Consider the following 72089-nt stretch of genomic DNA (forward strand, 5'->3'; position numbering starts at 1 on the left):
AGAAAACAAAACGAACTTAACACAAACTACGCTATTCTATCAGCTGTGTAAAAACACGTAATCTAGCACAGTCCTCGGATTTAGGCAACGGTCGAGGTGGGCATTAAATCTTCTGTTGGATTCATGTTTCCCATCATCTGCGTGGCTGAGGAAGAGGCCAGCTGTTCTTCACGTGCTCTAAAACCGAACACGCAGAGCCGTGCCACCGTCAATGACCTCTGTTTGACCGTAGTTGCCCCCTCGTTGACCATGGGTTTTCATGACTGGTTTGGCTGAGCTGGAAGGACACACACCATGTCCTTGGTTCCACGAACTTGCCCATGTGGCTCTTCTGCCCGGAGGACACCTGGAACATGCCGTTTAATAAAACAGCTGCGAAATCCGGGGTTGGCTGCGGAAACCGGGATCAGCTGCGGAAAGTGCAGCACTTGACCAAAATTCTAAACCAACAACATAGTCATTAGCATAATTAACAAACCATGTAAAAGTCCTAAAATACAATGATTTGAGCAATTTGATGGAGGGAATGAGTGGCAAAAGAAGGAAATGAATAGGAAAAGGAGGCTGAGAGGATGTGTAAAGAAGTGCAGGTTGGAGGCTCAACATACCCCCACTGTGAAGGTGTTGCATGTCCTCATGCAACCAAAACTTTGTCATTTCTCTTCAGTCCATGTGCTCAGATGCTTCTGCCAAAACATCTAGCCTTCTTTTCTTTATTCTTGTTGCCAAAATTGTTCTTGGTTTCTTCACTAAACACTTGAATTTCAAATTGATCAAGGCCCTGCTCAGTTTCTTGCATTTTCTCTTCAATTTTCTATTCTTCTTCTGCCAGAGTCCTAGGTGAAGCATGGTGTTGTCATGGACAATTTTGTCCACCTTGCTTTGTTCTTTCAATGCTTCGTTTTCTTGTTTTATATGCCGGTTCAGGACTTCTAGCTCAAATACCTCCTGTTTCAAAGATTCAACTTGTTCATTAAGAGGCAATATAGTGCTTGGACCTGCAACTGATTGCTCCAAGGTCTCTAAATAATTGTATACCTCCTGCTGGTCAGGGTCAATTTCAGGTGATCTCTTTGGGCTATGCTCAAAATCAAATTCTGTTTGAAGTTCTGGCTGAAAGGGGCTCTCTTCCCGTGGAGGAGTGGACTCATGGTCAAGCTGAATTGGAGCCTTTTCAGGTGTACTTTCTCCCAAATTAATGAAATGTGACTGTTTTTCCTTAGTCACACTCATTCTTTCTTTAATTCTACTGCTTCTTCTCACTTGTGCACTAGTGCTCTTTGGTTTGGCACTCCGTTTTTCTTTTTGTTTCTTCTTTGAGAGGGCAGCAGTTTGAAGATGTGAGAGTCTATCAGCCAAGGTTTGATAGTCTTCTTCTATTGAAGGTTCAGGTGATGGACATGACTCTTGAACAATTTCTTTCCCTTTCTCCTTTTTCTGTTTCTTAGTTTTATCTCTCTCTACCTCTTCCTCTTGAGTAGTCTCCTGAGTTTCTACAATAGGAGGATCTTGGGCTACAACATCTCTTTTCATTCTCCTACTTCTTTTTGGGACTCTAGGAGAGCTGCTAGCGGAAGCTTCAGTTACCTCTTGAAAATGATTCCTGATTAAAAACTTTTCCCATGTATCATTGTTGTTTTTCAATTGGTCCTCTATGAGAATTTAATGAACCCATGATGATACAAGTGTGATTCAATATGGCCTATATTCTTTTGGACAGTGGAACTCATTTTTGTTAGGCTTCTTAACAGAAAATAGGGTAAATTGATGGCATGTCCCTCCATGAAGTTCATCATAATTCTAGCATGGTACATATACATAGTGCCAAAGCGGCCCTCACATGTAATAAACTTTTGAACAAGTAATAACAATGCAGTCCATTCTTCCTTAATCACATGTACAGGAATCCCTTTGGTGAATATTGAAGTGTCCATACCTGGATTCTTAAGCATATCTTTCCATCCCTGATCTTCCACTGTTCTGTTCTTGAACCATCGGTCTCCCATCTGAGGTAGGCTGGTTGTTGTTGCTATGGAGTTCTCTGTGATTGTGAATTTCAGATCCCCTACTTCCACAGTATGTCCATTGAATGATCGAGCAAACGCTTTCGTTACCTCCTTATCATATCCTCTGAATTTTTGGATGAACTTCAACCATTTTGCCTTCTTTAATGCTTCCTTTGTCTGTGGGTATCCTTCTAGATACTTTGAACCTTCAGGTTCTGCTCTAAGCAGCTTCCCCATATTCGGTTTTCAACTTCAGCTGAGGCTTTTGACTGTGTATGGATGCTCAAGGAGGATACTCACGGGAACAACAAGTGCATTACGGCCGTAAGTGGAATATCCGCAATGTAATGCGAGGCAATATGGGTTTAAAACAAGACTGTGGAGTTTAAAACAGAGCCGCGGGGTTTGAAACAGAGCCACGGAATTTGAAACAGAGCCGTGGAGTTTGCAGCGAAAAGGAGAATGGAAATGGTGTGAGTGCGAGTGAGTAGAAGACAAACACGAGAATGAGTTCAAATGCGTGCGGAAATGGGGTGATAAGAGAATGAAATAACGGCCAAATCCCTTGGAGTTCGGGTGGCTTACGCACACGTTTCAGTTATTGGCTGCGGAGATCGTGGTAGAGAAGAGACGTAGTACGATAGGTCTCTTCTTCCTTGTACGGCTCATAAATGAAAGCGCAGTCCCGATTTGAGTTTAAACTAAGAGTGATTATGAGACCGTTAGGAGCGTATGAGGTGGATGAAGGATTATTGTGGAGGAGAAGTGGGATGATCTTGCCGAATCATTGCATTTAGTGGCTCTGTCCACAATTTAATAATTATGCATAAAATGACTTTTAAATGGTTGTTTGGAAAAAATTTTGATCATACCTTCATGGGTTTGTCATTTGTTGATTAAGGTTGTTGATCCATGATTGCTTTTTTATCCTGCAGGTGCCTCCTATCCTTGTTGCCTTTGGTGATGATGATGATGTTAATCTTTCTGAAACAGAGTGCTGCTAGCTGTAGAGACAGAGTGGTACTGGCTGCGGAAATCGTTTTTGGCTGCGGAAACTGGTGCGAGCTGCGGAAACGGTTTCCAGCTGCGGAAACTGAACATCTCCCCTTTTAACTGCACAAAGTTAGTTAGAAAAAGACTAACTGAATGGAAATAGTCCTGAAAGGGACTTTTATTAATGGAATGGGATGGAGTGAATGGAGTGAAGTGAAAAAAAATGAAATGGAATGAAGTGAAATGGAGATGGAAAATGATGAAGGTGAAGTGAAATGGAATGAAGATGAAGTGAGGATGGAAAGAGAGAGATTTTTTTTTTGGAAAATATAGAGTGTCAGGTGACCCTGATTTTCACTCCATATTTTCCGTATAAGACCGCCAATCTGAGATTGGTTTTCAGGCTTATACACATTTTTTTTTTTTTCAATTCAGAAAGAAACAAAGATTAGGCTGATGGAGGAGAAGAATTCTTCTCCACTAACCTCATTGCTGAATTTTCTTGAAATACTTTGACAAAGTTCTCTTTTGAGAGTGGCTTATGATAAATTTTTAATCGGTGGCCATTCACAATAAGAGGAGTTTGAAACTCATCAATAGTCTTGATTCGGACTGCTCCATTACTAAAGACTTCATCAATCTCATATGGCCCAATCCAATGAGTTTGAAATTTCCCTTTGAAGTCTTTAAACTTTGAATCAAACAGTAGTGCCCAATCTCCTTTTTGGAACTTCTTCTCTTTGATATATCGGTCATGCCACTTAGTTCTTTGGTGCTGAACTAGATCGGTCCTTAGAATTGCATCTTGTCTTATTTCATCTAGCTCATTTAGCTGGTCCATTCTGTGCTTTTGGGCTTCTGATAAACTCATCCCCAACTGAACTGCCATCTTGAAGGTCTTGATTTGAAACTCAATGGGGAGCAAGACTTCTTTCCCATAAACAAGTTCATAGGGAGAATGTCCTGTTGTGTTCCTCCATGTAGTTCTATAGGCCCATAAGGCTTCAGGAAGCCTTTCTGCCCAATCTCTTGTATGGAGATGAACAGTCTTGGTGATGATGCTCTCAAGAACTTTGTTTGTAGATTCCACTTGACCATTTGCTTGCGGATGGTATGGAGTAGATTTTCTATGCTTGATTTTGTATTCCTCCATCAGCTTCTCCATCAATTTAGATGTAAATTGACTTCCCTGATCTGTCACAATTTCTCTTGGGACACCAAAACGAGTAAAAATATCCTCAAAAAGAAATTGAACAACTGAATTTTCAGTGGCAGAAGGCAATGCCTTGGCTTCTACCCACTTAGTAACATAATCAGTGCAAACCAATATATACTTCTTTTGTTTAGATGGTGGATTAATAGGTCCAACAAAATCTAGAGCCCATTTCTCAAAGGGTTCGATGAGTACCTGTGGCTGTAGTGGCATTTCATTTGAAGGAGTTGGTCTCCCAACTCTTTGGCAGCTGTCACACCTTCTAACATATTGCTTTGCATCTTTGAAGAGAGAAGGCCAATAATATCCTAAAGAAAGGATTTTATAGGCCGTCCTCTTGTCAGCAAAGTGTCCACCACACGGTTCATCATGACATGCTTTAAGGATGTCATGCATTTCATCTTCCCGCACACATCTTCTGATCACACAATCTAGCCCTGTTTTGAACAATTCATTAGAAATCCAAGAATACTTTGAGCTCTCCTGAATGATTTTCCTTTTCTCATTAGGAAATAAGTGTGGAGGTAGCTTCCCTGTAACCAAATAGTTAGCAATATCTGCATACCAAGGAGTTTTAGTAGTTACTGCAAACAGATATTCATCTGGAAACTTATCCTCTATGGGAGAATCTTCGTTAGTATTTTGAATTGTAGACAAGAAATCAACTACTGTATTTTGTTTTCCTGGTTCGATCCCCGGCAACGGCGCCAAAATGTTTGGTCAATTTAGTGATGTCTAAATTGCAACTTTTAAATGTCAACCCGGGGCTCGTAAGCTGATGAAGTGATGTGTACTGTATGTACTTAAGCGACTATTTCTTAAGTTTTTGTCGTTTTTAACTCTTTAAGTTTGTTTTCAATTCTATTTCTCCTACAGTGATGTGATGGAAATGAAATAAAATGAGTGAAGTGTGTGTGATTGTGATGAGTCCTAAATGATTTCTTAAAACTTAAAAGTGATCTACCAGAAAGCTTTGAACAACAACTGAAATGAAATTAACTCTTGAAGGAAAATGAAAGCATCAAATAAAAGACCAATGGCATTGGCCCAGTACCTCTACTGCTGATAAAAATGAGATTGAAAATGACATCTATATTAACTCAATTAAAAACAAGAACAACTACTTTAACTCTTCAATTAAATCTTAAGCAATGTACAATCTAAGTGACAAATCACACTACTTAATTTTCCCTTAACCTTTCTGCCTTCAGCTGGATTGATCATATAAGAAAGAGTTATGAGCAAGTTAGCAATGTGAGTCTTAAAACAAAATAAACCAAGCTTCACTTAAGTGATATTCTGGCTCCACTAAAAGTTAGTTGATTATGATAGAAAGAGCCATCAAAAGATAAACAACTTGATAAGCTATGAGCAGAAAATAAAGTGCAAACTAAAGCAATGATACTAATGGAAATCAAAAATAAAGATCAACAGTCTAGATAAGACGATCAAAAATGCCACTAGCTGTAAAAAGAGAAGTAAGAAAACTGTCCCGGACACCTAAGAAATCTGCAAAAAACACACTGATCAGTCATGAGCAAAAGTGCAGAAATGTAATCAGCATAATTCAAAGTTATTTACAGCTATTGTACATGATAAAAACATAACAATCAAAAGCATTATGTACAATTATTATACATAAACTGATAAGAAGAAATGCAGGAAACGAAAAGAACTGTACAGGCCTTAGTAAACAGGGGCCCTCTGCCTACTCCAGCCAACTCAAAAGATCAGTTACACGCTTAGAAACAGAACGGTCTTCTCATATATTATGTAGCAAAATAAAGAGTACAGTGGGGTTCAAAAATTACATATCAGCAGCTAACTAATCAGCGTTCAGAGACGCTTTATTTATAGCAGAGAAAACAAAATGAACTTAACACAAACTACGCTATTCTATCAGCTGTGTAAAAACACGTAATCTAGCACAGTCCTCGGATTTAGGCAACGATCGAGGTGGGCATTAAATCTTCTGTTGGATTTGTGTTTCCCATCATCTGCGTGGCTGAGGAAGAGGCCAGTTGTTCTTCACGTGCTCTAAAACCGAACACGCAGAGCCGTGCCACCGTCAATGACCTCTGTTTGACCGTAGTTGCCCCCTCATTGACCATGGGTTTTCATGACTGGTTTGGCTGAGCTGGAAGGACACACACCATGTCCTTGGTTCCACGAACTTGCCCATGTGGCTCTTCTGCCCGGAGGACACCTGGAACATGTCGTTTAATAAAACAGTTGCGGAATCCGGGGTTGGCTGCGGAAACCCTGTGTGAGCTGCGGAAAGTGCAGCACTTGACCAAAATTCTAAACCAACAACACAGTCATTAGCATAATTAACAAACCATGTAAAAGTCCTAAAATACAATGATTTGAGCAATTTGATGGAGGGAATGAGTGGCAAAAGAAGGAAATGAATAGGAAAAGGAGGCTGAGAGGATGTGTAAAGAAGTGCAGGTTTGAGGCTCAACAAAAAGACATGCAAAGGAAGGCTAGAGATAATTATTTTCTACCTAAAATCCCCAACCCGCAAAAACTAGGAACACTAGAAACCCCATTCTTGGTTTCTTTCCTACAACCATGATTACCCTCAAGCTCTACCATGCACTAGAACTTTACCATTGTGCTCCAAATTTTCCATTATCTGAAATCCAAATTCATTTTAAGTTATAGTATATTAGATACACAACTAAATCCACTATGAGTCCATCCAACAATAGACACTCATCCTACTATTACCTTAAAACATCTCAACAGTAATTATATTTAACAAATATTTCCATACTTAACCAACACAAAATAAAGCAAAAAACATAGCATTCATCTAAGTAAAGCAACTATAGTACACAAGTATAGTTGGCATCAAAGGAGGATTCCTTAACCTTGTTTATATGGAGAATTCCAAAATGTACGACAAGGGAGAATGGACAACTACTTATGACTCCTTTACAAACTACAATTACACAAGGCACAATTTCCCATGAAAAATCTCAATCCAAACCTTGAAGCAACTGTAAGCCTGCCTCTTATAGGTGCTATGTTTTTCTTATTTTCACTCAGTTGGTGCAATTTTGCCTACTATGATAACTTTGAAATTAGCACTATCATATGGTTTTTTTACACATGCAAATAATCAATGCTTTGTGCCTTAGCACCTTTGAGGCATCCTCCATTTTATGTGAGAATTACCTTTCGATTGGAATCCTATTCAACTTTAAGGTGGACCCAAGTGCCATCTTCAACTTTGTGTCCTTCAATCCCTTATCTGTTCACCATCTATGTTCAATTAAAAACAAGAACAACTACTTTAACTCTTCAATTAAATCTTAAGCAATGTACAATCTAAGTGACAAATCACACTACTTAATTTTCCCTTAACCTTTCTGCCTTCAGCTGGATTGATCATATAAGAAAGAGTTATGAGCAAGTTAGCAATGTGAGTCTTAAAACAAAATAAACCAAGCTTCACTTAAGTGATATTCTGGCTCCACTAAAAGTTAGTTGATTATGATAAAAAGAGCCATCAAAAGATAAACAACTTGATAAGCTATGAGCAGAAAATAAAGTGCAAACTAAAGCAATGATACTAATGGAAATCAAAAATAAAGATCAGCAGTCTAGATAAGATGATCACAAATGCCACTAGCTGTAAAAAGAGAAGTAAGAAAACTGTCCCGGACACCTAAGAAATCTGCAAAAAACACACTGATCAGTCATGAGCAAAAGTGCAGAAATGTAATCAGCATAATTCAAAGTTATTTACAGCTATTGTACATGATAAAAACATAACAATCAAAAGCATTCTGTACAATTATTATACATAAACTGATAAGAAGAAATGCAGGAAACGAAAAGAACTGTATAGGCCTTAGTAAATAGGGGCCCTCTGCCTACTCCAGCCAACTCAAAAGATCAGTTACACGCTTAGAAACAGAACGGTCTTCTCATATATTATGTAGCAAAATAAAGAGTACAATGGGGTTCAAAAATTACATATCAGCAGCTAACTAATCAGCGTTCAGAGACGCTTTATTTATAGCAGAGAAAACAAAACGAACTTAACACAAACTACGCTATTCTATCAGCTGTGTAAAAACACGTAATCTAGCACAGTCCTCGGATTTAGGCAACGGTCGAGGTGGGCATTAAATCTTCTGTTGGATTCGTGTTTCCCATCATCTGCGTGGCTGAGGAAGAGGCCAGCTGTTCTTCACGTGCTCTAAAACCGAACACGCAGAGCCGTGCCACCGTCAATGACCTCTGTTTGACCATAGTTGCCCCCTCGTTGACCATGGGTTTTCATGACTGGTTTGGCTGAGCTGGAAGGACACACACCATGTCCTTGGTTCCACGAACTTGCCCATGTGGCTCTTCTGCCCGGAGGACACCTGGAACATGCCGTTTAATAAAACAGCTGCGAAATCCGGGGTTGGCTGTGGAAACCGGGATCAGCTGCGGAAAGTGCAGCACTTGACCAAAATTCTAAACCAACAACATAGTCATTAGCATAATTAACAAACCATGTAAAAGTCCTAAAATACAATGATTTGAGCAATTTGATGGAGGGAATGAGTGGCAAAAGAAGGAAATGAATAGGAAAAGGAGGCTGAGAGGATGTGTAAAGAAGTGCAGGTTTGAGGCTCAACATACCCCCACTGTGAAGGTGTTGCATGTACTCATGCAACCAAAACTTTGTCATTTCTCTTCAGTCCATGTGCTCAGATGCTTCTGCCAAAACATCTAGCCTTCTTTTCTTTATTCTTGTTGCCAAAATTGTTCTTGGTTTCTTCACTAAACACTTGAATTTCAAATTGATCAAGGCCCTGCTCAGTTTCTTGCATTTTCTCTTGCATTTTCTATTCTTCTTCTGCCAGAGTCCTAGGTGAAGCATGGTGTTGTCATGGACAATTTTGTCCACCTTGCTTTGTTCTTTCAATGCTTCGTTTTCTTGTTTTATATGCCGGTTCAGGACTTCTAGCTCAAATACCTCTTGTTTCAAAGATTCAACTTGTTCATTAAGAGGCAATATAGTGCTTGGACCTGCAACTGATTGCTCCAAGGTCTCTAAATAATTGTATACCTCCTGCTGGTCAGGGTCAATTTCAGGTGATCTCTTTGGGCTATGCTCAAAATCAAATTCTGTTTGAAGTTCTGGCTGAAAGGGGCTCTCTTCCCGTGGAGGAGTGGACTCATGGTCAAGCTGAATTGGAGCCTTTTCAGGTGTACTTTCTCCCAAAGTAATGAAATGTGACTGTTTTTCCTTAGTCACACTCATTCTTTCTTTAATTCTACTGCTTCTTCTCACTTGTGCACTAGTGCTCTTTGGTTTGGCACTCTGTTTTTCTTTTTGTTTCTTCTTTGAGAGGGCAGCAGTTTGAAGATGTGAGAGTCTATCAGCCAAGGTTTGATAGTCTTCTTCTATTGAAGGTTCAGGTGATGGACATGACTCTTGAACAATTTCTTTCCCTTTCTCCTTTTTCTGTTTCTTAGTTTTATCTCTCTCTACCTCTTCCTCTTGAGTAGTCTCCTGAGTTTCTACAATAGGAGGATCTTGGGCTACAACATCTCTTTTCATTCTCCTACTTCTTTTTGGGACTCTAGGAGAGTTGCTAGCGGAAGCTTCAGTTACCTCTTGAAAATAATTCCTGATTAAAAACTTTTCCCATGTATCATTGTTGTTTTTCAATTGGTCCTCTATGAGAATTTAATGAACCCATGATGATACAAGTGTGGTTCAATATGGCCTATATTCTTTTGGACAATGGAACTCATTTTTGTTAGGCTTCTTAACAGAAAATAGGGTAAATTGATGGCATGTCCCTCCATGAAGTTCATCATAATTCTAGCATGGTACATATACATAGTGCCAAAGCGGCCCTCACATGTAACAAACTTTTGAACAAGTAATAACAATGCAGTCCATTCTTCCTTAATCACATGTACAGGAATCCCTTTGGTGAATATTGAAGTGTCCATACCTGGATTCTTAAGCATATCTTTCCATCCCTGATCTTCCACTGTTCTGTTCTTGAACCATCGGTCTCCCATCTGAGGTAGGCTGGTTGTTGTTGCTATGGAGTTCTCTGTGATTGTGAATTTCAGATCCCCTACTTCCACAGTATGTCCATTGAATGATCGAGCAAACGCTTTCGTTACCTCCTTATCATATCCTCTGAATTTTTGGATGAACTTCAACCATTTTGCCTTCTTTAATGCTTCCTTTGTCTGTGGGTATCCTTCTAGATACTTTGAACCTTCAGGTTCTGCTCTAAGCAGCTTCCCCATATTCGGTTTTCAACTTCGGCTGAGGCTTTTGACTGTGTATGGATGCTCAAGGAGGATACTCACGGGAACAACAGGTGTATTACGGTCGTAAGTGGAATATCCGCAATGTAATGCGAGGCAATATGGGTTTAAAACAAGACTGTGGAGTTTAAAACAGAGCCGCGGGGTTTGAAACAGAGCCACGGAATTTGAAACAGAGCCGTGGAGTTTGCAGCGAAAAGGAGAATGGAAATGGTGTGAGTGCGAGTGAGTAGAAGACAAACACGAGAATGAGTTCAAATGCGTGCGGAAATGGGGTGATAAGAGAATGAAACAACGACCAAATCCCTTGGAGTTCGGGTGGCTTACGCACACGTTTCAGTTATTGGCTGCGGAGATCGTGGTAGAGAAGAGACGTAATACGATAGGTCTCTTCTTCCTTGTACGGCTCATAAATGAAATCGCAATCCCGATTTGAGTTTAAACTAAGAGTGATTATGAGACCGTTAGGAGCGTATGAGGTGGATGAAGGATTATTGTGGAGGAGAAGTGGGATGATCTTGCCGAATCATTGCATTTAGTGGCTCTGTCCACGATTTAATAATTATGCATAAAATGACTTTTAAATGGTTGTTTGGAAAAAATTTTGATCATACCTTCATGGGTTTGTCATTTGTTGATTAAGGTTGTTGATCCATGATTGCTTTTTTATCCTGCAGGTGCCTCCTATCCTTGTTGCCTTTGGTGATGATGATGATGTTAATCTTTCTGAAACAGAGTGCTGCTAGCTGTAGAGACAGAGTGGTACTGGCTGTGGAAATCGTTTCTGGCTGCGGAAACTGGTGCAAGCTGCGGAAACTGAACATCTCCCCTTTTAACTGCACAAAGTTAGTTAGAAAAAGACTAACTGAATGGAAATAGTCCTGAAAGGGACTTTTATTAATGGAATGGGATGGAGTGAATGGAGTGAAGTGAAAAAAAATGAAATGGAATGAAGTGAAATGGAGATGGAAAATGATGAAGGTGAAGTGAAATGGAATGAAGATGAAGTGAGGATGGAAAGAGAGAGATTTTTTTTTTTTTTTTTTGGAAAATATAGAGTGTCAGGTGACCCTGATTTTCACTCCATATTTTCCGTATAAGACCGCCAATCTGAGATTGGTTTTCAGGCTTATACACATTTTTTTTTTTTCAATTCAGAAAGAAACAAAGATTAGGCTGATGGAGGAGAAGAATTCTTCTCCACTAACCTCATTGCAGAATTTTCTTGAAATACTTTGACAAAGTTCTCTTTTGAGAGTGGCTTATGATAAATTTTTAATCGGTGGCCATTCACAATAAGAGGAGTTTGAAACTTATCAATAGTCTTGATTCGGACTGCTCCATTACTAAAGACTTCATCAATCTCATATGGCCCAAGCCAATGAGTTTGAAATTTCCCTTTGAAGTCTTTAAACTTTGAATCAAACAGTAGTGCCCAATCTCCTTTTTGGAACTTCTTCTCTTTGATATATCGGTCATGCCACTTAGTTCTTTGGTGCTGAACTAGATCGGTCCTTAGAATTGCATCTTGTCTTATTTCATCTAGCTCATTTAGCTGGTCCATTCTGTGCTTTTGGGCTTCTGATAAACTCATCCCCAACTGAACTGCCATCTTGAAGGTCTTGATTTGAAACTCAATGGGGAGCAAGACTTCTTTCCCATAAACAAGTTCATAGGGAGAATGTCCTGTTGTGTTCCTCCATGTAGTTCTATAGGCCCATAAGGCTTCAGGAAGCCTTTCTGCCCAATCTCTTGTATGGAGATGAACAGTCTTGGTGATGATGCTCTCAAGAACTTTGTTTGTAGATTCCACTTGACCATTTGCTTGCGGATGGTATGGAGTAGATTTTCTATGCTTGATTTTGTATTCCTCCATCAGCTTCTCCATCAATTTAGATGTAAATTGACTTCCCTGATCTGTCACAATTTCTCTTGGGACACCAAAACGAGTAAAAATATCCTCAAAAAGAAATTGAACAACTGAATTTTCAGTGGCAGAAGGCAATGCCTTGGCTTCTACCCACTTAGTAACATAATCAGTGCAAACCAATATATACTTCTTTTGTTTAGATGGTGGATTAATAGGTCCAACGAAATCTAGAGCCCATTTCTCAAAGGGTTCGATGAGTACCTGTGGCTGTAGTGGCATTTCATTTGAAGGAGTTGGTCTCCCAACTCTTTGGCAGCTGTCACACCTTCTAACATATTGCTTTGCATCTTTGAAGAGAGAAGGCCAATAATATCCTAAAGAAAGGATTTTATAGGCCGTCCTCTTGTCAGCAAAGTGTCCACCACACGGTTCATCATGACATGCTTTAAGGATGTCATGCATTTCATCTTCCCGCACACATCTTCTGATCACACAATCTAGCCCTGTTTTGAACAATTCATTAGAAATCCAAGAATACTTTGAGCTCTCCTGAATGATTTTCCTTTTCTCATTAGGAAATAAGTGTGGAGGTAGCTTCCCTGTAACCAAATAGTTAGCAATATCTGCATACCAAGGAGTTTTAGTAGTTACTGCAAACAGATATTCATCTGGAAACTTATCCTCTATGGGAGAATCTTCGTTAGTATTTTGAATTATAGACAAGAAATCAGCTACTGTATTTTGTTTTCCTGGTTCGATCCCCGGCAACGGCGCCAAAATGTTTGGTCAATTTAGTGATGTCTAAATTGCAACTTTTAAATGTCAACCCGGGCTTGTAAGCTGATGAAGTGATGTGTACTGTATGTACTTAAGCGACTATTTCTTAAGTTTTTGTCGTTTTTAACTCTTTAAGTTTGTTTTCAATTCTATTTCTCCTACAGTGATGTGATGGAAATGAAATAAAATGAGTGAAGTGTGTGTGATTGTGATGAGTCCTAAATGATTTCTTAAAACTTAAAAGTGATCTACCAGAAAGCTTTGAACAACAACTGAAATGAAATTAACTCTTGAAGGAAAATGAAAGCATCAAATAAAAGACCAATGGCATTGGCCCAGTACCTCTACTGCTGATAAAAATGAGATTGAAAATGACATCTATATTAACTCAATTAAAAACAAGAACAACTACTTTAACTCTTCAATTAAATCTTAAGCAATGTACAATCTAAGTGACAAATCACACTACTTAATTTTCCCTTAACCTTTCTGCCTTCAGCTGGATTGATCATATAAGAAAGAGTTATGAGCAAGTTAGCAATGTGAGTCTTAAAACAAAATAAACCAAGCTTCACTTAAGTGATATTCTGGCTCCACTAAAAGTTAGTTGATTATGATAGAAAGAGCCATCAAAAGATAAACAAATTGATAAGCTATGAGCAGAAAATAAAGTGCAAACTAAAGCAATGATACTAATGGAAATCAAAAATAAAGATCAACAGTCTAGATAAGACGATCACAAATGCCACTAGCTGTAAAAAGAGAAGTAAGAAAACTGTCCCGGACACCTAAGAAATCTGCAAAAAACACACTGATCAGTCATGAGCAAAAGTGCAGAAATGTAATCAGCATAATTCAAAGTTATTTACAGCTATTGTACATGATAAAAACATAACAATCAAAAGCATTATGTAGAATTATTATACATAAACTGATAAGAAGAAATGCAGGAAACGAAAAGAACTGTACAGGCCTTAGTAAACAGGGGCCCTCTGCCTACTCCAGCCAACTCAAAAGATCAGTTACACGCTTAGAAACAGAACGGTCTTCTCATATATTATGTAGCAAAATAAAGAGTACAGTGGGGTTCAAAAATTACATATCAGCAGCTAACTAATCAGCGTTCAAAGACGCTTTATTTATAGCAGAGAAAACAAAACGAACTTAACACAAACTACGCTATTCTATCAGCTGTGTAAAAACACGTAATCTAGCACAGTCCTCGGATTTAGGCAACGATCGAGGTGGGCATTAAATCTTCTGTTGGATTCGTGTTTCCCATCATCTGCGTGGCTGAGGAAGAGGCCAGCTGTTCTTCACGTGCTCTAAAACCGAACACGCAGAGCCGTGCCACCGTCAATGACCTCTGTTTGACCGTAGTTGCCCCCTCATTGACCATGGGTTTTCATGACTGGTTTGGCTGAGCTGGAAGGACACACACCATGTCCTTGGTTCTACGAACTTGCCCATGTGGCTCTTCTGCTCGGAGGACACCTGGAACATGCCGTTTAATAAAACAGTTGTGGAATCCGGGGTTGGCTGCGGAAACCGGGATCAGCTGCGGAAACCCTGTGTGAGCTGCGGAAAGTGCAGCACTTGACCAAAATTCTAAACCAACAACACAGTCATTAGCATAATTAACAAACCATGTAAAAGTCCTAAAATACAATGATTTGAGCAATTTGATGGAGGGAATGAGTGGCAAAAGAAGGAAATGAATAGGAAAAGGAGGCTGAGAGGATGTGTAAAGAAGTGCAGGTTTGAGGCTCAACAAAAAGACATGCAAAGGAAGGCTAGAGATAATTATTTTCTACCTAAAATCCCCAACCCGCAAAAACTAGGAACACTAGAAACCCCATTCTTGGTTTCTTTCCTACAACCATGATTACCCTCAAGCTCTACCATGCACTAGAACTTTACCATTGTGCTCCAAATTTTCCATTATCTGAAATCCAAATTCATTTTAAGTTATAGTATATTAGATACACAACTAAATCCACTATGAGTCCATCCAACAATAGACACTCATCCTACTATTACCTTAAAACATCTCAACAGTAATTATATTTAACAAATATTTCCATACTTAACCAACACAAAATAAAGCAAAAAACATAGCATTCATCTAAGTAAAGCAACTATAGTACACAAGTATAGTTGGCATCAAAGGAGGATTCCTTAACCTTGTTTATATGGAGAATTCCAAAATGTACGACAAGGGAGAATGGACAACTACTTATGACTCCTTTACAAACTACAATTACACAAGGCACAATTTCCCATGAAAAATCTCAATCCAAACCTTGAAGCAACTGTAAGCCTGCCTCTTATAGGTGCTATGTTTTTCTTATTTTCACTCAGTTGGTGCAATTTTTCCTACTATGATAACTTTGAAATTAGCACTATCATATGGTTTTTTTACACATGCAAATAATCAATGCTTTGTGCCTTAGCACCTTTGAGGCATCCTCCATTTTATGTGAGAATTACCTTTCGATTGGAATCCTATTCAACTTTAAGGTGGACCCAAGTGCCATCTTCAACTTTGTGTCCTTCAATCCCTTATCTGTTCACCATCTATGTTCAATAAATTCACCCAAAGGTACACCCACTATATAAGTGATGTTGAACTCCTTGGGTCTGCATGTACAACTCATGTACCCAATTCATCTCAACACATGTAAATGCAACATGGAACAATTCACCACTCTATCATTGATCAAGAGAGAAATGTCTAGAATGGAAACCTTCTGCAATATCCCTCCATGCCCACCTAAGAAATGTTCCTATTGCCATCCACAAGTAAAGACCTTACAAGAGTGGTCGTTATATGGGAGGCTCCTCCCTTGTTAATGGAAACCCCATGTTTAAGTTTTAAATATGGACAACACTAGAAAGGGATTTTAGTGAGTTGATGGCAACCAATATCCACAAAGCTACAAGGCCTTATTAAACTATCACATTCCCTCATGATACCTACATATGTCCACCATGCCGATTAATAATGGCATGCAATTCATGAACTGTGAAGAGTTATGTGATGTTATTTCATCCACCATGTATGCATGAATTGCATGAAATTAAATTGGAGGTGTAAAGGTACAATCAAATCATCCTCCCTTGATAAATGTGATTTTTTTTAGATGATAGAAAGTCAGGATAGATGCAAACGTTACTGTTCCCAAATTTTTTTTAAAGGAGATGTATTGACTTGGAACATGAACCTAGATTCTATCTAAAATATAGTAGCAACATTAGAATTATTCTAGTGGAAAACTATTTTGAACTATGGAGAAAATGCAACAACATCATTTCAAATTACCTTGAGGACATTAACAACCTAGACACTAGAGAAAATAAAAGGCGAGGATAGTGCATACTCATATCATTGGTTGAACAAGCAATGTTTTAGTCTTTTTTGGAGCTTATTGTAGGAACTAAAACAGTGTATGGTGCCCCAAACATTGTTGGAGTGAAGTGTGTTACCCTCAAAAATAAAAATAAAAATACACTTTAATGTAATGTCGAGGTTTCTTAGGGTAGCTATGGTAGGGCCCCACACATTATCATAAGAACCACGAGTAATCAAATTTGAGCCTTAGACTCATCATGTTAAGTTATTATAAGTTATAAATGTTTGTTTCATTTTGGTTATTATGGGATCCGAACTCCCCTTCACTTAATTATTGTTACAAAGGAGTAGTAAACGATGATGGTTCCAACCATGAGATATCTAAATCCTATCTTGCATTTCCCCCTTGAGTAATGGAGACATCATTGGGTTTAGCTTCATGTCGAGGGACATGTTTCATACCCTATTGTTGATGAATGAAATACTCAAATAATGAAGGCCCCATATAGGTCAAGTTTAGGGAAAAATGCTCCTAGAGTCAAGAGAAGGACAAATGGAAGGACTAGTGAACCTATGGGATCCATTTGACAATATCATGAGTTATTCAAAGAATGAAAAAAATTGAAGTTTGTCAAAGGTTTCAATGAATAGTAGGAAGAAATATGGATATCCTACATGAAATATAATTTATCTTGCACTCCTATATTGTTAATACAAATTATATAATATAAATATCTCAACAAAGGGAACTTGCCTCGTAGTGTTTTAAAACTTAAAAAATGTGACTAGACGTAATGATTGTTATGGTGATACTAAATGATTTTGAACAAATATTCCTACAAAAGTACCTACAAAATTGTGGTATCAAGTAGAAAGTTGTTTTGTTACGTGAATTTACCCAAAGGGCTAAGATGGCGCAAAGTAAGACTAGGTTTATGGAACTTGCATGTTATGTTGATTACATGGACCCTACAAAATGGTAGTTATGCCTCTTCATATTTGGATTATATCATGCTCCTAAATACCAACCATGTGCTTATTAAGGACAACCCTCATCGACCTATGAATTCAACATGGTTTGTAGGTTATAGGCTAGGTCAAAGAAGAGATAATTAGGATGGCATAATTCCATCCATATTATATTCAAATTACACTATAAGGAGGGGCACTTGGACCTTCTTTAGGGGAAGTAGTTCAAGAAATCCTCCTCACAAAAACAATTATGACTAGTGATATATTCTTAATTAAGGGAAATAAACATCATGTACAAGAAGCTTATATTACGCCAAGAACCTGATATAGGAAGGATCAACTACTATATTCCTAACAAAGATATTTATGGTTCCCACCTATAGTAGCATGTTGCACTTGAGAGAGAGAGAGAGAGAGACCATAGTGCAATTGCTAGTTTTATTAGACCATGCATGATGTAATGGTATATTAATAAGAACATTGAGAACATGGTTGAGTACATTGAGAGAAATAACAATGAGTTATGTATGTTAGAATCCAGGTTGAACATGTGAGACCATAGTGAAATTTATAGTTTTATTATATTATGCATGATGCAATGATATATTAATAAGAACACTGAGAACATGGTTGAGTACACTGAGAGCATTGACAATGAGTTGTGTATGTTAGAATCCAATTTGAACACATGGTCATATGGTGACGCTATGAAATTTGGCTGACATGGATGATGATGTTGCAATGAGTTGATGTGGTGGATGTTGAAAGTTGAAAAGTAGACATGTGGTAGTCACTAATTGGATGATAAGGAGTTAAATTCCATTTTTGGGGGAAGGATGTAGTTAAAGCAAAAATCTACAACTCATTTTGGAGTGAAGTTGAGTGTTAGGCTAAAGTGATAGAATCTCTACATCTCCTCCTTGAACTTTTTGTGTAGTAAACAAAGTGAAGAATGGGAAAAAGGGGAGATCAACTCTCCCAATGTGTAACCTTGCAACAAAACCCGAGGGAAAAGGTTGATTTAAGACAAAAGGTGGAGGAAGTAGACTCTTATCCTTCATCCACCCTCTACATTTATTTGTGAAGCAAGAGAAAAGGAAAGAGAAGTGAAAATGGAGAGTACAATAAGAGGTGTTATGATCCATAAACTATTGTGGATATTCCACTTGAAAATTCATCACAACAGTTCTAATAAAAATATATTTAAATCTATAATATGAGGGTTAATTTCCTTAGATTTTGGATTTGTTAATTACTATTTTTCTATTTATGAATGTAATAGATAAAATGCAAAAAATATAGAACAATAAATAAAATAATACACAAACCATAATTAACACAAGATATGCTTTGGGAAACCCTTATGGGAGAAAACTCAGCTGGAAGTGAGGTTGCTTTGCTCTTTTTTGTCGAGAACATGAATAGCGCAAACACAAAGGAGAAGGAACTATTTGATTGATTATTGAGACCTGACACCTAATAGTTTTCTACAAACACTAAATCCCCTCTATTATTCTCTTCTATGGAACAAGATGCAATCAAAATGAATAGAACCCATTTTCCCCAGGCTAGTGGCCCTGTTATAACATGGCTTGTCAACCAGCTGGGCTTAAGTTTGTCTTCTTGAACTCTCAATTGGAGTTACAACTTTGTTCTAGAGTCTTCTTCATAGTCTTCATGTGGCTAGCCCCTTTTCCATGAGTAACAGGGGATGACATGGCATCCTCTCAAATGGTGGTGGTCAATCACGATAAGTCAACATCCAGGGGGCATAACTTTTGCACGTGAACACTAATTGACATCTTTATTGCACCGTTGGATATGTATTTAAGTGTAGAATAATGTCATGAGGACATACACTTAAAAAATAAAGTTTTAACCCCAAAAAAACATCATTTAAGGCATAAAAATGGCCTCGAAAGGTTTCAAACACTGATTCTCCAAATTGTGTCCCATCAATAAAAGCCCTCATGTAAGTTGATTCCTCTATTTTTTTTCAATTGGTGAAAAATTATATAGTGATCCAATATGAATCATGCTAACCCCACCTCAAAACTAATAAAAGAATGTTGAGAGAAGATAAAAGGATGTATGGTGAATTTGGAAGAGGACATTGACACATAGAAAGTCACACATGGAAACGATGGAAGATAGAAAATAACCATTATGAGAAGTTCGAATATAGAAGTTACAAGAGCAATTTGAACATCAAGTAAATAAATCAATGATGAGAAATAACTTAAGATATGGTTTATCTATTGGGTCTAGTTCATGTAGTTGGCGAGAATTGTTGCTATCCTCTTTACCTGGGTTTAATTCCTATAATTAACATTTGATCTCTTTATGAGTATATTATTGTAATGGACTTGAGAATTGTGTTCATAGAGCCTCAAGCTTTTGTAAAACCCAATTTACCTGGGGTACCATCCTTAGAATGGTGGTTTTCATTGAGATATGTATTTCATGAAAAAATTTAAGAAATGATTCATTAAATAAGATAGAAGGTAATTGGAGAACATAGAAGATTAACTGGAAAAGATATTTGCAATTGAGTAGAGTTAAATACCAAAAAATGAGAAGGGATTAAGGAGTACTCTATATATGAATAAGATGAGAGAAAAGGTTGTAATGTCTCATGCTCGACACCCCGTTGAAGGATAGAGAGAGAGAGAGAGAGAGTAGTTAAATACCAAAAAAATTAGAAGGGATTAAGGGATTAATGTCCCATGGCTTGGCAGAGTTAAATATCAAAAAATGAGAAGGGATTAAGGGATTAATGTCTCATGGATTGGCACCCCATTGAGAGAGAGAGAGAGAGTATAGTTAAATACCAAAAAATGAGAAGGGATTAAGGGATTAATGTCTCATGGCTTGGCACCCCATTGAGAGAGAGAGAGAGATAAATACCAAAAAATGAGAAGGGATTAAGGGATTAATGTCTCATGGATTAGCACCCCATTAAAGGAGAGAGAGAGAGAGAGAGAGAGAGAGAGAGAGAGAGAGAGAGAGAGAGAGAAGGTATTAAGGGATTAATGTCTCATGGATTGGCACCCCATTAAAGGGGAGAGAGAGAGGAATGTCTCATGGCTTGGCATCCCATTGAAGTAGAGAGAGAGGGAGAGAGAAAGGAATGTCTCATGGCTTGGCATCCCATTGAGAGAGAGAGAGAGAGAGAGAGAGAGAGAGAGCATTGAAGTAGAGAGAGAGAAAGAGAGAGAGAGAGCATCCCATTGAAGTAGCGAGAGAGAGAGAGAGAGAGAGAGAGAGAGAGAGAGAGAGAGAGAGAGAGAGGTTGTAATGTCTCATGGCTTGGCACTCCATTGAAAAGGAGTAAGGAGTGCTCTAGATATGAAGAAGATGAGAGAAGTAATGTCTCATGGCTTAGCACCCCATTGAAAAGGAGTGCTATAGATCTAAAGAAGATGAGAGAAAAGGTTGAAATGTCTCATGGCCTGGCATCCCATTGAAGTATATAGAGAGAGAAGGTTGTAATGTCTCATGGCTTGACACATAATTGAAGTAGAGAGAGAGAGAGAGAGAGAGAGAGAGAGAGAGAGAGAGAGAGTGCGAGAGAGAGAGAGAGGGTTGTAATGTCTCATGGCTTGGCAAATAATTGAAGTAGAGAGAGAGAGAGAGAGAGAGAGAGAGAGAGAGAGAGAGAGGAGAAGGAGTGCTATATATCTGAAGAAGATGAGAGAAAAGGGTGTAATGCCTCATGGCTCGACACCCCATTGAAGTAGAGAGAGAGAGAGAGAGAGAGAGAGAGAGAGAGAGAGAGAGAGAGAGAGAGAGAGAGAAGGAGTGCTATCTATATGAAGAAGATGAGAGAAAAGGTTGTAATACCTCATGGCTCGACACCCCATTGAAGTAGAGAGAGAAAGAGAGAGAGAGAGGAGATAAAATGTTCTCGTGGCCAACAACATGAAGTCCAATGATGTTTATAGTGTGTGTGAGTGTGACTGTGTGTGTGTGAAAGAGACAGAGAGGGAGAAAGTAAAAACATACTTATTCAACATTGTTATAGAGAATAAATAAAGAGAGATAATGATTATTCAACAATTGTTTTCCGAATTAGGTTTTCATTTAAGTCCCTATGCATTGATTTGAATGTTGTGGTTGTGTTTAGAATCGAATGGTTTAGTTCTACTTCAGTTTTGTGAATGTGTGGATAAATTATTTTGTGTAACTCCAAACCACAAGGGGTTTTCCCACTGGGAATCAATACATATTAAATATATGCGTTTGGAAATTGTGAGAAATGTGACTTTCAATTGGTTAACATGGTTTCTAGAGTAAACTATACTTTATCACCTGTTAGAGCTCCAGGAAGCTCTCCTAGGTTGTAGCTCGGAGATGCCTGGTAACATATAAATTAAACTATTTTTGCAGAATTTTATTGGAAGGGATGATGGTTTGGTTCAAGCCAGATAACCACTTCTACTCTGTTTTCACTCCAGACATACATGAACGCCCTTAGAATACAAGGCTTTAGACCACCAATGCTCAACAGTTTAAGAATTAGGTGAATATGGAGAATACTAACCACACCAGCAGATACACACAACCATGTGATGGCTAGCTGCAACCAGTAAAGAAACTTGTAGATCTAATCTATCAATGCAAAGACAAGATGACAGTTGTTTTGCATCAGACGCAGAAGAAACTTGAGTGGCCTACTCACTAATACATTCAATATTTCAATACAAAGATAAGATGATAGTTATCTAGTATTAAACATGGAAGCAATCATGAATACAGTGCCATAGGCACAAGCTTAGAATAGAGAAGAAATGGACAGTGAGCGTGTAACAACAAAAGAAGCTTGCATTGCTAAAAATGAAGATGAGACGCTGCAAGTTACAGAGTGTCTACAGTCTCCAGAAGTTGAACCTTACATCAAATTCCAACCTTGGTTGAATCTTTCTTATGGCTATTTATAATCTTTCATTACGCTATCCTTAGCCGTTTATGGATGGGGGGGGTCTTAATCAACCACCAACCACTATTAACTGTCTAATAGCTTCTTCAAATGCAGTTGCTTTCTCTGTTACGAAAACTCCATTAGTTCTGGTACCGTGCTGTCCTTCAGGCAGTTGGATTGATCATGGCAGAGGAGTGCCATAACTATTTAATTCGGTTGCTGAGTCGTGCCGTGTCCTTTTCTTCATTTGGCCATGCTCTCTGTTTAATTCGGTTGTTGGGGTTAGACTGGACGTGGGGATGGAGTGCATGGGTAGATCAATGGCCGAGATGATCGCGGATGGTGGACGTCGGATCAAGGGAGATGAGTGGCGGAGATCACTTGGCGGAGGCTAGTGGTCGTGGTAGGAGTGGGATATGTCTAGGCCGTTAGATCCTTGAGCAGGTAGATCAGACGGTTATCGGGTGGTGGAGGTGTGCAGGCGCTAACGGGCAGTGTGGTTTAACTTGAGCGGTAATGGTTTTTATCGTGCGGACATCGGGAGGTGAGTGGTAATTGTCAAAAGCCGCACGATTCTATTCAACGGCTGACACATAGCAGCGGAGGAGAGAGAGAAACCACCCATATCGTGCGGGTACCGCCCATGCTAGTTGTCCGTGCGATATGAGCGAGGACCGTCAGATCTGGCGGAGGTGATCTGACGGTGGAGGCCGATCGGGCAGGTTGCCTTTATCGAGAGCAATATGGGCCGTTGGATTGGCAGGAGAAGATCAATGGCATGGATGCGGTGTGGTGCTTTATGAGTGCGCAAGGGCATATGGTCAGGTTTTATGGGTACTTTGGCTTTGCGCTTGGGGCTAAGGCCAAAAGGGAGTATTCTATCGGGGTTAGAGGGTGAACTAAGGGAACGAGAAAGTTAGCAATTGAACAGGTAAGAGGAGAAAGGGAAAAAATGACTCAGGTGGGGCCCCATTTGAGAACAGTAGATCAGACTGAGCCCCTCTTTGACCTTCCAAAAGTCAGCACTGCATCTCAGGTCTAACAATGGCTCCTTCTGGGGATGAAATCCTCCCTGTGAGGTTTCAAGAACCATAGACCACTGCCTTCTATATGAAAACAAGATCAGAAACATTGCCTAGTATTCCATTGGGCATGGAGTCTATATAAGCCTACACTAAAACTATAAAAAGAACATATTTACAATGCTGAGGTCTGAAAGCCTTAAACAAAATAAACTTTCAAAAACCGCCCATTGATTGGGCCATCAAAAACTGTTTCTCCTTCTAAACTTTGCAGCATGAAAGTATCGTTCCCCTGTACCTGAGAGATGACAAAATGTCATGTCCATAGAGCATCAAATTTACCATGATTGCCTTTCTTTTCCTTCAGTGAATCCCATTTGAGAACCCAGTCACCAACCTGAAAGTTGTCCATCTTTTCCTTCCTGTCAAAAGCTTCCTTGATTTTCCTTTGATGTACCGCAGACCTTTCAATCAATTGATCTCTGATCTAATGAACTTCAACGAAGTCACTAATCCTTCTTGTCATGTCATTTTCCTCATTCTGCTCTTCTTGCAAGAATTTGGCCACAGGGAGGGTCAATTGGATTAGGAATACAGCCTCAGTACCATATACCAACTTGAATGGAGAATTCCCTATGGAATTCTTCGTGGTAACCTGGTCAGCCCACAATGCAAACTTCAGTTTGGAATCCTAGCTCCGTTTATTGTCTTCCAGTAGCTTTTTGATTATCCTTCCCAGGCTCTTATTGGATGATTCTGTTAGGCCATTGCCTTGAGGATAATATGAGGTGGAGTGCATTAGTTTAATGCCCATTGAGTCACACATGTCCACCAACTCTTTTGCCCTAAAAGCTGTTGCATTGTCTGTAACCAATTTGTTTGGGCAGCCATACCTGGTGAAAATGTTCTTCGGCAAGAATTTGATGACAACTTGGCGATCAACTTTCTTAGTGGGGATGGCTTCGATCCATTTGGTGAAATAATCAGTGGCTACTAAAATCCATCTATGCTGGCCACATGAATGTGGATTAATCTCTCCTATGAAATCCAAACCCCACTGCTTGAATGGGCCATGTTGGGTTGTGTTATATTCTTTCCACGACTAACCTGCGTAGTTAAACGGGGGCGGAAGCCCCCCTTCGTTGCGCCGATTGCGTAGCGGGGGGTTTGAGTGGGGCGGGTAGCCCCCCTCTACGGGGTCCGGGGCAGCGCCCCGGGAAATTTTTTTTTTGGACCCTATATTAGGTTGGGCGAACCTACCTATGGTTTTGTGCATGATTTTCGCACATGGTATTGGACGCGATGGTTTTTCGGTCCATGGTATTGGATGCTTCGGCATGTATAAATATGTATTGTAACATTGAAAGGAACATAATGAAAAATCAAGCTGGTAGTCCCGGTATTGGGATCCAGGAAAAAATCTCTGTGCATATGTGTTTTATGGGTTATGCTCTCGCATTGTTTATTTTCTTTGTTTAAGAATTCGTATGCAGGTAATTTCTGTACAGGGTTAAAACCTACATTTGGTATCAGAGCTGTTTTGGCTTCAAGGGGACGCCTTTGTTGCTGAGGGGTTTCGCTCGGGCTTGTGGTAGACCCTGTTTAGTGGGAGATCTGCGAGATCGATTCTGGTGGTGAAAGAAGATGGCAAGCAGTGGAAAGATCGAGATTGAGAAGTTCAATGGTCAGAATTTTGAGTTGTGGAAACTCAAGATGGAGGATCTGTTGGTGGATAAAGATCAGTGGATCGCGGTAGATCCGGGTACTAAACCATCGGGAGTGACCGATGAAGAATGGAAGAAGTTGGATCGGAAGGCAAAGAGCACAATACGATTGTGTGTCTCAGATTCAGTATTGTTGAATGTATCAGGGGAAGCTACGGCGAAGGCTTTGTGGGTCAAGTTAGGGACTTTGTACCAATCTAAGTCTCTGGTGAATAAATTGTTCCTGCGGAAAAAGCTGTATAACCTGAGGATGAAAGATGGAGACTCGGTGACAGAGCATCTGAATGCGTTTAATACTGTGGTAAGTCAGTTATTATCTGTTGATATTAAAATTTCAGATGAAGATAAGTGCATCAGTCTATTGTGTTCTCTACCAGATTCGTGGGATAGTCTGGTTATTGCAATAGGTAGCAATGCAACTGCTTTGCAGTTTGATGAAATAGTCTCAGCCTTGCTGACGGAGGAGATGAGACGGAAGAATATGGACAACCAGAATGGTGATGCCTTGTCTGTACGAGGACGGTCCCAGAACAGAAACAAAAAAAAGTCATCGAGTGGGAGATCTAAATCTAGAGGGAGATCTAAATCTCCAGGAAAACCTACAAAGGTGGTGTGCTGGAAATGCGGAAAGGAAGGACACTTCAGAAGGGATTGTAAATCTAAAGATCCTGATAAAGGAAAGGGATCTGATGATGCTCCTTCTGCAGAGGCGAAAACCACCTCAGATGAAGGTGGGGATGTGTACTTGGCTTCTTCAAGTACACATGTAGATCATGAGGCATGGTTGATTGACTCAGGTGCATCCTTTCACTTCACTCCCCATAGAGAGTGGTTCTGCGAGTATGAGAAATACGATGGTGGTGATGTCTTCTTAGGAGATGATAGGAAGGCTAGAATCATTGGTCGGGGAAAAGTAAAGTTGAAGTTGCAAGGTGGAAGGGTTAGAACACTTCCGGGTGTTCTACATATTCCCGCATTGGCCAGAAATCTGATTTCTGTAAGCAAGTTGGATGATGCAGGTGTAAAGACGGTGTTCGAGAAAGATACCTGCAAGATGGTTCGAGGAGCACTGATATTGATGCGGGGAGTTTGGACTGGAACTCTGTACAAACTGCAAGGTAGCACTGTTGTTGATGGGTGCAATAGTTCTATGGTTCCTGAAAATGGAGTAGAAAATCTAGTGGTCTCTGGAGAGAAGACCATGTTGTGGCATCAAAGGCTTGGACATATTGGAGAGAAGGGCCTTCGAATACTTCATAGTAAAGGTATGGTAGAAGGTATGAGTGATAGCTCTCTGGATTTTGATTTCTGTGAAAATTGTGTGTATGGGAAGCAGAATCGAGTGAGTTTCCCCTCTGGTGGTAAGAGGACGAAACAGATATTAGAGCTTGTGCATAGTGATGTGTTTGGACCTGTGAAGGTTCCATCACTGGGTAAGTCTGTGTACTATGTATCATTCATAGATGACTTCTCAAGGAATACATGGATATATTTCCTTAAGAAGAAATCTGAAGTCTTTGACAGGTTTAAAGAATTTAAGGCTCTGGTGGAAAATCAGACAAAGAAGAAGATAAAGGTGCTGAGGACAGATAATGGTGGAGAATTTTGCAGCAAGGAATTTGAAGAATTTTGTAAGAAGTGTGGTATAGCACGGTAGAAGACTACTCCATATACACCTCAGCAAAATGGAGTCGCAGAAAGAATGAACAAGACGTTGATGGAAAGGGCAAGAAGCATGCTCAGTGGTGCCGGGTTAGGACATGAATTCTGGGCAGAGGCGGTGGATACTGCACGTTACCTAATCAATAGATCACCCTCATCAGCGTTGGAGGATAAGACTCCACAAGAAGTATGGACTGGTAAGAAACCCTCTCTTTCACATCTGAGGGTATTTGGATGTGATGCATATGTACATGTTCCAAAGGAGAAACGAACCAAGTTGGATAGTAAATCTGAAAAGTGCATCTTTATTGGTTATAAGGATGGTTTAAAGGGTTATAAGCTTTGGAACCCAGTCACACGGAAGGTCGTGTACAGCCGAGATGTGGTGTTCAGAGAAGTAAAAGATGTTATTCAATCTGAAGTCCAACCAAAGGAACCTGAGAAGATAGAGTTTGAGCCAAAGGAGGAAGAATCAGACTCTGCAGCAGAGGAGGAATCAGAAGATGAAGAGCCACAAACTCCGGCTGTGAGAAGATCAGGTCGAGAAAGAAGGCAACCAGAAAGGTATAGTCCATCTGCTTTCGGTTCAAATTTTGCTTTGTCTGTTACTGATGATGATCCCAGAACTGTGAAGGAAGCAGTGGATTCAGAGGATGGAAAACTCTGGAAAGAGGCCATGGTTGATGAAATGGCATCTTTGCACAAAAATGAGGCTTGGGATCTGGTAGAGTTGCCGGCTGGAAGGAAACCCATTGGCAGCAAATGGGTGTTCAAGAAGAAGACTAATGCAGAAGGAAAGGTGGAGAAATACAAAGCTCGGTTGGTAGCAAAAGGTTATTCCCAGGTGCCGGGAATTGATTTTGGTGATATTTTTTCTCCTATTGCCAAGGTAGCTTCTATTAGATTACTTTTATCTGTTGCTGCTGCTTTTGATTTTGAGGTAGAACAGATGGATGTGAAGACATCATTTCTTCACGGGGATCTGGAAGAGGAAATCTACATGAGGCAACCTGAAGGCTTTGCGGTGAAGGGTAAGAAAGAACTGGTATGCAAGTTAAAGAAGTCTCTGTATGGGTTAAAACAGTCACCAAGGATGTGGTATCAGAAATTTGATACATTTATACGGGGACTTGGCTTCACCAGAAGCAAAGCAGATCATTGTGTGTATTTTAAATTAATTGGTGACCGTGTTATTTATTTGGTCTTGTATGTGGATGATATGTTGCTGGTTGGAAATGACAAAGAAATTATCCAGGATTTGAAGACCCAATTGTCCTCCAAATTTGACATGAAAGATCTTGGTGCTGCAAACTATATTTTGGGCATGGAAATTAAAAGAGATCGGGCAAAGAGGAAGCTCTGGTTAAACCAGAGGAAGTATGTCGAGACAATACTGCAGAGGTTTAATATGCAGGATAGTAAACCGGTGAAGGTTCCTATTCCTGTAGGTGTGAGGTTATCTGCTGAACAGTGTCCCAAGACACAAGAAGAGGAAGAGGACATGTCCCGTGTTCCATATGCAAGTGCAGTCGGTAGCCTGATGTATGCAATGGTCTGTACTAGACCAGACATTGCACATGCAGTGGGAGTATTGAGCAGGTTTATGTCAAAACCTGGGAAGGAGCACTGGACAGCAGTGAAGTGGGTTTTCAGGTATTTGCGTGGCACTAGTGATTATGGTTTGTGCTACCAAGGAAGACCAGGATTGGACAGAGTGTTGGATATTCATGGTTTTGTTGATGCAGACTGGGCTGGAGATCTGGATCAGAGAAGATCTACAAGTGGGTATGTGTTTAACCTATTTGGAGGTGCAGTCAGTTGGATGAGTAAGAAACAATCTGTAGTGGCACTATCAACTACAAAGGTAGAATACATGGCAGCCACTCATGCAAGCAAGGAAGCAGTTTGGTTGTAGAGATTGTGTTCAAGTATGGGGTTAGTACAGGGAGCTATAAGAATAGATTGTGACAGCCAAAGTGCAATTTTCTTGGCAAAGAACCCTGCTTATCATTCAAAGACAAAGCACATTGATGTTCAGTATCACTTTGTGAGGGATATGATAGAAGACAAAAAGGTGTTGCTGGTAAAGGTGGACACTTTGAAGAATACTACAGATGCATTGACAAAATCTGTGAGCTTTGAGAAGTTCTCTTGGTGTAGAGAAACAATGGGTGTTTCAGGGCTGGAAAAATGACTAAGCTCTCCTGTGGAAAGAAAACAACAAGTGGGAGATTGTTGGGTTGTGTTATATTCTTTCCACGACTAACCCGCGTAGTTAAACGGGGGGTTAGAGGGGGGCGGGTAGCCCCCCTCTACGGGGTCCGGGGCAGCGCCCCGGGAAAAATATTTTTTGGACCCTATATTAGGTTGGGCGAACCTACCTATGGTTTTGTGCATGATTTTCGCACATGGTATTGGACGCGATGGTTTTTCGGTCCATGGTATTGGATGCTTCGGCATGTATAAATATGTATTGTAACATTGAAAGGAACATAATGAAAAATCAAGCTGGTAGTCCCGGTTTTGGGATCCAGGGAAAAATCTCTGTGCATATGTGTTTTATGGGTTATGCTCTCGCATTGTTTATTTTCTTTGTTTAAGAATTCGTATGCAGGTAATTTCTGTACAGGGTTAAAACCTACAGGCCACTGGTATGTATTGGTTTTAGGGGAAAAGATTTCAGATGCTGTCTTCTTGCAAACCTCTGGCATTTGTCACAAGACTTCACAAATGAACATACATCAAAGAATAGAGTGGGCCAATAATACACAACTCTTAGGATCTTGTGCGCTGTGGTTTTCCAATAATGATGTCCTCCACAGATGATGGAATGAAACTGGTGCATGACCTCCACAGATTTCTCTTTGTCCAGACGTCTTAAGAGGATTCCAAATGGATCCCTCCAATAGAGCAGGTTGTTATTGATACAAAACCTGGTTTCTTTGAGCTTAATGGTCCTGGCTTGGCTTGAACTAAGGCCTGAAGGAACTTCTAACTTCAACAGGAAGTGAGCTATTCTAGAATACCATTCACAAAAAACCAAATTTTTAGCCAAAGACTGGTTTTGTACTTGTTCCACTGTTGCTTCCCCTGTCTGTCCAACATCTGAACTTGTACCTATGCAGTTTATGTCCAACATTCTGCAATTTTCTTCAGCCATTAGCTGAGCAAGGCCCTAGCCTTTGATGAGCTTGGTGGGCTTCAATTCTATGTTAAACTCAATGAGCTTTGCAATCCATTTAGCCCTTCTTCCATCAACATCTGGCTGCGTTAGGTAATCTTTTACTGAGGCAGAGGGTACATAGGCAATCACCTTGGAATGTAGAATGTAGATTCAAAATGCCTTCAAAGACTTAATAAGAGAATAATCTTGTTTTTCAATAATGTCATATCTTAATTCGGCATCCCTTAAAGTTTTGCTGAAAAAGGCCATTGGGTGCTCTGTACCTTCATCATCTCTCTGCAACAACACTGCTGCAAGGCTGTCATAGGAAGCAAAAGAGAAGATGTGGAACTCTTTGCTATAATCTGGGATGATTAAAGTGGGAGCTTCCATAATAGCTCTCTTGATAGCTTCAAAAGATCTTCTCGTTGCATTGGTCCATTTAATCTCTGATCCTCTTTCAACATGGAGGTGATATGTTTCACTAGTTCTGCAAAATTGGGAATAAACCTCCTCACAAATTTTATCTTACCCAAAAAGGATTGAATGTCCTTCTTTGACCTTGGAACAGACAATGTCTGTATTGCTTTAACTCTTTCTGGGTCAATCTTGACACCTGTAGCAGAAACAATGTGTCCTAAAAGTTTGCCTTCTTCTAAAGCAAACTGTGACTTCTTAGGATTTACTGAAATCCCAAACCTTCTGCACTTCAGAAACACTTTCTTCAGATGCTGCAAATGAACCTGATGACTACTGGAGTAAACTGTTATATCATCCAGGTAAACTAGGACAAACTTGTCCTTCTCACCTACAAAAGCTATATCCATGGCCCTTTGAAAGGTGGCCCCAGCATTCATCAGTCCAAATGGCATCTTGGAGTACATAAAAGTGCCCCAAGGAGTGGTGAAGGCAGTCTTTTCTTGGTCCTCCGGATGTACAACCACTTGATTATACCCTGAAAATCCATCCAGGAAAGACATAACTTTAGCCCCTGAAACCTTCTGCAGCAAATGTTCCATTTTGGGTAGGGGATAGTTGTCCTTTTTAGAGCATTTGTTCAAGTTTCTAAAATCAACACACAACTTGATTTCCCCTCTCTTCTTCCTCACAACTACTACATTAGCTACCCATTTTGAATACCTCAGGGGAACTATGATCTTGGCAGCCAACAATTTCTTAATTTCCTTTTCAATCAAAGGGAGAAGCAGAGGGCTTATGGGTCTCAGTTTCTGTTTGAAAGGAATGGTGTCTTTCTCCAGTGGGATCTTATGCTGAATGATGCTTTTGTCATAAGTCTTGAGGTCACTGTACTCCCAGGCGAAGACATCAGCAAATTGCTTCATTAAGGTGCAATATTCAGAACTTTGGGTAGCAGACAAATAGGTGGACAGGTTTACAAACTTTGGATGATCTGGGCTTGTTATGTTATGTCTATGGACTGCAGACCCATTTTCTTTTTGGGCAGTCTGGTAAGGCACATCATTATGGTCAAACAGTTTCTCTAAAGGCACCAACCATTTAGGTACATAGTTACTTGGTAATTGCACAATGTTGTCCTGACCAATTTTATTTCTCAGCTGGGACTGAGGACATTCCTCCACGGCTTCGTTCTCTTGATCAATTCGCATTTAAGAGAATTCACCAATGACTTGCAGAAACTTATTGACTTCATCATTATCCTCAAAAACCTTCCAGTATTTGACATTATCAGGCAGAGATGGTCTATATTTTACCTGAACCTCATAAGCCCATATAGGGGGCATGGGATGGATGAACATGCTAGCAGATACAACAAGTGAATCGGCAAGCTGATTTTTTACTCTAGAAATATATGAGATAGAAAAGCTATTGAAAGAATATTTGTGCCTCCATACCTCGTCTCTGTATGCTTTCAACCTTGGGTGCCTCGCTTGGAATGTTTTGTTCACTTGCTGAATGATGAGATCAGCATCTCCAAACACCTTTATGTCTCTGATTCCCATGTCTTTGGCAACATTTAATCCCAATATCAGAGCCTCATACTCTGCTATATTGTTGGTGACTTGAAAAATTAGCTTGAAAGACATATGTATGCATTCCTGTGTTGGGGATACCAACACCACACTTGCTCCTGTAGCTTCCCTAGAGCAAGCTCCATCAAAGAACATATCCCAAATTTGTGGCCCTTCTTTCCCCATGACCTGGCATACTGGTGTCTTGCGCTGCACTGAAGTCAGTTGGGATTCTTCAATTTGGAGAATACATGCTCCAAAATCATTGTCCACATCATAAATGGGATGATTAGTGGGATTCTTTTCATCACTGATGATATATGCCAGCTGGGCTTCGCTGTACAACCTCCTTCTTTCTCCCCCAAAAACTGGGACAGTGGCATAAGACAGGTCATTTTGCAATGTCCGACCCAACCTCTTCATCCATCCTCTGGAAAGAAGCATGCCAAACTTTGGAGGCACATCTGCTACTACAAGATCCATCATCATGCTCTTCAAGGGTAGCTAAGATAAGGTGATGGCCAAGTCTTTGATTAAACCCAAACATTTCACTTTCCTGGAATCGAAAGAGAACAAGTCATGATAAGGTCTGGTGATATCAAGGCCCAACTCATCCATGACAGCCTTGGGCATTAGATTATGAATGGCACCCATGTCCAGCAGACAGTTGTGAAGGATTTTGTCATGAATGGTCAAGGAGACATAAAATGATGGGGAATTTTCATCAGCAGGTTCAGTCATTGGGCTAAGCACAACTGCAGGTTTTTCATCTTGCAAATTGACACAGTCCTTTGATACTTATGTGGCTTTGAGCTCAAGGACCTCAAGGATGGGTCTCCTAAAGGCCTCATTTTTTACTAGTTCTATCAGAGGTACATATATTTTCAATTTCTGGACTTCTGATTCAAAATTGAAAAGGGTAGGGGGCTTGTCAGGACCTCTTACCTCTTGAGCTGGTGCTTTTAGGATGATGGGATCAATTGATGGTCACTTTTGCTTGTTAACTTGCTGCTCTGTAGGAAAAACAACTCTTTGGACAGGGCTTTCTTTGCCATTACTCATCCTTGACCTCAGGTTATATCTCTACTAATTTTCAGTTTGCAAAACAGCTTCTCCGTTCCAATCCTAGCTGGTCTGGTCCTTGAGTAATGTCTCCTCATAGGCAGCTAATGTAAAAAAGGAAGCACTACCTTTGTCTTCCATGCAATGGATCTCATCTTCCTCATCAAACTGCTCCTCCTCCATAACTACATTATGGAAAGGAGTTTTCACTTTCTATTCTTCACTGGCTTCTCTTCCCTTTTGCATGATTTGCAACTGCTCATTTGCTCTTTTGTATGGATTTGGATTTCTAGGAGCAAATGTATTAGGAATCCTTCCTTTCCCTGAATGCTGCTCAACCTTCAGCTTAGAGATTTCAAAGGCCAATTACTCTATCATCTTGGTCATTTTATCTATTTTGGGGTCTGAGGATGAAGAAGATTCACCCCTCTCTCTCCTTCGGTCAACATGTCCCTTGAGTTTCTCTGCAGCCATGACGTTGGACTCTACTTCCAAGGTTGCATCCTACATCTTAGCCAGAGAAGCACATCTTATTTCTCTCAATATCAGGAAGAAGTCAGAATCAAAGGCACTGGCATAAGTGAGCTTGGCAGAGGTGGGAGTAGGTTTCACTTCAGCTGGTATCTTGTTATACATGCGGTTGAACCTTTTATTGAAATCAGACAATGACTCCCCATTTTCCCTTTTTAGGTTGCCAAACTCAGTATGATAATAGAGCATATCTTTATTATCCCCCCAATGCTTTAGGAACACATCACCTAAGGCCTCAATGTCTGTTATAGACCTAGGGGCTAATTCTCTGAACCACTTTTTGGCCTCTCCATCTAGGCTTTGGACAAAAACTCTCATCCAAACATCATCTTCACTAATATCTAGGTTATCTGCATAGCTATAAAATGACTCAAGATGTTCTTCTGCTGTAACTCCCTCTGTCCCGGTGAATTTAGGCATGTACTTCTAATATTCTCCTACAGGCATGACATTCAAAGGAGTAGGAAATACCAAGGGCCCATACCTAGAAGCGATAATTATTTCCATTTTGGTGGGTGCTTGCGGGCCTGCCATGACTGGGGTAGATGCAAGAGTGTTGGATGCCTGAAAGGTAGGGAGTTGAGAAATGAATGACAGGGCTAAAGGAATGTGATGGACAGGAGGGGAGGTTTCCTTTGGGCTGAAGTCCAAAGGAGGACCTAAAGAATAAGGATTTTTATGAATCACTGAAAGTTTTTCTTCACTGCAAGTGTTAGAGGCTATATTCTCAATATGTATGTGCTATGTTACAAACCTTACTTGCAGAGATGCATAAGATTGTTTAGGTTTACCTGATCCTGATGCTCCCTTTTGTGATGTCTTTCTTTCCTTGATAATCTTCTCAGGGTCAGGTACTGGGTCAGGTGGTGACTTCTAAGGATTTCTCCGAGTGTGTCTCACAAACTGAGCCAGAACTGTGATGTGGAGTCGCCAAGAAGTTCAGCCTCCAGTAGAGTCGCCAGATAGATGATTACAACCAAAAATGTGTCCAGACTTTGTCTATCATCAAAGCTGGATCTGTGTCATTCTCCAAGGGAAGCAGAGCTTCAATCTCCTCTCCCCGGCAACGGCACCAATTATGTTAGAGCTCCAGGAAGCTCTCCTAGATTGTAGCTCGGAGATGCCTGGTAACATATAAATTAAACTGTTTTCGCAGAATTTTATTGGAAGGGATGATGATTTGGTTCAAGCCAGATAACCACTTCTACTTTGTATTCACTCCAGACATGCATGAACACCCTCAGACTACAAGGCTTTAGACCACTAATGCTCAACAATTTAGGAATTAGGTGAATATGGAGAATACTGACCACACCAGTAGATACACACAACCATGTGATGGCCAGCTACAACCAGTAAAGAAACTTGTAGATCTAATCTATCAATGCAAAGACAAGATGACAGTTGTTTTGCATCAGACACAGAAGAAACCTGAGTGGCCTACTCACTGATACATTCAATATTTCAATACAGAGATAAGATGACAATTATCTAGTATTAAACATGGAAGCAATCATGAATACAGTGCCACAGGCACAAGCTTAGAATAGAGAAGAAATGGACAGTGAGCATGTAACAACAAAAGAAGCTTGCATTGCTGAAAATGAAGATGAGACGCTGCAAGTTACAGTGTATACATTCTCCAGAAGTTGAACCTTACATCAAATTCCAACCTTGGTTACATCTTTCTTCTTGCTATTTATAATCTTTCATTACGCTGGCCTTAGCCGTTTATGGATGGGGGGGGGGCTCTTAATTGACCGCCAACCACTATTAACTATCTGATAGCGTCTTCGGATGCAATTGCTTTCTCTGTTGCGAAAGCTCCATCAGTTCTAGGTGGTTGGATTGATCATGGTAGAGGAGTGCCATAACTATTTAATTTGGTTGTTGAGTTGTGCCATGTCCTTTTCTTCATTTGTCCATGCTCTCTGTTTAATTCAGCTATTGGGGTTAGACTGGATGTGGGGATGGAGTGCATGGGAAGATGAACGGCTGAGATGATCGCGGATGGTGGCCATAGGATCAAGGGAGATGAGTGGCGGAGATCGCTTGGCGGAGGCTAGTGGTCATGGTAGGAGTGGGATATGTTTGGGCCGTTAGATCTTCGGGCAGGTAGATCGGACGGTTATCGGGTGGCGGAGGTGTGCGGGCCCTAACGAGCGGTGTGGTTTAACTTGAGCGGTAATGGTTTTTATCGCGCAGGCATCGAGAGGTGAGTAGTAATTGTCAGAAGCCGCACGATTCCATTCAGTGGCTGACACGTAGCGGCAGAGGAGAGAGAGAAACCGCCCATATCGTGCGGGTACCGCCCGTGCTATTTGTCCATGCGATATGAGTGAGGACCGTCAGATCTGGCGGAGGTGATCTGACGGTGGAGGCCGATCGGGCAAGTTGCCTTTATCGAGAGCAATATGGGTCATTGGATTGGTGGGAGAAGATCAATGGCGTGGATGCAGTGTGGTGCTTTATGAGCGCGCAAGGGAATATGGTTGAGTTTTATGGGTACTTTGGCTTTGCTCTTGGGGCTAAGGCCAAAAGAGAGTATTCTGTCGGGGTTAGAGGGTGAACGAAGGGAACGGAAAAGTTAGCAATTGAACGGGTAAGAGGAGAAAAGGGAAAAAATGACCCAAGTGGGGCCCCCTTTGAGAACAGTAGATTAGACCGAGCCCCTCTTTGACCTTCCAAAAGTCAGCACTGCATCTCAGGTCTAATATCACCCATCATCAAAATACCATGTTATACATACAAAGGGGTGTGTGGAACTCAATTTAATTTGGAGACTATTGATTTAGGAACCTATGATTTGATCATTAACATGGCTTGATTGGAAACCTATAGGCCTCTCTCATATTTCTATAAGAAAGCAGTGCATTACATAAATGGCAAAGGAAACCCAATAGAAATCCAAGGAATAAGGATACTAATATCCTCATGATTATATTAATGATGCAAGTGAAATGATGCTTGATAAAAAAGTGTAAACTATGTGCCATAAAGATTACGAGTGAAGACAATGGTCCCTCTCTAAATTAAGTTCTATTACTTCCAAAGTTTGGGGACATATTTCGAGATGAGCTACCTAAATTAACTCTAGAGAAGGAAATGGAATTTTATATCAAATTAAAACATGGTAGGGACCTTATCTACAAGATACCTCATAGCAAGACAAGACCCAAAAGTTGTGAGATGCTTCCATTAATGACCAAATTTTATTGTATACTCTTAAGAAGGACATTTTTTTCTCCAAGGGGTGTTCATGTGATATTCATTATAAAGAAGGTTGGGTCCTATTAATGATAGAAAAAATTCTACCAACAACAAGAAGGGAGGATTACTGAATGGAAGGTCCTAATTAGACTTTCTCTTGTTCAGAGTTGTGATCTCCACTTGTATGTGGGCTTGATGGACACCAAGAAAAAAGGTCAAAACTAACTAAAAGTTGATCCAAGTAAAGAAACTAATACCAATATGACTTGGATCTAAATTTATATATTTTATATGCTACCTAGTTAATGTTATATTTAATTACCTATCTCGATCAAGAGCAAATCTAAATGATATTAGATACAAGATAAAAGATTTATTATTGAATAAGAAGTAATCCATTCATTCAATAGTATATTAAATGGAAAAACATATATTTTCAAATAAATAGTTATCTAAAAAACCCAATATTGCTTACTTGTATCCAACAATTACATCAGTTGGAACATTAATCATTCCATACAAAAATTTCACGAACGATTGAAACTATATCTCATAGAATGTTAAAATACCATCCATTATTCAATAAACAACAATTGTTTATAGAAAAATTTGTAGTCAAAATCCTTCTCTTTCTCCCTATAAAGATATATAGAAAATTGCAAGAATATTCTTGCCTTTCCTCCCTTTCAACTTGATACAAATATGCAAGTAGAATCCCATAGGTTCTAGCTTTTTGATAAGAAAATCTAACCCCTTCAAAAAAGAGTCTAATTTTAAACTCTCCTTTAGCACATTTCATTCTATATCCTCCTTCCTTCTGTCTCCTTTTTTGCTACAACTACTTCTCTTTTCTTACTCATGCTTTGATAATTTTACTAAAAATTGCTAGAAAAATATACTAAAATGAGCACAACATGTTTTCCAACGATGGAATTTGTTACAAGTTTTTTACTTTTTTAATCTCGTTATATAACAAATTTTAGTTTTTTATACACATGACTTCATATTTAGGATGTTGAACTCATAATTTTTTCCTTGATTATCAACTTGTTCTCTTTTTCTTATTTGTTCACTTGTCTCCTACACCAAACAATTTTAATATAATCATTATATTTATATTTGACAAAAAAAGTTCTTGGAATAAAATAAATTAAGATGAGGAACCTTTTTGCCAACTTATTCCATCTCTTTAGAATTATTGTTTTTATTTTCCTAAAATAATTAAAAGAATCACTACAATATCAATAAAAAATAGTTATAGTTAGATTACTTGTACATTAATTAAACAAATAATAAATACAATTAATATAATTTGTCATCCAAAATAAAGAAAAAACAAAATAACTATGAAACAGAGTATAATGAATAAAATTTCAAAATCTTCATGTAATTTTCACCAATTTCTTCTTTGCATGCTAATTTGATGACTTTCACACATCAATTACATGGATAAACTCATTATCCAATTCTTAGGAAATTCAAGCCCCATTGTTTTGTATTATATTGTCTTTTGATATAGTAAATGCATGGCTCTTTTCCTTTTAATTTTATGAGCATTTTTATTGTTGATCTCCCAAAAATAAATGTCCCTCACATTTTTAGTTTTCCAATGAGTTGTTTCTTGCTTAATTTAGCCTTCTAAAACTCAAGGTATGTCTCATGGAAGTTAGCATTAAGCATCTATTAATTTAACCTGAGCTTATTCTTTACACCACACGTATTGTGGAAAGGTATTACTAATCCATAAAATGTTGTGGATATTCCATTGTACAGTTCGTCACAACAAATATGATAATATTATATTAAAAATGTGAGATTTTACACTATTATAGTTTTATTAAACTTTAAGATCTACAAATTTAACTGTAATTAGTGCATGCATGCGAATGGAAATTATGCAAAAAATAGAGAATGGAAAAATAAGCTCTCACACACACATAAGACGCAAGATATGCTCTTTGGGAAACCATTTCGAGAGAAAACCCAGTTGGAAGAAGAGGTTGCTTCGCTCTCTTTCTCTGTCTGGAAATATGGTTGCAGGTACAAAGAAGTAATGCCCGTGGCCCATGGGATGCTACAGTTCACAGATCCTCTTTGTGTTCTCTACCTGCAATCTCCCATGTCTATCTTTGCTCAACTATGGAACAAAATTCTCTCGAAAGAATGAAATGTATCTTCCTCCTAGTAGCCTGGTTATAACACAACCCGATAGCCTACTAGTGGTTAATTCTGACTACATCAACTCTTAACTAGAGTTACAATATAGAATCTTCTAGAGGCTTTTACATCATAATCACGTGTATATCCCCTTTTCCATGAATAATGGGGCTTGACACGACATCCTCCCGAACTATAGGTGTGAAAACAGGAAGGTCAACTTCGAAGTGGCATAACTTTTGCATACAGACTCCGATTGACACACTTCTTGCGTCGTTGGAAATATATTTGTGTGTAGAATAGCATGAAATAATGAAGTGCCAAAGCGTCAAAGTTTCACCTCAAAAAAATGTTGTTTGATGACTTAAAATTCTCCTGGAAGGTTTTAGACCCTGTTTTGCCAAACTGGGTCCCACCAGTAAAAATGGTCACGTGAGTCGATTCCTCCACTTTTTCCACTCCAAATGCATCGAGATGGATGAAAATAATATAATGATCCAATCCATATCACACCTCCCCATTTTGGGAGGATTTTTGTCCCCAAAAGCTTCTACTAAATGAGTTGAGGAAATTTTTCCTCCACCTTCTCTTTGGTGTACCATTTAGCTTTGTCTGGAAGTTGTCCCTACAACCGAATATTCCATCGGTCATGTTGCCCTTGCCTTGTAGTTCTAGACCTCTTTTGCTAAACTGTATCTTTTTTCAACTCTACCTGAGAATCTGGTCCCAAATCCTCCACAGAAGGTAGGACCTATTCCTCTTCTCGATCTAGCATGGAAGGCTCATAGAGTTTCAAATTCTCTACATTCGCCACTGAGTAAATGTGCATATCTAGTGGTAAATTGTGTTGATAGGCATTATCACCCACCTTTTCCAATATCTCAAAGGGACCATACCTCATAGGCTTGATTTTCTTACCGGGCCCCTGCAACCTCTCCTTGTTCAACTATAACCATACTTTGTCTCCCACCTTGAATGAATTCTATGTTATGTGTTGATCACACCTAGCCTTATACTTCTCTTGTGACTTTTGTTGTGTTTCTTGTAGCTGTAGATGGATCTGTTTGATATTCTCTATAATTTTTTCAACCCTCAAAGCATCTCCTGTAAGATCTTCCCTCACTCCTCCTTATTGCCCATCTGCAATATCAAAAGGTGAAAGTGGTAAATATCCAAAACAAGTCTCAAATGGGGACTTTCATGTAGAAGTGTGGATTGCTCTATTGTAAGAATGTTGTATATATAACATATTTTCATCCCATATCTTCAAATTCTTTTGCTTATATCCCCTCAGAAGCTGCACCAAAGTCATGTTCACTACTTCTATCTGACCATCTATATGTGGATGGAAGGTTGTAGCTCTCTTCAACTTTGTGTCCATCTTCTCCCATAAATGTAGTCCACATTGCACTAAGAAATCTTGTATCCCTATCTAAAACGATGCTCCTTGGTATCCCAAAGTGCACACATACGTGTCAAAAGAACAAGTTTGTTGCTTCTTTCTTGTTGATGGTCTTTTTACAAGGCATCAAAACACACATCTTACTGAACCTATCAACTACCATGAATAGGTAGTCAGGTCCCTTCCTGGTTGTCAGTAAATCTCCTGCAAAGTCCATGGAATGCTTTCCCAAGGACAAGTAGGCATGGATAAGGTGTGATATAGACCTTGTTTCCTGTTGATAGACTTGCTGGTACAACAAAGCATGCATCCTCTTATGAACCTAGCTACATGTTCTTACATCTTGGGCCAATACACATACCTATGCAAGTTAGCCACAATCTTCCCTACACCAAAGTGCCCTGCAAACTTGAAGGTGTGAGCCTCTCTGACCAACGACAATCACTCAACTTTAGGAACACATAGATTATCCAACTTGTAGAGTAACCCATCCTGGAGATGGTAGTCAACCATGTTATCACCATTGTGCACATGACTCTGCAAATGATGATACAACTCCTTGAAGTCCTCATCTTGTGAATATGCCTCTCTATATGCATCATGTGTGAATGGCTTCATGTGCATAAGAGTCCCCAAAGTTGTGATCTTTGATGTGGGTGGCCTTGAAAGCATGTCAGTCAACTTGTTTGTGCTTCCCTTCTTATAGTTGATCACCAAATGAAATTGTTGTAAAAACCTCATCCACTTGTAATGCCTGGTCTATTGTAGCTTACTCTAGGCCTGTAAGCATTGTAACGACTGGTGTTCTATTTGGATTAATGTCTCCTTTCCCATTAGATAGTGCTTCCACTTATTCACAACTTTTACCATGATATAGAGTTCCTTGTCGTAGGTAGGGTAGTTAAGAACTACCCCATGAAATACTTTAGAATGTTAACATACAGGCCTTCCTACCTGCATCAAGACAACTCCTATAGCATACCCACTCGCATTTGTCTCCACTTCAAAGGGTCGTTGCAAGTTTGGTAATGCCAGAATTAGTGCTTGGTTGATCTTCTTCTTTAGCTCTTCGAAATCCCTTTGCTAAACTTTCCCCACTGGAAACTCTTTCCACTTGTTATTATGGCTTAGAGCGGTGCTTCTACCGCTAAAAATGAGGCTATGAACTTCCTCATGTACTGTGTTGCCCCAATGAAACTCCTAACCTCAGAAAAATTAGTAGGCACCAACCATTTCATGATGGCCTCCATCTTGGAAGGATCTATCTTCAGTTCTCCTCCATCTATCACATACCCCAGATACACCATAGACTGTTGCGCAAACTCGTACTTCTTGGGATTTTCTAGCAGTAGTGCTTCTTTAATGTTTCCAATACTTGCATCAAATGTGACATATGATCCTCCCAAGTAGCAGTATATACTAGTATATCATCCAAATAGACAATAACAAATGAATCTATGAAAGGGTGCGATACATCATTTGTTAATCTTATAAATGTAGCTGGTGCATTACATAGGCCAAATGGCATGACTAACCATTTATATAAACCTTTCTTGGTTTTGAAGGTGGTCTTCCATGTATCCTTTTCTTTGACTCGAACCTGGTAATATCCAGACTTCAAGTCCAACATGGTGAATTACTTTTCTTGTTGCAACTGATCTAACGGATTGTCTATACTGGGCAGTGGGTATCTATTCTTTAGTGTGATTTTTTTCAACACCCTACAATCTATACACATCTGCCAAGTCCCATCCTTTTTCAGCACAATGATGATGGGTGACCCACATGGTGATGTACTCGGTCGAATGACACCCTATTCCAACAACTATTGCAACTGTTTCTTCACCTCACTGGCTTCTATAATAGACTGAATGTATAAACTAATATTTGGTAATGGGGAGTGTGGCAATAGTTTGATCTCATGCTCCGCTTCTTTCTTAGGTGCTAATCTTTTAGGCTCTTGTAACACATCCTTATATGCATGTAACAACTCCTCCAATTGTTGTTTCTATTTCTTAGTTCACCCATCCAGGGGTGCCTTGCCTCTTGTTGACTCCTCTTCAGATTGACTTTCTCTTAAAAACAATAAAACATACTTCTTGCTTGAACTGATCAATTTCTAGGCTTGGTTAACACTTGCTAGTGAGATTTTCGACTTGCCTTTGTGTGCGTTGATGATGAATGATTTTCCATCCTTGATGAGTCGATACTACTTGGATCTCCTCATGAATATTGTATCACACACGTACATGTATGGACTCCAAAACACGACTCCACATACATCAAGGTGAACCACATCTAGGTCTACTTCATCAATAAAATCAACACTAATAACAAATCTAATTTTACATTGTTTTATTACCTTCAACTTTGCATCCTTATTTACCCATCCCAATGGATATGGGCGTGGATGATCATTAACTTTCGACCCCAAATTCTTGACCAACTCTGCTGCAATGAGATTCGCCTACAATCCTTAGTCAAATAAAGCATCGATCTTTGTATTCTCGACCTTTATCTTTATATGGAAGAGTTCGGTCATTTCTTTCTCTTCCTGTTGCTGAACGCTACTCATATTCACCTCCTTCTGTATTGATTTACATACAATCTTCTCATTCACATCTGAGTTGCTTTCGACTTGGTTGCTCGAATCAGTGGCCATGAGATTCTTCTTCTTGTTCTTTGGGTTTAGCTCTGGATGCAACTTCCAACAGTTTTCCTCTGTATGGCCATTGATGTTGCAGTGGTTGCTAGGATCTTTGCACTAGTGCGTTGTGGCTTCCGTCTTCTTATATTTTCCGCCTTTTTTCTTCTTCTTCTCTTCCTTAGAAGCTTCTTGTTGGTCCTTCTGCTTCTATCCACTTGATTACGCTCTCTTCAGGCCTATGTTCTCCAGGTACTGTACCTATACACAAGCCTCGTCCACCGATTTGGGCTTGAACAACATCACTTGCTCACACATATGGCGGTGTAGACCCCCCAAATACTTGAGGTGTACATCTGGGTTCTTTGGAGAGGTACCCAACATTATAGCCACCTTCCTGAATTTCATGGTGTACTCCTGCACATATTGGCTTACCTTTTGCCTGAAGTAATGCCACCGGATCCACTAGTCCTCCATGCACCCAATGGGATAAAATTGTGAATTAATGAGGGTTTTGAAATCCTCCCACTTAGTCATTGGAGGTTCTCCCTCCAACCTTAGGATTTCCATGTGACTCTCCCACCAAGTCAGTGCATGACCCTCTAATTTCATCCACACGAATAAGGTATTTCACCCTTTCTCAATCTAATGGACACTGAAATAAACTTCTAGTTGATGAAACCAATGGTTCAACTTCAAAGCATCGATATCACCATGGTACGACTTGATATCGACTTTTGCTTCCATTTTAAATAGGGACTGTGATTGGTTCACGACACTTGAATTGGGTTGATCTTTTTCAGGTCCTTTCTTCAACTGGTTCTCTAGTTCTCCCCAATCTTTTGGTCCCCGTTCTGATTTGTCCTCTACATTCAAACCCCCATCTTCTCCAAATATACCCAATTATATATTCAAGGCCGCCATGAGGACGCCTACATTACGGTTGATATCTGCGACTTGTTGTTCCAACCGTGTAAACCTCACCTCTACATGATCACGAGGTTCGTTTATAGATTCGTCGGCCATGATTAGGGTTTTATGATTTTCTATATCGTCAATCAAGATCCCTGCAATCTCCAAAAAATACCCAAAGAAACTTACTCTAATACCAAATGATCTGTAAACTACAGTGGATATTCCACTAGACAGTTCGTCACAATAGATTTGATAATATTATATTAAAAAATATGAGAACCTACACTATTACAATTTTATTAAACTTTAAGATTTGTACATTTAACTATAATAAGTGCATGCGTGCGAATGAAAATTATGTAGAAAAGTGTAGAACGAAAAAAAAAGCTCACTCACACACATAAGACACAAGATATGCTCTCTAGGGAACCCTTTCAAGAGAAAACCTAGCTAGAAGGTGGGGTCGCTTCACTCTCTTTGTCTGGAAATATGGTTGCAGGTGAAAAGAAGTAATGCCTGTGGCCTATGGGCTGCTATAGTGCATAGATCCTTTGTGTGTGCTCTACCTCCTATCTCCCTTGGCTAGCTTTGCTTAGTTATGGAACAAAATACTCTCAAAACAATGGAATGCCTCTTCCTCGTAGTGGCTCGGTTATAACACAACCTGATAGCCTACAAGTGGTTAATTCTGACTACATCAACTCTTAAATAGAGTTACAAAATAGACTCTTCTAGAGTCTTTTACATCATAATCACGTGGTTAGCCCATTTTCCATGAATAATGGGGGCTAATGCGACATCCTCCCGAACTATAGGTGTGAAAACAAGAAGGTCAACTTTTGAGTGGCATAAATTTTGTGTACGAACTCTGATTGACGTGCTTCTTGCACTGTTGGAAAGATATTTGTGTGTCAAATAGCATGAAATGATGTCGTGCCAAAGTGACATAGTTTTACCGCCAAAAAAATTCGTTTGATGCCTCAAAATGCTCTTGAAAGGTTTCAAACCATGTTTTGCCATATTGGGTCCCATTGCTAAAATCAGTTCCGCGAATTGATTCCTCCACTTTTTCCACTCCAAATGCATCGAGATGGATGACAAACAATATAATTATCCATTTTGGATCAATTACATCGTATTTGTATTATTTTTGCTACCCAACTTAATTTGTGTGCAAAACCATGAGAAGTATGGAATGTGAAATCCATGCTAATATTAAAAAATAAAATAAAATATCTCTAACTGGAGAAAATAGATGCAAATAAAGACATCTATGATTTGGAGTCACAAAAAATAAAAAAATATAAGGTTGTAAAATGTCTAGATATTTAGATCTCCATAAAATAGAATAAATAATAAAATAAAATAAAATTTAAAAACCAAATACACGAGAATAAGGACATCTAAGATCTGGAGTCACGAAAAAAAAAATATAAGGTTGTAAAATGTCCCGATATTCGGATCTCCATAAAATCGAATAAATAATAAAATAAAGTAAAAATGTAAAAATCAATCTGAAATAAATAAAATAATTAAACAAAAGAAATCTAGAATACAAGAAAGACAATAAATCCAACATGCGGAAAGCTAAGAAATTTTGATATGAAAAACTTAGTTGGATATATGGATATGCATAAAGCTTAGAGAAAGACGTGTGAAGCTCAGATCTGAATATAAGCTATCAATATAAGCTACAAGGTGGAGCATCGTGGAGGTTTCAATGAAATCAATATACACAGGCTCAGATCTGAATATAAATGAATTCAAGATTTGTAGAATTCCAATAAGATAATTATACAATTAAGCCAAGACACCTGAAAACTTGCAAAGCGCATATACACTCTCCAACTCCATCAACACGTCACATCCCTTAGATGCCACATCAATGTAATCAACAGAACGAGCAAAACAAAACAAATTCCCATGTGGGATGTCACATTCCATGTCAACATCAAACCCTTGAAACCTTCTTCACAGGAATCATGTCGAATGTTAATTCAAAACCATGAAAGGGTTGACAAAAAAACTTCAGGTCTGGGTTTCCAAAATCCAAGCATCAAGAGATTGCAAATAATGATCAAATGACTTCATCTGGATTTGGATGAGTTAGGTTTGGGATCCTACCAAAAATAAATCCTTAGTTGATTGCATATGGATCCAGAGATAAGAATATCAAAATTTGGGTATCAGAATATTTGAATTCTCATGTTTTATCCGGATTTGGATACTTACATTTGAATACCAAAGATCTATCGAGAATATTTAGAAGATAGAAACAATTCAAATTTTTGGACCTAATTTTTTTTTGCCATGTATCTTTGTATGAGTTTTTTGGTATTATTCAAAACCATAAGAAATAAAATCAAGTTAAACTAGTTTAGATCCATCTTAAATCAAGATCTACCAAGCACTGAGAGGGATCAAGTCCGGAGTTACAAAGGATCTAACCAAGTACTCTTGCATTCCATAATGGATTTCCTCAGGGTTTTCAATAAGCTTCATCATAACAAATACCGTGGGATATGCAATGCCCCGAGCTTGTAAACAACAATAATTTTATAGTTTAATTTAACTTTATAATTTTATGGTTAAAAGTATATATATATATTTTTTAATTAGTTAATTTTATAATTTTAATTATCGAGATATTTGCTCCCGGATGCGGGTGCCACCGTGCATGACTTGGTAAGGCCACTTGCCACGGTCGACAGGACACGCGACGGACGGAGAGCATTAAGGCTCCTCGCCGCCACCTCCCATCGACCTGCAATGCAGCATTCGAGCCTTAATGAAGGCGCAGGTTTCACAGCGAAGGCGGATGGCCGCATTCAATGCGGGGACATTCCGACGGAATGCAAAGGTCGTTAAATATGTTGATTTGGAAGCGGACGAAGCCCACAGCGATGGTGTTCTTGCTCTGTGTCCTGAGAGTTCTGGAGTCTTTGTGGAATTGGGGGAGACTGGTCGACTGCTGGTCCTCCCTGGTTCATGCCTACAGTCTTTTGTCTGTCATAGTGAGCCGAATTGGGAGAAAGCTTCGTCTGAGGAAGTGGAATTTGGGAACATGGTGCGTGAAAGAATGCCATGCCGTCGGGGCAGAGGCTCAGGGAGAGCCAGATCCGCTCGAGGGCCTGTAGCTGACCAACACCACCATTGTTGTTGTATTTACTGCCACCGACGAGGAGGAGCACCTCAGGTGCAGGCGAGTCAAGTTGTGGAAGCTGGAGGGTCCAACAATGGCGAGCAAACTCTACCAGCATTCGGCTCTGTCATCTTCTCGCTGCGCAATCCCAGAGAAAATCTGGGCATCAATGCTCATATTTCAGTGTTGTTTACCAGAATACCGGACGAATTTGAAGAAGGCATGCCTCGGCCACCTGCAATGGAGCACCCCGCGGTCACTGAAGAGAGACTCCACCCGGAGCGAGAGGAAAATCTGCCTCAGGCTATGGAGGCAGAGTGTAGGCTCGTGGATAAAGGCAAAAGGCCTGTGGGGGAGGCCTCAAGCTCAAGGGAGGCGGAATTGCGGGAGAGCGAACCTGTGCTGCCGGCTTTCATGGACGGCCTACCAGAAGGACATGGCTGGGCGTGGATTCGGGAAGCTAAACCAGGGAAGGGCGAGCCCGGGGATGACGAGAGAGAGGGCTAAGCCCAGATGGCTCTCATGCATGAAGACTGGACGCGTGTGGGATCGTGGTCGGTTCTCTCTCCTGCTGTCTTTAGTCGTTCTAGTTTGTTTTTTTCTGTTATATGTTGGTCGTTCTCGGTCATATGAATCATCTGCTGTTTCTGGGTCACTCTTCCGTTATGGAATGGAGTTTTGTTTGGCTTGGGCTATCTCCACAAGCCCTGGTTCTATGTGACAATCTCTGCCCCTGCGAGGGCTTTACAGAGATGGTTTTTGTCTTTTTGTTGGAGGTTTTAGGGAGCAATCTAGGTACCTTCAGGTGGGTTTCTCAGAAATGTAATGGGTTGGGGGACTATGCTACAGCTGCCATGGGGCAGCAAGACATTCTGCATGTAATTTTCCGCTGTAAATATTAATACAAAGTAGGTAATGTTGCTTAGAAAAAAAAAAAATAAAAAATTTATCGAGATATTTGCACCTAAATGTTTATGTTGACATTACAATGTCATTGTCATATTGGGCTAGAGAGCACCTCTTGACACAATAATAGTGAAATTTATTTTTAAGAGAAATCATTGAAAAAACTTCCAAAAACTCATCGAACGGGATGAAAATGAAGAATTATAGTATAAACTCAAAATCAAATGACAAGAAATAAATAAAACATAAAAGCAAGTAAAAATTTACATGGTCCCCATTATTCTATAAAAAAGCATAAAATAATGGCGAGTTGTTGTACAAATTACAACAAATTGCAACATAATAGGAGAACCAAGATGGATTTCAATAACAACAACCAACCACAAATAATCGAAAATAATATTAACATTATTAAATGAAGACAAAATGATACAAAACGAAAAACTAAAATAAGATGAAAGTTTACAAAAATATAAAAACTTATAAAATGAGTGTAATATGTACGATAAAAAATCATGTAAATGCTAAAGCAAAAGACTAAAACAAAACTAGAACAAAACAATGATAGATATACTGAAATAAAATTAAACTAAAGAAAAGAGAAAAATGACAATCTTATAAATAAGGTAAAATAAATTAAATTGAAAGATAAACCAGAACATAATAGAACGGGACAAATCATGAGAAGCAAAAACATATAAATAATATATACAACATATTTACAATATATCTCGAGAAATTAAAACAAGGGAAGGAAAGTCAATTCCCAACAATAAGAACTCATAGGAAAAATGCATATTCCTTTAAACTTACAACAATGGATAAGGTATTTGAAAAATAGGATTTTTTGAAAATGCACGACCTTCAATCTCATAAATTTATGTACTCCCATTCAACAAAGTATCCATTACCTCTTTAACATTAAATATGATCATTAATTCCAAGCTTTCAAATAATTATGTGAAGAGACAAGGTAACAATACTGTGCAATGGAGGCAATTATTAAGGTTAATTTAATAAAAATGACTCCAAGTAACGACTTTGATAAGATGATATAAAATTTTCATGAAAATTTCATCAAGAACATATTAGAAATCCTAAATGAAAGAAATGATTAGAACTTAATTCATAATTAGTTTATTGAATTCATGAAAGCAAGATTTATAGGTTCCATCAGTCAATAATATATTAAAAATTTTTAATTGTTCAAAGAGCTCTATGGAACCCTTTCATCGGCGACTAGGGAAATCCTTTCTACCTCTCTCTCATTGCTTCGAGCTCACTAGCTCTTTCTCCGGTAACTCAACGCTGCTACTCAGGAAATTGATCTGCAAGTGAAATCAAACTGCTGATATGTGTTCTCCAAGCCCCATTGAGTTTCTTCTTATAATCTCTCATTGAGACATCAACAACCACGATTAAAACTTAATCGATGTATAAGATTAACTAGAACTTGATCCACATCTTTTTCTAGAATATTCTGACCATGACTTAATTAGTATCCTTTAATTAATCATATTTCCTAAGTTTAGACTTGGGAAATATTAAAACTGATTAAATATTTTAATTAAGTTGTCTTTAGGTGGAATTTCTAGAAACGATTTTTGGGTTTTGGAGAATACATGTATTCTAGCCTCTCCACCAAATTTCATGGCTATAACACATCCAATGCTACAAAAAATAACACTTCTTCTTAGTGAGGAATGTGTTTTAGCACTGCAACCCACTGAAGCAACACCCTGTCTCTTCACCACCTCCTATCATGCTGTTGATTTCTGGCTATTGTTGCCAACCAACTACTGCACAAATCTGTTATATGCTTCATTGTGTTGCTGTTGGCCTTGCTGAACTGCTTCCAACACTGCATCTGCACTTCAACTCCCTCTCCATCTGTTGTTGTTGCAACTGCAACAACTATAAAAAGAATTCAAAATATTGTTACACAGTATTTTGTCATAACTCTTGTTCACTTCCCGTACCATATCCTGAAGTGCCAAAACATTGACTACTGTCCAACATATCCATCATGATATACATACCAAAACATCCCTGGAGAATCAAAGGAAAACTACCCTGCATCCATTCTGGAGAAGGTTGCCTAAAAACCTAATTTTTGGCATCATCATGTTTTGTTCCACTGCCTGTCTGTGGTAATGGCAGGTTGCTCAATTATACACTTGCGCTTCTAGCGTGGGTTTTCATATGAAAAATTGCGTTGAACCTCTTTTGGCAGGTTTTCCCAAACTGGAGGAGAAGCTTCACTCATTAGAACCTCCGGGAACATCAAGCTGAATATTGGTTGTTGATATGGTCGAGATCTCTCATTTGGGCCTCTTGATCTTATCATCACGCTCTTTCCCCTTGATATGTGGACCTTCCTCCCTCTTTGTGGATCCCTAACTCCCTCTCCCTTCCTATAAATTCACTCCCTTCCATCCCCAAATGGTTGGTCATTGATTGTTGCATCTCTATGTTGAGATTATTGATCCAGGTGGATGTTGGTGGCCACCCACCTATCCCATCTGGACCCCCACAACTGTCCCTTTCAGTTTCCTTAATTATAGTGCAATTTACTATTTTTAGCAGTTTTTCGGGTCTTAAACTTCCAGAGCCGTTTTGAGGCCCTAAACGACATTTTTTGGGAAATCTACCACCAGTGATTTTTCTGCCAAAAAATCGTCTTTTCCGTCGTAGTCCTCGGAGAGATCTTTCCAACGGGTTATCATGCGCATCAAACGGAGATAATACGACCAATTCGCGACCCCGGGAAGTTGATGTACCAACTTACCCAAAAACGGGGCCCACAATTTGGCGTTTCATCTTCTAGGGTTAGGTTTTGGAATGTGAAGGGTTTTCCATTGTTTCCCAACAATAAATAGGCCTTCTAGCCTCATTGTAACACAGTTCAGAGGCATGTAGCCACACATCTCTTCTCAGAGATAAGCTACCATCGCCTTAGCTGGTTTATTTCCATTTCTGGTTGTAAGCATATTTCAGTATTTTCCATTAATGAAATGAAGTATTATTTCCGTTGCATATCTTTGTTTATGGTTATCTCTGTAATTTGTTGCGTTCCTGTTTAAATCCGGATCACAGTTAGCCAAATTTGGAGGAGCAAATTGTGGGGGAACTGGGAGAGGTCATAACTTCTTCAGTTCTTATCAAAATTAGGTGCAAAAAGAGTTAATTCTAGCAGTTTTGGCTATTCTGAACTCATTGAGACATGTTTTAGAGGCATTTGAGCATTGTAAACACACTTTTGTTGCAATTTTGAGCATAATAGAGAGGCCTAAGCATTGGAAGCTGGACCAAGGAGATGTAGCCCAAGAGGGGTGAACTCCTCGTCAAATATCTGTGTTGTGTTGTATTTTGATGTTCTTTGTTGTTATTTTGATATTTTTTAGCATATGTTTTATGTTAAATTGTTTATAACATTTTCATAAGAAACTCTCATGGGAATAAGTTAGTTAAGCAAAAAAGGTGAATCCTTAAGCACTTGATAAGAAAATGATAAACATCTTGGGTTTTATTCTGAATGGGGAATTAGCACAACATTACTAATCTGCTCCATTTCAGATCAAGTTGGTATCAGACCAATAGTTTTTGCTTACTGAATTTGCTTTGTGAAAGAAATATTTAATTGTTTGCAAGTTTGTGTCATGCTAACAAGGCTAAAACTCAAAATAGGTGAAGGAAAATTGGTTGGAAGCCCTGAAGTTGGGTCAAGGGGAAGAAGAGCAAGGTTTCCAAAATATCCAACACTAGTTCAGCCTCAAGTTGCAATTAAGACTCCAAAGATCATGTCTCGAGAAGGAGAACCTACAAACATGACAAAAGACGAGAAGACCTTCAGAAAGGATTTCTTTGATATGACAGAGATGGTGAAGGTCCTCTATGAAGAGAGGAATAGCAGATTACAAGGAGAAAGTTCCAAACTTCCCAAAGGAGAAGGCTCTCCAGGAGGAGGTAATGGAAAAGGAGGTAATGGGAATGGAGAGAAACCTCCACCCTCTCCACCATCTTCTTCAACTTCTTCTTCACAAGCATCTTCAAACTCTTCCACTAATGCAACCCTTGCTCATACTCATCATCATTCTTCAAAAGGAACTGGTAAATCACCTTTTCTAAAACTTGATGTTAAATTTGAGTTGCCCATGTATAATGGTGAAGTGAATGCAAAGAAGCTTGATAATTGGATTCGTCAATTCGAGGTGTTTTATAGAATTCAAAACCTTCAAGAGGATGATATCAAAATTCAGTTGGCTTCATTGAGAATGGAAGGTGCAACACTCATTTGGTGGGAAGCAAGGACTCAAGACGAGATCAAAAAATATGGTAAGATCTCTATTACTTGGTATGATTTCATTGCTGCTATAAAAAGAAAATTCTACCCTTTAGCTCATATGAAAAAAGTTATCATGAATTGGCAAAATTTCAGAGAATTAAAAGGTCAAAATGTGCAAGAGTATACTCAGGAGTTTAGGAGAAGAGCTCTTATGCTAAGAGTAGACTTGCATTCACAAGATACTTTGCTGAAATACATAGGAGGTTTGCATAGCTATCTTTGACACACTTCTTATGTTTAATCCCATGAATATTGATGAGGTTTGTGTTCAAGCTACACACCTTGAAGCAAGAGAGAAAAATACACAAGAAGAAGGTAAGAAGAAGCCATTCCAAAGTGGTGAAAAAGGAAAGAAATCTAAAGGAAAGTAGAAGAAAAATTCCTCTATTAAGAAAGAAGGGGAGAAACCCATGTGCAAGAATTGTTCCAAAGAGAGCCATGATGAAGCGCATTGTGGGAAGCTTTATCCTGAATTAAGACCAAAGAAATTTAACGATAAAGGGAAACATAAGACAAACACTGTTGTACAATAAGACTTGGGTTCTGACTCAGGTGATGAAACAAAGATTGCAGCCATAGTCACTAAAGGAAAAGTCGTGGCAAAAACAAACAAAGAGGAAGCGTGGAAAGCACCAGCGAAACAAATAACTCCAACAATGCTTCAAATGAAGAAAACAAAATTGATTTGTTCCATATCAGAGTTATTTCCAAACACACCAAGATTGATACGCTGTTTAACAGTGAATCCCATGCAAATTTAATTTCTACAAACTTGGTCAAGAAGTTGAATCTAGAAACCATGCCTCATCATAAACCGTATCCGTTGGGTTGGATAACCAAGGATGAAAATATTTAGGTCACAAGGAAATGTGTTGTTAGGTTTGCTATTACTGCGAATTTCATTAATGAAGTTGAATTAGATGTAGTGCCTCTGGATATTTCTGGAATTGTGTTGGGAATCTCGTATCTGTATGACTTGAAAGCCGTTTTCCATAGATTTGAGAACAAATATCATTTGTTCAAAGATGGAGCGGAGTATATTGTGAGAGCCCATCGTAGAAAGCTTAATCTGTCTTTAGCAAGCGCAGTGCAAATGAAACGACTAGTCAATTCCAACAAGAATCTCGTGCTCCTTATGATCAAGCAGAAGAATGACACAGAGCGTGAATCCTTTAATAGGCTGTGACGTGAAGCTAAAAGTTGAATTGGTTGATTTGGTCAATCAATATGGAGATGCGTTTCAAGAACCAAATGGATTACCACCAAAAATGGGAATTCAACACGAAATTCAGCTACAACAAGACTGCCCACTTCCAAAAATCGGTATGTATCGAATGTCAATTTTGGAAAGTTTAGAAATTAAGAAACAAGTCCAGGAATTGTTGGATAAAGGTGTAATTCGTCCCTCTACTTCGCCATGTGTTTCACCAATTGTTTTGGTACCCAAGAAAGATGGAACATGGCGCATGTGTGTAGATTATCGAGCTTTGAATAAAATTACAATAAAGAATCGATACCCATTGCCCAGAATAGATGATTTGCTCAATGAGTTGAAGAATGCAAAATATTTCACTAAATTAGACTTGAGAAGTGGATATCATCAAATTAGAATAGATGAGGAGGATATTTGGAAGACTTCTTTTAAAACCAAACAAGGATTTTTTGAGTGGCTGGTTATGCCTTTCGGTCTTTGCAATGCTCCAGCTACATTCATGAGAGTTATGAATGATGTTTTAAGATCCTTTCTTGATGAGTTTGTAATTGTCTATTTAGATGATATTTTGATATTCAACAAATCACGAGAAGAGCATGTCAAGCATGTGAGGAAAGTTTTGGATGTCTTGAAAAAAGAACAGTTATTTCTGAATATGTCTAAATGTGAATTCGGAAAAACTTCCTTAGTGTATTTGAGCCACATAGTTGGATGAGGTGAGCTGAAGATTGAACCCTCTAAAGTTTCGGTCATTGTGAATTGGCCAAAACCCAAATCAGTCACAAAAGTAAGGATTTTTCTGGGAGCAGCGCAGTACTGGAGGAAGTTCATTGCCAATTTCTCTTCCATAGCAGCTCCGCTACACGCTTTGACTAGCGTGAAGGCTGTCTTCCAGTTGGGAGGAAAACAACAAAAAACATTCGACGCTTTAAAACAAAATATCATTTCAACCATAGTTTTAGCATTGCTAGATTTGAAACAACCATTTGAAATACAAATAGATGCAAGTGACTACGCCATGGGTGCAGTTCTTTTACAGCATGGTAAGCCCATTTCATTTCATTCTGAGATTTTTAATGGTGTTGTTATTAACTATCCTACATATGATAAAGAGCTTTACGCATTGGTGCAAAGTGTGAAGAAATGGAAGCATTATTTAATGGGAAAAGAAACCATTATTCACACCGATCATCAACCTTTGCAATATCTGCAATCTCAAACAAAATTACAACAATCAAGGCACTTTTGTTGGATGGGATTCTTACAGCAATTCCACTTGGTAATCAAGTACAAGAAATGTATTTATAACAGAGTTGTTGATATGATTTCTAGACCGGTTGTTAATGTAGCCATTTTACTCAAGAATCATTTTGTTTTGCCTGAAAGTTATGTTGAACAATACACACATGATGCTGACTTTCAAGAGGTATATTCAAACTTGAGTCAAGGCCACCAAGTTGAGGAATTAGACTACCATGTACATGATAATCTGTGTTATCATTTGGGAAAACTTTGTGTTCCACAAGGAGAGAGAGTAAATGTCTCAACGGAAGCGCACACTTCTCTTATTGCTGGACATTTCGGTGTAAGTAAAACAGTGGCAAATCGTCAGAGGTATTTTTACTGGCCTCATATGCTCGTAAGTGTGTCACGTTTTATCAGAGGTTGTTCATTCTGTGCAGTCAGTAAGCCTAGTAATAGGAAACTAGGATTGTACACACCACTTCCAGTGCTTTCACGTCCATGGGAGAGTGTTTCTATGGATTTTTTAGGAGGTCTTCCTTTATCAAGAAAATGTCATGATTATTTGTACGTAGTTGTGGATAGGTTCAACAAGATGTGCATATTAATGCCTTGTAAAAAACAAATTACAGCGGAACAAACAACTCAACTTTTCTTTCAAAATGTATGGGTTCATTTTGGATTACCTACTTCTATTATAAGTGATCATGATTCCCGATTTGTTAGGAATTTTGGTCAAACTTTTCGAACTTGATGGACACCAAGTTGAAGAAAAGTACAACCTTCCATCTGCAAATAGATGGTCAAACTGAAGTGGTTAACAGGACAATTATTCATTTGCTAAGAGGATATTGCAACAAACATTCTAAGTTGTGGGATAAACAATTGCATTATATTCAACATGCTTACAATCAAGAAAAACACTCTTCTACTCTAACTTTTCCTTTTGAGGCATGTCTTTGTTACTTGCCCAAATCGCCTTTGGATGTCATCTTTGAGAAAGATGTAGCTGTAGATGGACATAGTGAAATAGATAGAGCAAAGAAATTCATTGAGCAAATTCAGTTGATTCACCAAACAGTTCAAGAACAACTAGAAAAGAGTCAAGGCAAGTATAAGGCAATGCATGATAAGCGTCGCGTGGATATCAATTTCAAGTAGGTGATGAAGTTTGGATTTATATTACTAAGGAAAGGCTTGAAGGTGAAGGTAAAAAGCTAAAACCAATTCGTTATGGTCCATTTAAAATTCTGGAAAAGATTGGTAATAATGCTTTCAAACTTGATTTGCCTTCATATATGCAAATTTATTCCATTGTTAATGTTGAAATTTTGAGATTGTATGAGCCTCCTTTGATTGAAGATCAAGGAAAAAGTGCACAGATTCCATCAGTTGAAGATTATTCTCCATAATTTCTTGATGAGCTTCAACAAGAAACCATACTTAGTAGAAGAATGAGGTCATCAAAGAGGGGAAATGTTGATTATCTTCGAGTGGGTCTCAAAGGTACAAATCCATCAAAGGTAAAAAGGATTGAAGAAGGGAAGGTGAGGGAACAATACCCTAATCTATTCAATAACTGAATATAATCTTTCGGGGTCCAAAAGGCTTCTAGTGGGGAGGAGTGATCAGGTGCTCAAAATTATGCTAAAAAATTAACGTGTCATAATTTTTTTAAGCTTAGCTTTAGATCGAAGAGCTAATCATTGTGAATCCAACAATGCAAACGACACTCAAATCCAAGCTCGTATACAGAAGTTAGAGCAAGTCAAAGTTCAGGTTTGACTTTGATAAGTGACAAGGGGAGATGACGTGGCAAAGGTCTCACGAATGGGGAAACACCAAGTGGCAGGTTTCCATTAGGTCCCGCATATCGCATATCGGAGAAAAAGGAAGAAGCGTCTTAAGTAATTGGCCCCCAACATTACCGATTTGCGATTGCGATATCACATATCGCATATCGGAGATGGACAAGAGGTTATGAATCAGCCCTTGACAGAGCTTAGTTGTGATGCAATATATCACATATTGCAATTGCAAAATGGGCTGGTGTTTAAAAAGCGGCCCCAAATGTAACTGTTGAATGTGATTTGTGATAGGGCACTAGAAGCGATATTGTTATATGCTGAGTTTTATAATCCCAGTGGGTCTGTCTTATTGCATAGTGCTTGTACGCTGATGGTTTCGCCGATTTCGATTTGCGATGGAGCATGCCGGAACTGTCGCCTAAACCGCCAGATCTAACCACTGTTTGAACATTCGGCCGTAACCGCGGGATAGGCGGGAAGTTGGCGGGATTGCGAACTTCGGTGGAACTGCCAGAATTAGCTCTGGATAATGAATATAACTGGCAGTTAGCCAGATTTGGAGGAACAAATTGTGGGGGAACTGGGAGAGGTCATAAATTCTTTAGTTCTTATCCAAATTAGGTGCAAAAAGAGTCAATTATAGAAGTTTTGGCTATTCTGAACTCATTGAGATAGGTTTCAGAGGCATTTGAACGTTGTAACACACTTTTGTTGTAATTTTGAGCACAATAGAGAGGCCCAAGCATTGGAAGCTGGACCAAGGAGTTGTAGCCCAGAAGGGGTGAACTCCTCATCAAATCACTGTATTGTGTGTTGTATTTGATGTTCTTTGTTGTTATTTTACTGCTGTTCAACATATGTTTTATGTTAAATTGTTTATAACATTTACATAAGAAACTCTCATGGGAATCACTTAATTAAGCAAAAATGGTGAATCCTTAAGCACTTGATAAGAAAATGATAAGCATCTTGGGTTTTATTTTAAATGAGGAATTAGCACAACATTACTAATTTTCTCCATTTCAGATCAGTCAGAATCAAAGGGGCTTTAGTCCATTAGGTGGGTAGGTGATGGGAAGGTTTTGTTGGCATTATGATTCAAGTGTTGTCCTTGATGGCAACTCACTCAGAGGTTGGTACAGGTGATGGCAACTTAATCAGAAGACAGATCTTAGTACAGCATGCCAAGGAAGTTCATATACGCAGGTTCGTTAAGCCCAAGTCGCGTGTACACGCTAGTTGGATTCAGAAAAAGCGCGTGTATGTGGAAAAGTACCTTTGGTCCATGGTGGTTAGTCCTTGGAAGTTGTGCCTATGATTTCGGACCATTGTGTCTCGACGGGCGTGTCGATCCCTAGTTTTGAAGTTGATGGTATTGTGTTACTATGGTTTTGGCTCTTGGTATTGAGCAAGGCCTAAGGCTATATAAGGAGAAGAAGATCATTAGGCAAAATCATCTTTCGACAAGGCTTGAATATCTAAGAGAGAAAGAGATCTGATATGCAGGTTCTGGGTTGTTTGATCTAAGCCAAGGAGAGATCACATCGGTTGATGGAAGACTAGATCTAAGGATAGATCGGGATCTAATGGTTTGAAATGCACTATCATGATATGGTTGATTATGCGTATTTCTAGATCTGCATATTGTCGCAATGTTATGTTCTGGGTCTAACTGATGTCTGGTACAGCTGCAAATTGAGAAAGTTTATTTTTAGATCTGTACGCAGGTTGGCTTCGGTAAAAGCGCGTGTATACGCGGGTTTTGCTCATTGAAGTAGCGTATATCTTTTGAAGCTTGATTTTGGGTTTACAGTGGGGTCTGACTGTTATTGCAGAGTTCTGTAGTCTGCTCTGTGTTCTGGTAACTGGTGATTGACAGGGTTCAGTGGTTCAGTGATTCAAAGTTTGATAATACTAGTATTGGTTGTTTTATGCTTCAATGATCTGTTGCGAAAGTTGAATGAATTGGGGTCTACAGATTGTAATGTTATGCTTCAGGAATATCCAGTCTGAAAATGTATGAAAGGTGGTACCTGAAGGAAAGAAGATTGTAGGTCAGCACCTACGTACTAGTATCTTGGCTAGTACAAGAGCAAAGGGGGTTGGAGCTCCCTTCCAAGGAAGTTTGGAGAACGAGAGAAGGTTGTAGCCTTCTGCAGGTTGTAGCCTGCGTACTGGTATAAGGCTGCACCAGTACAAAAGATTGTAAACTGAAGTTTCATATTAAAGAAAGATAGAGACAACTTGCAGCAGGTGGTTTTCACCCACATTGGGTTTCCACCTTACATCTTGGTGTTCATGTGTGTGGCTTTTGATCTGTTCTGTTATACTGCACCTGTTTACTGTTAATGTGGTGAATAATGTCCTGATGAACTTAACTGAAGAATAAGCTAACTAAATTATGAGTTTTCTTCTTATACGCTGTTTTATTTAGTCACAGTAGCGTGTACACGCTGGTTCACCTAACTGAAGTAGCGTATATGTTTCTGAGCATTGAAAAAGTTTGATTGATCTGATAATACTGATTCACCCCCCCCTCTCAGTATTATTTCCAACAATTGGTATCAGAGCAGGTCCTTCAGAGAAGCTTGATCGCTTGAAGGGAGATCATTCATCATGAGCAACTACGAGAAAGAAGCATCAATCAGGCCACCGATTTTTGATGGGACAAATTTCAATTATTGGAAGGTAAGAGTTACTGCATATCTTCAATCTCTTGGTACAGAAGTTTGGAACATTGTAGAAACAGGCTATGCTTTTCCTTCAGCTACTCCTACAGATCCAGCTGAGAAAAAGCAGTATGAAACAAATGCAAAAGCAGTCAGTACTCTATTAGGAAGTATATCCCAAACAGAATTCATGAAGGTCATGCACTTCAAATCAGCAAAAGAGATATGGGACAAAATGATCACTAGCTATGAAGGAGATGAACAGGTAAAGCAAGCTAAACTTCAAACTCTCAGGATTCAATATGAGACTCTCAAGATGTATAATGATGAAAGTGTGGCTAATTATTTTCTTCGGGTAGATGAGATTGTTAATTGCATGAAAAATTTGGGTGAAGAAATAAAAGAGACTATAGTAGTTCAAAAGATTCTAAGATCATTATCCCCCAAGTTTGAATCTAAAGTATCTGCAATAGAAGAAAAAGAAAATCTCCGTGTTCTCACTATGTCTCAGCTACATGGAATTCTAACTGCTTATGAAATGAGAAAGGGAGGTCCATCTGACAGAAGGGAAGCTGCTTTTAAGGCATCAGGAAAAGAAGATTACTATGAAGCAAGCCATGTTCCAGAAGAAGAGGAAGAAGAATCAAATTTTGTCAGAAATCTTCAAAGGGGTTCTGGAAGGTTCAGAGGTAAGCTACCTTTCAAATGCTTTGCTTGTGGAAGAGTAGGTCATTATGCTGCAAAATGTCCTTATAAGGATAAAGGAAAAGAACCTGCTAGATGGAACAAGAAACAAAGTGCAAATAAGAAAAGCTACTACACCCATGAAGATAGTGATGGCTTATCAAACAGTGATGAAGATGATCAAGGTAATAAATATAAGCTGTTAATGGCATTTGAAGATGATGATTATGAGGATGCTGTAGATGTGGATAATCTCTATAATGAAATTACTAGACTCAAGAGATGCATAGAAGAAAAGAGTGTGATCATTGATACTTTGCAATTTCAAATTGATGAAAAGGAAAAACATCTTGAAAAACTAGAAGGTGAAATTGTTGGTCTCAGAAAAGAAATTGAAAAAACAAAAGCTATTAATCTTAAGTTTGTCAAAGGATCTGAAACTTTGGATGAGATTATCAATGTGCAGTGGTCTCCTCTAAACAAGACAGGTTTGGGCTATAATGGAGAAACCTCTAAAGCATCCACCTCAAAAAGTTATCTTGATGCAGCAAGAAGAAATGAGCAGAAGAACAATGAAGATAATCAGGTAAAGCAGGGACGAATTACAAACAGAAACTATCAGGGACAATCCTTCTTAAGGGTGAACAAAAGCTACAACCAACCACAGGTAAAATCTTCTCAGTTTGGCTCAAGAATAGATGAAAATAGAAATTACAATCAGTTGGCTGGTAGATTCAATAACCGCAGAAGCTTCTTCAATGGACAATGCTTTTCTTGCCATAACTTTGGTCACAAAGCAGCTCAGTGTGTTGCATATAAAACAATCATGACTAGGGAAGCTCAAAAACAAAGAAGTATGACAGGGATTACAAAGAGGACCTATAACAACTTCTCGGTTCTTGAAAATGAAGTTGAATGTTCTATTTGCAATAATTTTGGTCATAAAGACTCTGAATGCAGGAGCAGGTTTCAGGAGAAAAAGGAACAAGCCACGAGCACCAAAAAATGGAGAATAAAGGAACCTCAAACAGAAAGATGTGGGATAGCTTTTTATGCAGAAGGACAGGAAAATCTATGGTACATTGACAGTGGATGTTCGAAACATATGACAGGTGATAAAGAAAAACTTGAATCTTATTCTACTTTAGAAAAGGGAAAGAAAGTTTCTTTTGGAAATGATACTCCTGCAACTATAAAAGGAAAAGGTATTGCTCCTTTGAAAGAAAAGGTCAAGGCTGGAAATGTTTTGTATGTTGATGGATTGAAGCATAATCTACTAAGTGTCAGCCAGATGTGTGATCAAAAAACCGAGGTTATTTTCAGATCGAATGGATGTCTTGTTCGTGATCTTGATACAGGTAAAACAGTTCTCAAAGGCAAAAGAACTCCAAATAATCTGTACATATTTGAAGAAGGACAACAACAATGCTATCTTAGCAAGGATGAAGAGCACTGGTTATGGCATCGAAGGTTGGGACATCTAAGCTTCTCACAAATAAGGAAAGCATGCAAATATCAGGCAGTTCGCGATCTTCCAGATATCAAAATTCCAGACAACACCATATGCAAATCTTGTCAGTTTGGAAAGCAAACCAGAACTAACTTTCCAGAGAAGGAAGGATCAGCTAGCTTGCCTCTTGAGCTAGTCCATACAGATGTATGTGGTCCATTTAGGAAAAGGACACCTCGAGGAGAAGAATATCTGATATTATTCATTGATGATTTCTCAAGGTTTGTTTGGTTAGGGCTTATGAAGCACAAAGATGAAGCATTCGAAAAATTCAAATCCTTCAAAGCATTGGCTGAAAATGAATCAGGACACAAAATTAAGTGCCTCAGATATGACAGAGGTGGGGAGTTCACATCAAATGAATTTTTCGATTTCTGCGATGAACATGGGATAAGAAGAGAATTCTCTACAGCTAGAACTCCTCAGCAAAATGGGGTTGTGGAAAGAATGAACAGAACTATCCAACAAATGGCTCGTGCTATGCTCGATGAATCAGGTACTCCTGCAACCTTCTGGGGTGAAGCTGCACATGCTGCTGTTATTATTCTTAACAAAACAAATGTCCGAGTAAACAGCACTCAAACACCTCATGAGCTTTGGAGTGGTAAAACTCCTTCCGTGAAGCATTTCAAAATCTTTGGGAGCAAATGTTATATTAAGAATACTGATGAGCAACTTGGCAAACTTGAACCTAGAGCAGATGAGGGCATTCTTCTTGGTTATTCTCCACATAGCAAAGCATACAAGTGCTACAATAAAAGACTTGGCAGAATTGTTGACAGTATTGATATAGTGGTTGATGAGAAGGGATATATTCCTAGGCAAGTTCATCATGAAGACATTGAAGAAGATGAAGGTTACTCTCAAAGGCGAAATGATGAAGAAGAAGAACCTCAAGAAGAAGAAGAATCTCAAGAAGAACCAGAGGAGCAGACAAGAATAGAAGAGAAGACTCCATCCAGATATGTTCAAAAGAATCATCCAGAAACTCAGATTGTGGGGCAGAAAGAAGCAGGAGTACAAACAAGAAGGACACTTGCAGAAGCTTCAAGCTACTTGGCACTACTCTCCTCCACTGAACCACAAAATGTGAAAGAGGCATGCAAAGATGAATGTTGGATCAAAGCAATGGATGAAGAACTTGAGCAAATCGAAAAGAACAACACTTGGGAATTAGTTCCTAGACCAAAAGATAAGAATGTAATAGGAACAAAATGGGTCTTCAAGAATAAATTAAATGAAAATGGAGAAGTAATTAGAAACAAGGCCAGACTTGTTTGTAAAGGGTATGCACAGCAAGAAGGAATAGATTTTGAAGAGACCTTTGCTCCTGTGGCAAGACTTGAGGCCATCCGAATGTTCCTTGCTCTCTCAAGCTTTCAAAACTTCAAGGTATTTCAAATGGACGTGAAATCAACCTTCCTGAATGGAGACTTAGAAGAAGAAGTATATATTGAGCAGCCAGATGGTTTCATTCTTGGGAATGATCCAAACCTTGTATGCAGATTGAAAAAGGCACTCTATGGACTCAAACAAGCTCCAAGGGCTTGGTACTATCGGTTGGACAAATATCTTCACCAACAAGGCTTTTCAAAAGGAGCAGCAGATAGCAATCTCTATATAAAAGTTGAAAATAACAAATTGCTAATTCTTGTTGTTTATGTAGATGATATTATTTTTGGCAGCAATGAAGAGACTATGAGTCAAAACTTTGCCTTGGTTATGCAGAAAGAATTCGAAATGTCACTTCTTGGAGAATTGACATATTTTCTTGGATTGCAAATCCAACAAAATGAAGGAGGTATCTTCTTATCTCAAACCAAATACCTCAAGCAGATCTTGAAGAAGTATGGCATGGAAGAGTCAAAGCCAGTATGTACACCCATGGTTACAGGATGCAGCCTCAGTGCAAATGATGAATCAGCAGCAGTTCACCAACCCACTTATAGATCCATGATTGGGAGTTTGCTTTATTTGACAGGTACTCGACCAGATATTACACATGCAGTAGGAATGGTTGGAAGATTTCAAGCCAACCCAAAGGAAACTCATCTTCAGGCAGTCAAAAGAATCTTCAAATATCTTCAAGGGACCCAAAACTATGGCTTATGGTATCCTAGAAATACAGATCTCACTCTTCATGCTTACACAGATGCAGATTGGGCTGGAAGTGTGGATGATAGGAAAAGCACAAGTGGTGGTGCTTTCTTCATGGGTTCCAGATTAGTATCTTGGTTCAGCAAGAAACAGAGTTCGATTGCCTTATCTACAGCTGAAGCAGAATATGTGGCTGCAGCATCTTGTTGCACACAACTTCTTTGGATGATGCAGACCTTGCAGGACTTTCAAATCACTTGCACTCCACCCGTCTCTATCTTATGTGATAATACAAGTGCAATCAGCATTTCAAAGAATCCAGTCATGCACTCAAAGACCAAGCACATACCAATCAAGTACCATTTTCTTCGGGAACAAGTGCTTGAGCAGAAGGTCAAGTTGGAGTATGTTCCTTCTAAGGAACAAGTTGCTGATATTCTCACAAAACCACTGCCCAGGGAAACTTTTGAATATCTCAGACAAAAGCTGGGAGTAGTTGATGCTTCATCCTGCTGTTGAAGCTTGTCTGTTCTACAGAAAAGTTGGTATACGCAAGTTACGAAAGGTATATACGCGTATACACGCGGATTTATGGTGGGAAAGTCGCGTGTATGGTGTACGCTTGTTGCAGAGATTATATCCGCGTCCATACGCTGTTTCATGCAGGAGAAATCGCGTATATGAAGTTCTGAACAGCAATGGGTATGTCAGAATTCTTCAGGCACGGTTTCAGGGGGTGCAGCAGGCACAGGTTCAGGGGGAGCAGCTTAAAAGTCTCATAAAGCATTGTTGGCATTCAGATGTTTTGGTTGTTGATTTCAGGAAAAGGAGCTCAGAAAGAAATCCTGGTTGCTGATCTAAAAAGATGTTTATCATATGCTGCTGATGACTTTCATAAGTCCTGGTCTAGATCTGTTGTCTCTATGTCATGTATCTCTCTTGTGATATCTCTTTTATGGTGTCAAGGTCATGTAACGGCCTATGTTGGTTTCCCCACTATGCCTGGGATGAATGCTGTAATATAATTGGTTGTTTCTGATATGTCCCCTCTTGGTAGGGAGTATGGATGTATGTATTGAGTCTTTTGGTGATAGGAAGGTCCCTTATGGTGTATAAGTCTTGGTTCTTGTTGAAGAACATCTTTTGCAGATCTGGCCTACTGTCAGGGGGAGCATGAGTCAGCACAGCCAAGCAGAGGTATCAGCATGTCTTCAGGGGGAGCACAGCCCTTTGCCCTTGATGTCAAAGGGGGAGAGTGACTTGGTGTGGTGGTTGCCATCAAGTCCAAAGGGGGAGATTGTTGGCATTATGATTCAAGTGTTGTCCTTGATGGCAACTCACTCAGAGGTTGGTACAGGTGATGGCAACTTAATCAGAAGACAGATCTTAGTACAGCATGCCAAGGAAGTTCATATACGCAGGTTCGTTAAGCCCAAGTCGCGTGTACACGCTAGTTGGATTCAGAAAAAGCGCGTGTATGTGGAAAAGTACCTTTGGTCCATGGTGGTTAGTCCTTGGAAGTTGTGTCTATGATTTCGGACCATTGTGTCTCGACGGGCGTGTCGATCCCTAGTTTTGAAGTTGATGGTATTGTGTTACTATGGTTTTGGCTCTTGGTATTGAGCAAGGCCTAAGGCTATATAAGGAGAAGAAGATCATTAGGCAAAATCATCTTTCGACAAGGCTTGAATATCTAAGAGAGAAAGAGATCTGATATGCAGGTTCTGGGTTGTTTGATCTAAGCCAAGGAGAGACCACATCGGTTGATGGAAGACTAGATCTAAGGATAGATCGGGATCTAATGGTTTGAAATGCACTATCATGATATGGTTGATTATGCGTATTTCTAGATCTGCATATTGTCGCAATGTTATGTTCTGGGTCTAACTGATGTTTGGTACAGCTGCAAATTGAGAAAGTTTATTTTTAGATCTGTACGCAGGTTGGCTTCGGTAAAAGCGCGTGTATACGCGGGTTTTGCTCATTGAAGTAGCGTATATCTTTTGAAGCTTGATTTTGGGTTTACAGTGGGGTCTGACTGTTATTGCAGAGTTCTGTAGTCTGCTCTGTGTTCTGGTAACTGGTGATTGACAGGGTTCAGTGGTTCAGTGATTCAAAGTTTGATAATACTAGTATTGGTTGTTTTATGCTTCAATGATCTGTTGCGAAAGTTGAATGAATTGGGGTCTACAGATTGTAATGTTATGCTTCAGGAATATCCAGTCTGAAAATGTATGAAAGGTGGTACCTGAAGGAAAGAAGATTGTAGGTCAGCACCTACGTACTAGTATCTTGGCTAGTACAAGAGCAAAGGGGGTTGGAGCTCCCTTCCAAGGAAGTTTGGAGAACGAGAGAAGGTTGTAGCCTTCTGCAGGTTGTAGCCTGCGTACTGGTATAAGGCTGCACCAGTACAAAAGATTGTAAACTGAAGTTTCATATTAAAGAAAGATAGAGACAACTTGCAGCAGGTGGTTTTCACCCACATTGGGTTTCCACCTTACATCTTGGTGTTCATGTGTGTGGCTTTTGATCTGTTCTGTTATACTGCACCTGTTTACTGTTAATGTGGTGAATAATGTCCTGATGAACTTAACTGAAGAATAAGCTAACTAAATTATGAGTTTTCTTCTTATACGCTGTTTTATTTAGTCACAGTAGCGTGTACACGCTGGTTCACCTAACTGAAGTAGCATATATGTTTTTGAGCATTGAAAAAGTTTGATTGATCTGATAATACTGATTCACCCCTCCCCTCTCAGTATTATTTCCAACAGGTTTTGAGACCCGTAGACCATGGTATTGTAAAAGCAAGGTTATAAATAGAAAAGTCATAGCGAGTTTAAGGGAACATCTAATTGATAGAAATATTTGTAAGGGTTAGTAATCTAAGGCATGAAAGGTCTGTTTCTTGTACTTAGGCGAAGGGGAAGGCTCCTGCAGCTGAGTGTGTAAGGAAAAATAGTCTGTACTTGGATGCTTATATCTAATAAAAGCAGTTTTGAGCTAATTCTTGTGCACCTGTATAATATTTCTTACTTCTGCAAGTTTTTGTATTTATGCTCTATAATGCAATTTATCTTAATTAATGCTTATCTTGTGCGCGAAAGTGGTAGATCTGTACTGTTTATACGTGTTAGGAATAATTAAAGGCCTTCACGAAGATCTGGAAGCTATTTGAAGTAAATCATTGTAATTATTGGTTTCGGAAGGGTTAGGGTTCGCGAAGATAGAAATAATACCTAGGAACCACAGGAACCTATCACATTGACCTTTAGATGCAGAAACCTGGTTTTGTCATCCGCTAATATTGCTTTGGGTGAGACTGCAGCTTGTGCTATGTGGGTTGTTGCGAAAGGGCCAACTGTTAGGCTTTTGTTGGTTTGCACAGATAACGTTGAACTCGGGTCATGCCCCATCAGCCCAACAAATGGTTCTGTAGTGGGGACCATGATCTTGCTAAAGGGATGTGTGATGAGTGGTTCCTCACTAAGAAAGAAATTGAGAAGTGGATCGATTGGAAACTGAACGCGTTTGAAGCTCAGGAGAACAAAATCCACTCTTGTCGAAGGAAGAGTGGCTGATTAGATACCTACATATAGACAAACACAAAACATTCTTATGCTATTTCCCCTGTGAATTGCATGAGTGGATGTCCAAATTAGCGGATATTTAGGGTACATTGAAGCTTGATGGCCCTATTGCGTGGACTTCTAAACTGGTAAAGCACTTGGAGGCTTCAGAAAAGAACATCGCGCGGGCCATCAACCACTGGATCGATCGTATTCTGGGAGGATTCATCACTAAATTCGCGATCGATACATTTGTTAGCTACAGTGAAGCATAGCACAGGTTCTTCTAAGGACCAAGAGGTAAGTCCTTGAAATCTCTGAAGACTTGGATTAAAATGTTATTGTGCGAAAAACAGGTTATGCCTTTAAATTGATGTTTGGGACTGTGTGAAGTGGGAGAACATTAAGAAGGAACGGAGAATGAGGTTCTAAATACAGTCTGATATTAGGATCTTCTGATAGTGACGAAGAAGGTAATATTCTGAGAACACCGCGAAGTGTGCTACAACTTGTAAGTCAGGGTATCGCAAGAATACCTCATCCATCCACTCCACCTCCGCCTCCACCTCCACCTCACACACCTACACCTACACCTCCACCTCTGCCTCCACCCCCACCTCCATCATTTAATATGGCGAATACAATGAAGTTGCCTGTGTTTAAGGGTGTGGGAATTGAAGACCCCAAACAATTCTGGTTTGTCGCAGATGCTGTATGGACGACACAACAAATCACTGATGACAATATGAAGAAAGCGCATCTAGTCACAGTGCTGCAGGGCAGGATGCTGAGTTGGTACATCAATTTCTGCATAGATAAGCCCACTGCGACTATGCTAGAGACCCAGCAAGCGTTGAATAGTGAATTCAAGAAGCCCAAATCTCAGGCTCAGTCTGTAACAGAGTTCAAGGAGATTCAACAGAGGGTAAATGAGTCCGCATGGGACTTTGATCAAAGATTAAAATGTTTGATTCAACAAGCTAATATGACTATTACATATACTCAACATAGAGACTGGTATATTGCTTCGCTCCTACCACATCTGAGATTACCATTGTCACAACAGAAAATAGGAACACAAGCAGAGGCAGTGGAGATCGCCATGAGATTAGAAGCTTTGCTAGTGCAGGATATAAATATAGGGGTACAACAGATTCAATCGCAGCTGGTGAGCTTGCACATGGAATTACAGAGCCTGAAGAAGGGAAAGGAAGTCTAGACCGAGGTGCACGCAGAAGTTTGGTGCCTGAAGTGTAAGGGCCAGGGTCATGATAAGGACCACTGTCCTGTTTATCAGAACTACCTCATTGGGGGAGGTCCTATTCCTCTAAAACCAAAAAACATCATTGGATTGAGTGCGGGAGTACCCTTATGGTGCGCTATCTGTCAGGTAGCTGGGAAGCATGCGACTGATAATTGTCATCTCCTACAAAAATTTGTGCAAGAACTACAAAAAATATTTTGTACTTTTTTGTAAATCGGTTGGGCATGATAAACACAATTTCCGGAGCTACGAACTGATGATGGAGCGAACCCCTACGTATAGAATGCAGATGGAAAATCAGCCTCAGGATTAGGGCGCGGTGTAGCGCGCAGAGGAAGAGGACAAGGAAGAGGGGTTGGAAGGGGTCGTGGCCAAATCATTTGTTATAATTATGGGGAAGCAGGCCATTTTGCGTGCGACTGTTAGAACCAAATGCACCCCTCGTTTTATCATGTTATAGAAGATTTCCTGGTACTAATAGCTAAGATGCAGGAGAAGAAGATGCAAACACCTACACAAAACATTCAGATGATGAGGGCAGAGCCTCATGAAGAAGAGCCTAGCATTAACATAGTAATGCGCAGTGGTATTACCACAGGAGAAGATAAGGGGAAGCAGCTGGAAACTGAAGGATGGGTATGCAAGGCTACGAAGAAGGAAGTTGGATTTGACCTAAATCAGGCTAAAGAAACCTTTATGGAAGCCAAAAAGATCTTCGTTGAGGCCTCTACCTCAGGAAGTCAGGATGAGTCTAGCAGAAACAACGAAGCACAAGACATAGATCCTTCGCTATTAGCCACCTTTCTGAAGACTTGTATGAAGCTGTTACGGGATAGAAAGGTGATAGAAGGGCTTCAAGAGTTAATTGATAACTGTACAGGTAAGGTCAAACCTCCTCCAAAACCGCACGCTATACAAAAAATGGGCAAAAGCAAGAAACGAACAAGCCATGAAATGAGGCTAACAACACAGATCGAGGAGTATGAAATGGAGCAGGTAATTCTTGATCTAGGATATGATGCGAATGTGCTACCAAAACAAACTTGGGAAAGGATGGGGAGACCTACATTGCAGTGGTCTCCTATCCAGCTTTGTATGGCCAATCAATAGAAAATCATTCCTATGGGGTGCTTGTATGGGGTAATGGTGGATATTGAAGGAGCAAGTGCTTTGGCCGATTTTGAAGTGATCGAGATCGTGAATGATAGTAATCTAGTGATCGAGATAGTGGATGATAGTAATCCTTACCTTGCGCTATTAGGCATTGATTGGGCCTTTGACATGGATGCGGTCATTAATCTTAAGAAATGAAGAATGATATTTGAAAGGAAAGAGCTCCAAGTAATTGTTCCCTTAGATCCATCTGAAGGTGCGTGATACATGGAACCAGTCCGCGATTATGAAGAAGAGGATGATCTGGATCAGATATATAAGATCATTGCGCGTGATGAGGACTGGATCAATCCTACAGCAGATGGACAAATTACATGGGATAGAGATAGCTCTTGCACCTCAGATTCCAACGAAGAGCTTGAGCATTGGCAAAACATATTACATGAAGTCTCTTCGCTGCGTTGCAACATGTTGACCAAATCGCTTCACTGCGTTTCCACGGAGGTAAGAAATCTACCTCATTATGATGGATTGGATTATGTTAATTTGTTTTTGGATAAGTTTGAAAGGGAGGTGCCATAAGAACATCAGTTTCAGGCACTAGATCTAGCGCTGCGCGCTACGCCTGCCCGTTGGTGGGGTATGCATAAGGACAACTTCGCTGATTGGAAAGAATACAAGCGAATGATGAAGCTAAGGTTTGGGTACGCCAATACCCATATGACAAAAAAATATACTGGAAAAGATGATCTGCGTGAGCATCTGGCACGGTGGACTAAAGCATGGGGAGAAAATCCTCAACCTGAATGGGTACATATCTTTTGTCACATTTTGGATACCATTCCAATGAATTGGTACTTGGAAACGAAGCTACTCCATGGAACAATCGAGTGGGATATCCTCAAGGAAAGTTTCTTGTTAATCTTCAACTTTGAGGATGGATTTGAATGTATTGATGAATCACTCCAAGAAATTAAGGCTGTGATCTTTAGAATGCCTAAGAACCTGATAGAATGGGATCAATCAGATTGGAATACCCAGCTACATCATATGCTGGAATGCTATAACGTGACCACAGAAGAAGAAGAAGAAGATGATCCTAGAAATATCAACATTCTAGAGTCTGAGGGACAACACGAAGTTGAAGGACCCAAAGCAGCAATCTCTGACATTGCGGAACCTTTGAAGACTAGATAGGTAAACATTGGAACAGACGTGCAACCGAAGTTTGCTAAAATATGCGACTATTGGGATGAGGATACAGTTGATAAGGTCGCGGAACTGCTGCACAAATACCAGGACTTGTTTCCCACCAAATCCTTAGATTTGAAGGGGATAGTAGGGGACCTCGGCGTGATGAATATTACTTTGAAGGTCGACACGAAGCCTATAAAAGAGTTGGATAAAATGATCAACACGAGGATAATTGAGCCAATGGAGGAATTAGACTGGGTAAGCCCTATGGTGGTTCAGGAGAAAAAACATCAGGTTGAAATTCAGATATGTGTAGATCTGAGGAAGCTCAATGATGCGTGCATTCATAACCCATTTCCAATGCCATTTACAAATGAAGTCTTGGAGAATGTTGGAGGGCAGGAAGCTTATTTGTTCACTGATGGGTTTTCAAGGTACCATTAGATTAAGATCACGCTGGAGGATCGCAGAAAGACCACCTTTGCGATGGAGTGGGGATGTTTTCAATATATGGTAATGCCATTTGGACTGAAGAATGCACCTGCGATCTTCTCACGAGTAGTAATTGCAGATTTTAAGGAATTCATCCATAAGTTCTTAGAAGTATAATTTAATGATTGGATTGTATTTGGGTTGGTAAAGCACCATGTTGCAAGTTTTCACCTTATGTTGGATACCTGTCGTGGACATCGGATAGCCCTAAATTTGAAAAAATGCATTTTCTGTGTCCCTTATGGAATATTGCTAGGTGATGTGGTTTGCAAGCAGGGATTGATGGTGGACCCAAAAAAGATTATAGTTATTGTCAATTTGGAGGCCCCGAAGAACATAAAACAACTGCGTGTGACACTAGGACATACGGGGTATTATAGAAAGTTTATTAAGGCATATGCGCAAATCACTGCGCCAATGGAGAAACTGTTGAAGAAAGACGCGACATTCTGCTGGGATGAAAAGTGTCAGAACAATTTAGATATTTTGAAGAACAAAATGGTCACCACTCCCATTCTGGTGTTCCTCGATTGGAAAAAGGAGTTTCATGTGCATGTGGATGCTTCTTGTATTGTGCTAGGTGCAGTGTTGACCCAACCGGGTGAAGGTGATATTGATCATCCTATAGCATTTGTGGGTAGGAAGTTGTCTAAGGCGGAGAAGAACAACTCGACTACAGAGCGTGAAGGACTGGATATGGTGTACGCACTACAGAAATTGCAGAACTATTTATTAGGCGTGCACTTCAAGATGTATGCAGACCATTCTGCTCTAAAATACCTGGTCAATAAGCCTATGTTGGGGGGGAAGATCTGCAGATGGTTGTTGCTCTTTCAGGAGTATGATTTTGAGATAATTGTCAAGCCCGCATGATTGAATGCGAGACTTGATCATCTCTCCCGGATTGAGAATGGAGAGGAACCTACTAGTTTGGAAGAAGGGTTGTGTAATGCA

This window comes from Pinus tabuliformis, chromosome 5_2, assembly GCF_031772625.1.
Source record: "Pinus tabuliformis cultivar Carrire ecotype Pingquan chromosome 5_2, CPIR1, whole genome shotgun sequence".
NCBI classification, from domain to species: Eukaryota; Viridiplantae; Streptophyta; class Pinopsida; order Pinales; family Pinaceae; genus Pinus; species Pinus tabuliformis.